Source organism: Pinus tabuliformis, chromosome X (assembly GCF_031772625.1).
Source record: "Pinus tabuliformis cultivar Carrire ecotype Pingquan chromosome X, CPIR1, whole genome shotgun sequence".
In the NCBI taxonomy this organism is placed as follows: Eukaryota; Viridiplantae; Streptophyta; class Pinopsida; order Pinales; family Pinaceae; genus Pinus; species Pinus tabuliformis.
Window position 1 is genome coordinate 278,876,406 of NC_142308.1, and position 72,089 is coordinate 278,948,494.

Below are 72,089 nucleotides of genomic sequence, written 5' to 3' on the forward strand. Positions count from 1 at the left end.
ATACCCTTAAGAAATTTACCACAAAGAAAAATAATTCTAACTTTTTTCTTTTCCACATAGAGAGGAAGAGGAACTAGAATACTAAGAGAAGTAGATGAAATCCAAGCTATCAAACTAGGGAAAAACCCCACGCCACAACAAATTAAATAGACTATTTTTAAAATGTGTTAATGAACTAAATGAACAAATTCATCACCACTCCCTTGATCAAGGAACTCTAATAAACTTTGTTTCTTAAATAGTATGATATGAGATCATTTATCTCTTGAAATTCATGGTCCATTGTTAGATTATTAAAATTGAAAATTATCATTCATAGACAGTTAGTTGGATTTGAAATGTTTTAATAATGTTCACATCATTATCGAATTTGAATTTTTTTACTAACATTGGTGAGAGGAAAAATTCTAGGATTGACCAGAATAATAAAATTATATTTTCGAAATAAGTGTTCTTTCAAAGGACATTTATGATCTACTTTGAATTTTTTAAATAATTCTAATATAGCTTCTAATGATCCAGTTTTTATGATTATCTCGAAATGTGTTGAGCTATATGTGACATCTCACCCTCAAAATTGGAGAGATCGCAAGTTTAATTCTCTTAAAGGGATCAAACTATGTAATCAAGATCTAGGGAGAAAGAGGGAAGGAAAGAGAAGTTGAAAGGAAGGGAGATAGTGATAGAGTTGGAGGGTTGAGAGAGAGAAAGAGAGTGATGGGGGGTGAGAGACAGAGGGAGGTAGGAGAGAGGGGGAGAGAGGAGAGAGATACAAGGGGAGAGGGAGGGAGAGAATAAAAGAGAGAGAGAGAGGGGGTGACAAGTGAGACATGGAGAGAGAGTGAGGGAGGGAGGAGAGAAGGGAGGAAGAGAGAGGAGATCAGAGAGAGAGGGAGGGAATGGGAAGAGAGAGAGGGAGACATAGAGATGGAAGGCCGAGTGAGGCGGAGAGAGATAAGGGTAGAGGGAGGAATATAGTGACAAAGTTAGAGAGAGATAGAAGGAGTGAGTTGGGAGATAAAGGGAGAGAGATGACGAAATATAGAGAGGACAAAATAGAGAGAGGAATTGACAGAGAGGATAGAGGGAGGAAGAGAGAGATGGATACATGGAGAGATAAATATAGAGGGAGTGACAAGGGAGAGATGGAGATGGAGTGATGGAGAGAGAAGAGTGGGAGGGAAGAGAGAGAGAAAGAGAGAGAGAGAGAGAGAGAGAGAGAGAGAGAGAGAGAGAGATGGATATGGAGAGAGAGTATGTATGTTTTGGAGGTGACATATAGATAAAAATAAGGGTAGATGGAGGAAGGTATAGATATAGATGGAGGGGGGAGAGAGGGAAGAAGAGGAAGATAGTTAGAGGAAGGGAGAGAGAGATAGATAAATACAAAGAGAGAAATTTTGTTTGTTTTGTGGGTGAGATAGAGAGACAAAAGAGAGATGAAGGTAGATATAGATATAGATGGATGGGGGAGAAAGAGGGAAGAAGAGAGAGATAGAGGGAGGGAGGGAGATATACAAAGAGATGGAAATGGGTGAGAGAGAGAAGAAGAAAAAGAGACATAGAGACAAATATAGATATTATGTATTTTTATATAATGTTGAACATTATTAATCATAGAGAAAGAGGAAGTAAGGCTTTTACAAAAGATAAAATAATTTGGATTTAGAAAGCCATGAATATTTTGGTTTTTCACTGAAATATATGATATTTATTTCAGTGCAAATGTTGATTCCTATTTCTATTTAATTTATTGCACTAGATGCATTGATTTCAATGTAGATGATGATTTATAATACTAATTGATTTCTTGCAGTAAATGAATTAATTTCTGTGTAGATGTTGATTTGTAATACTACTTGATTTCCCACACTAAATGCATTGTTTTAATTGTAGATTTTGATTTCTAATCTTATTTTATTTCTTGCACTAGATGCATTCATGTTAGTCTAGATGTTGATTTCTAATTTGATGTAACTAGATGTATGATGTGCATTAATTCCATGTTAATTAGATTATTAATGTGCACTAATTTTAGTGTAAGAACAAATAATGATTGACGACATGCATTGATTTCTATCTTACAATAATTCAACTGTAAATAAAATACTTGAATTTTCATCTTAAATAAAATGTTCAATTACATCAAATATTTTCTTCTTGAAAATGTAAACTATTTGTAATTGACTACATTATTGTTATTCCCATTTCCCGTCATTCAACATAGTTAGTCTCCTCGCATTCAAACAAGGTAATAGAAAAAAACTACCATTGAAACTTACCTATGGTTTAACACTCCATAAGTTACAATGATTGAATTTGGATAAAGGTTCTACTAGTATTAGAGTGCAAGAGAGAAAAGTATGACATTTACTACAATAGCTCAAGCTAGATATTTGAATGGCCTATGATTTCAATCGTCCTTTCCATATGATCAATATGAAAATTTGGCAAAACTAACATGTGTGAAAATAAGAAAAGTAGAAGAAAATAGTTTGAGATTGATAAAAATGAATCCTATTTGTAATTGACTACATTCTTATTATTCACATTTTCTATCATTCAACAATGTCACCTTGTCACTTTACATCCAAATCTTTCATTTCATCATTTTTCATCATTCAAGTTATTGACGCTCTCTATCAACTCAAAAAACTAAGGTAACTAAGAAATTTAAAATTAAAATGACAAAATTAATATTATACATATTTAGCATATCTAAAATTATTAGAATAACTATATGCTCAACAAATTTTGTGTGACTGCACATGAATGCAGCCAACCAAGCTTCATCTTAATCTCAGACCTATCAAGTGCTGAGAGGGATCAAATATCTTGAGGTGCAAACATTTCCTCAAGTTTGGTGATGTGGATTTATATGAGAATGAAACGAAGTATAGATTAAAACATAAACAAAATGCTACAACAAAAACTGACTTCGATTAAATAATAACAAATACTGAAAATTGTTTACATGTAGAATGGAAACAAACTAGCTTGGTGATGATAGCTTATCTATGAGAAGTGATGCGATGGATACATGCCTTCTGAATTGTGTTACAATGAGGTTGTTAGGCAGTTTGATTATTGAGAAACAATGGAAAACTATAAACATTCAAAAATATTACCCTAGGAGATAAAGTGCCAAATGTTTGTGGGCCCTATTGGGATTAGTTGGAATGCCAAATTCTGGGGGTTGTAATTTTGGCATATGATCTTCATTTGGCATACATGATACCTCGTTAGAATGATCTATCTGAGGGCAAAAATTTTTCTCAAAAAATTCTTTCCCTATATGTTATAAGCTTGACACATTTTCCAAAAAAATGCCATTTAGGGACTCAAAACAACTCTGCAAGTTCAAGACTTGAAAAACTGCCAAAAATAGAAAGGTGTGCTAGAATTAAGGAAACTAAAAGGAAACAGTATTGGGGGTCCAAGTGGAATAGGTGGGTGGCCACCAATATCCACCTAGATCAATCCTCCCCGCTTAGGAAGCAATGGTAACCATTGGATTGAGTGACTCCATGAGATGGGGGAAACTTCTATTGAACTTGGTCCTTGGTGAACCACTTGCCTTGATGCAGGAGCTGGCCAACTTTGACAACCCGATATAGTTGGATTCTCTATTGGCAAGTGTTCTTGATATGTGTGTCCATGATCTGATTAGTTGTGGCTCGTTCAATACAGTCTAGGTTGAGCTCTATTGGTGTTAGTGGTTTATCAATGTTTGAAGTGTTGAACCATGAGGGGAATTTTGAGGTCTAAAATAAGCCTCCTAAGGAAATTATAAAATAATAGTGGAAATAATAAAATAATATTAGATTACATCATAAAATTTTAGAGGGAAAAAAGGAAAAAAAAAAAAAAGAACTCGTATTTTCAACTTATCTCCCTATGGGTTTACTCAAGTTTCCAACGGAAAAACTTGTTGGATTCAAAATTTGATTCATCATCCAAGGATTACCCATGTTCCATAATTTTGATGGACCCTGCTACAATAAAAATGAGAAACAGATGAAAAAAGTGATTGCAATCACATTTTTTCATGTATTTCTCATTTTTCATGTAGCAGGGTCCATCAAAATTATGCAAAATGGGTACTCCTTGGATGAGAAATTAAATTTTGCAACAAATGAGTACTCTCACTCGAAAATTCAGTAAAACCTCATGGATATAAGTTCAAAATACAAGTTGAAAAAATAGTTTTATTATTTTTCTAATCTTTTTACTTTTTTACTGCAAAAGTAGTGAATCATCCCAGATGGTTGACATAATCATCTTGAATCCTATTGGTTCTTATAAAGTTTATTTTGGTTGTAAATTTTTCATTATGAGAATTTTGAGGTCTAAAATTGACCTCCTAAGAAAAGTGTTCAACCAAAATAAACTTTATAAAAACCAATAGGATTCAAGATGATGATGTCAACCATGGGGGATGATTCACCATTTTTGGAGTAAAAAAGTAAAAAGATTAAAAAATAATAAAATAATAAAACTACTTTTTTGACTCATATTTTAAAATTATCTCCCTAAGGTATTACTCAATTTTTAACCAAGAGTACTCACTGGATGAAAAATTTAATTCTTCATCCAAGAAGTACCTGTGTTGCATACGTTTTATGGACCCAGATACAAAAAAAATGAGAAATACATGAAAAAACGTGATTGCAATCATGTTTTTAATGTATTTCTATTTTCTCATGGAGCAAGGTCCATATAAAGTATAGAACATGGGTACTCCTTGGATGAGAAATCAAATTCAGCATCCAACGAGTGTTGCCACTCTAAATTTGAGTAAACCCATAGGGAGATAAGTTGAAAAAATAGTTTTTTATTTTTTCCCTTTAAAATTTGATGATGTAATCTAATCTTATTTTATTATTTCCACTATTATTTTATAATTTCCTTAAGAGGCTCATTTTAGACCTCAAAACTCCCCTAATTCTTAGGAGGCCCATTTTAGACCTCAAAATTCCCCTAATGAATGGTGGAAAGTATGGCCGAAGGTGGTCTATATTGAATTTGGGTGCAAGCCAAGGAACAGAGGGATATTGAGCCTGCAATTGTTGTCTTTCATAGCCTTTATGATTGTGTAAGGCCCATATCAGAGAGGTTTAAGCTTCAGATGGGCTCCCTTAAGGCACTCTTTTTGCAGATGCAACCAAACTTTATTTCCTACCTGAAACCTACGAGGCACCTAATGTTGATCATGATGTTGTTTGTACTTGACATCAACCTTATCCAAGATGTCGTGAACCTGGTGGTGGATGTGATGAATGTGTTCAATAAATATGTCGTCTTTATCAACTTCAGGTTGAACATGTGATAATTCATGTTGTGTAGTTGCAAGAGGCAATGCAACATCAATGGGACATAATATTTTAAATCCCCAACTTACTTGAAAGGGGTTGTGGCCAATCAAGCTATGGAAATATTCATTATAACTGTGTTTCACATAAGGAAGACTCTCATCCCATGTTCGTGGATTCTTAGGGTTGTACATGTGTAGTATGTGCACTATCATCCTATGGATGATCTCTGTCTCTCCATTAGTCTAGGGTGGAATGTAGTCGACTTGGTGAGTTTGGTGTCGAAAAATGACCAAAGGCTTGACCAATATGCGCTTAGGAAATTAATATCCCAATATGATATAATGGTTTGTAAGGTCCCAAATGTACCCATACATGTTCAAAGGAGAGCTTGGAGGTGGCTTTTTTTGTGATACTCTTCTTGCAAGCAACAAATACGGCCATCTTAGAAAATATGTTGATGACCATAAATACAGAGTTGTTGGCATGCTTAATAGAAGGAAGGCTATACATATATTCCATAGACATTGATTCCTAGGGATGAATATGAGTAAGCAAAGGAGTATACATGTCTTTCCTCTTAATGGTTGACTTGTTGATGGAACAGGAGGTGCATAATCTAATATATTTTCCAACACCTTGTTAGAGATTTATCCAATAAAACTACTTTTTCAATGCTGCCACTGTCTTTTCTACACCATAGTGTCATGTGACCCAACTATAGTGTGCCTCCCAAATCATCATGGCGCGCTCTCTCGAAGGAACAAAAAGGTGTCCTAGGTGGCACAACATTGTGTCCTAGAGGTGGAAGTTTGGGACTTGCTTTCCATCCATAAAAATCTTGTATGTGGTATTGAATTCTAGATCGTTTTTGTAAAGTTGCGGCCAACCCAAAGTATTGTTCCCACAAGAGTCGACAACAATGGTCATCACCATAGCCAGTGGCCAACTAAGGTGATTTGTAACATTATTAGTGCTTCCCTTCTTGTACTTAATTCTCAAACGAAATTATTCAAAGTATGCAGACTATTTCTGATGGCAGTCATTCCATAACTTCCCTTTTGTTTCTATAAAGAGAAGAGGTCGGTGATATGTGTGGATGATCATCTCCATCCCCAGAATATAATGTTTCCACTACTGACAAACTTGCATGATGGAATACATCTCATTATCATAGGTGGGGTATTTCAAAATTGTACCAGAGAGTGTCTCACTGTGATTGGTCACTAGATGCCCCTGTTGGGTGAAAACTACCCCAGTAGCATAGTCAGAGGCATCTATCTCAATTTCAATTGGTTGTTGCGATTATGGAAATGTGAGTGTTCGTGTAGAGAAAAGGTGGTGCTTTATCTCAATGAACACCTTCTATTGGGACTCAGATCATAACAACTTTTATTTTGCTTCAACCTTGGTAACTTGAATCAAAGGCCAAGTGATATGAGAGAATCCCAACATGAACCTTCCATAACAATTGGCAAGGCACAGAAAGATGTCAAGCTCTATTAGGGTGGTTGAGGTTGTCCAATCTTGAATGACTTTGATCTTAGCCAGATCCACATGCACACCTTATTTATCAATGATGTAACCTAGATATAGGGCCTGGTTCACACCAAATGTGCATTTCTCCAAGTTGGCTCATAGTTTGTGTTGACACAGGGTTTGAAGGACCTGTCAATTATGTTGCAAGTTCTCTTCCCAAATCTTGATGAAGATGAGTATGCAACTTAGATATACAACCATGTGTGAGTTATTGAAGGGCTATATTTTGCCGTCCATCAGCCTCATAAAAGTTGCAGGGAATTTTTCAACCTGAAGGGCATGAATAACCACTCAAAAATACCCTCCTTACATTTGAAGGCAATTGTTAGGTCCCTATACTACCAATGTAACCCCTTATTGTTATTACTACAACCCCCTTATTATATTGTTGTGCCCATGTAGTCCCCATATTGTTATTATTGTGCCCCATAGAAGCCCACTATTGTTATTATTGTGCCCTTACATTATTATTGTTATGTCGGCTTTGATTATATTATGACCCCTTAGACTCCTATATATAGAAAGGAGGTCTCGTCATTTGTATCATCCAAGAATTGTTCATTTGTGTAATGTAAAGGAGGTTGCCCCCTCGAAGAGGCTTATTTCTAAGGCATTAATCTATCTTTTTTATCTTTTTGTGAGCTGGTTTCATAACATTTGGTATGAGAGCTGTGGATTTTAGGGTTTCGTTGCTCCAAACAGGTCATCATGGTCTTTTCACTATAAATTTTTCGCTATGGAGTTTCAGAATCTAAAAAAACCCATTTGAGAATAAATCAGTCTGAATCTCACATCTGAATTTGAGATCTTGTCTCGCTATATTTTCGAAGATATAATATGAGGACGTTAGGGTTTTTGCGAGCTCTAGAATTTCATCTCAAACTAATCATTGTGGAATTTTCGTTGTAGTACTTGTTCGACAAAGGTTCAGACTATGAATTAAAATCCATTTAAACGAAAATCTTGGTGAAGCATGGGTCCAAATTTCAGATCTTGTCTCGCTATATTTTCAGAGATATAATCTAAGACATTTAGGGTTTCTGTAGGCTCCTAAATTACATCCTAAACAGGTGACCTTGGGAAAATCATCATAACTTTCTCTATGAGCATCAAATTGAAATTTCATAAGAAGTTGTAGAAAGAGGACGGACTGTAGTTTTCTATGTAGCGGTTTCAGGTCCTAAGGTTGAAACAGTGACATGTGGCACTTCGTACAATTTCGCTCTACTGAACCAGTCTATAATCAGGTCATTGTGGGAGATTTGACATAATGCTTCCTTACAGAATCCAATCTTGATCAAACTTTCGGGGTTAGAAGGAGGACTCAGAGGGCTACTACATGATGAAATTTTAGAACTTGGAGATCTGAAATTACAGAGTTATAATCATTTCAAGATCGAACTCCTCAAATCAAGAAAAAGCGAGATGAGGAAGTTTAATGACAAGGATCTGGTAAATTGGATACTACATATGGAGAAATATTTTGATCTACATGGCGTACCATTGTTGCAAAAGGTATGTATTTAATCTAATCATTTAGAACCAGATCAATTATTATGGTATAAAGGGCTTTGTTCTAGTAAACCACTTGTTACGTGGTCAATTTTCACGAAGGAAATGATAGCACATTATGATGATACAAAGAGCGACACCTTATTTAGCCTATTGATAAATCTCAAACAAAAGTGTTCAATGGTAGAGAACATTGAGGAATTTCAAAAATTGAATATAAGGGAAAATGATATTCTAGAGAAGTAGAGGATTGATGTTTCCATAGGGACTTTAAAGTATAACATTCAACATGAGGTTCGTCATTGGGAACTCGATTCATTAGAGAGGGCAAGAAAAGTGCAAAGCAAAATTATGGCAACAAGGAAGTCTACCCCTCACAACTATAAAGATGGAAGTATTGTTTCTCCTATCCTTCCACAACCTACAAGGTTGACACCACAACAATTGGAAGAAAAAAGAGAAGAAGGGCTTTGTTACAATTGTGATAAAAAATACGCTAAAGGTCATAAGTGTGTTGAGAAGAAATTATTTTACATAGATTATGAAGAAGAGGAAGAAAAGGATCAAGAAACATCCAAAGAAGAGGTTATACACCAAGAACCAACCCCAGATAAAGAAGAAATGAATCCAACCATATCTTGTAAAGCATTGGCAAGAATTACCACTCCTCAAACTCTCAAGATAGAAGGACACATCAAAAAGAAAAAGGTTCAAGAAGTGAAAGATCACATCGAGAAAGAAGAAATGAATCTAACCATATCTTGTAATGCATTGTCTGGAATTACCACTCCTCAAATTATCAAGATAGAAGGACATCTCAAGAAGAAAAATGTCCAAGAAGTGAAAGATCAAATCAAGCATCAAGAGGTGAATCCAACCATATCTTGTAATGCATTCGGTGAAATTACCACTCCTCAAACTCTCAAGGTAGAACGACATATCAAGAAGAAAAATATTCAAGTAGTGAAATATCACATCGAGCATCAACAACAATTTCTCCAACTTTTAAAGGATAATGCCACTTTGGTGTAGAATCGAATGTAACAATAGGCAGATCAACATCACAATGAAAGAAGTTTTGAAATAGGTGATTGGGCGTTTTTACAGCTACATCTCAAGCAAGCAATTTATAAGAAGGAAATGTCGGCAATATTAAATGCACTTAAGAAATGGTGACCTTACATAATGGGAAGACACTTCAAGGTAAAAATGGATCATGATAGTATTAAATACATTTTAGAACAAAGGTTATCTTTAGAAGAACAGAAAAAATGGGTCACAAATATGTTGGGTTATGACCTTGAAATCATCTACAAAAAAAGGAAGCAAAATGTTGTTGCAGATGCACTCTCAAGAAAGGATGAGGATGTGGAAGCATTGTTTTGTGATATTTCTATTATCCAACAAGATTGGATACATGAAGCAAAGGACGAATGGAAAAAGTACGAAGAAGTGTGGCCACTCATTCAAAATTTGCAAAAGAAACCAGTTCAAACAATATTGCTAGAACTTTATGAGGAAGGAAAAATCATATTGGAACTTGGAGCATTCATAGAAACAAGAATGCGACAGCTATGAAATCGATCAATTTCAGAGTATCTCATCAAGTGGAAGAAATTAACTGTTGAAGATTCCACATGAGAGGACAAGAATTTTGTACAGAAGCGTCAAGAACTAATCAAGCGTTGAGGACAACACTTTCTGAAGTAGAGGGGCATGTTAGGTCCCTATACTACTAGTGTAATGCCTTATTGTTATTAGTACAACACCGTTATTATATTGTTGTGCCCATGTACTCCCCATATTGTTATTATTACACCCCATAGAAGCCCACTATTGTTATTATTGTGCCCTTACATTATTATTTTTATGTCAGCTCTAATTATATTATGACCCCTTAGACTCCTATATATAGAAAGGAGGTCTTGTCATTTGTATCATCCAAGAATTGTTCATTTGTGTAATGTAAAGGAGGTTGCCCCAGCGAAGAGGCTTATTTCTAAAGTGTTGATCTATCTTTTCTATCTTTTTGTGAGATGGTTTCATAACAATGCACTATGGGCTGATAGAGTAAACACTAAGTAGTGAATTGGTATCTCACCATTTCAATTGGTATAAGGAACAAATGTTATTTTTCCTACTTCCAATGGAAAAATACCATTGGAAGTAGGAAAAATAACATTTGTTCCATATACCAATTGAAATGGTGAGATACCAATTGAGTTCTTAGTGTTTACTCTATCAGCCCACATTGCATTGTTATGAATCCAGCTCACAAAAAGATAGAAAAGATAGATCAATGCCTTAGAAATAAGCCTCTTCGAGTGGGCAACCTCTTGGAGAACTATAGTTGTGAACTGGTTAGTCTACCTTTTCCTTTCTCTTTACAATTTAAAGCCTCACTCTATTTATACAATACCGTGGTCCACGGACCATAGGTAGGTGGACACTACATTCAAAACTTATGGCGGACAACCCTATGAATCTAACATACAATTCACGCTTCATGCCCACAAGTCATGGAGTTTTTACAGCAATATTACTCAAAACTTGGTCTTTTAGCCCCAAAACATGTTGTGGGGGGATTCCATGCCCAATAGGTCCCCAACATAAATATCGTGACTCATCCTCGAGTCACTCTGTCGGCGCGATGATCTTGGCATGGAGTCCCTCTAGCTAAACCCGAATAGTCTTGATTTCTGCAGTGCACTAAGCTGCAGCTTACTAAACCTATTGCATTCTATCTTAGAAGACCTCTGTTTCTGGCATGCTACACTACATCTATGCATGCATCCCCTGAATTTGTGTGAGATTTCCTTCAATAGCTGTCGTGATTGTGAAGGCTTCGTTGATCCATGACTGGATCCGCACTTTGATAACAGCTTCCTTATGGCGTGTCACGTCCACCTGCTCTTTTAATGCCTTGGCTTGCTGCATCCTCGCAAGCTGCTGAGTGAGGACTACTGTCTACACAGTCCCTCTGCTGCTGTCATACTACTGTTGGAATTTGCGTGCTTCTATCTCCAGTGCTATATATTTGGATCCTCCTGCAAAGTCATGAGGACCTCTAGTGCCTATTCCATCATATTTGTACAGTCGCACACTGCACCTCCAATATCTTCCAACCCTACTGCCATAGCATTGGCACATTGTTCTTTGATTTCTTAGGGGGTGGAAGGCTGTGCCTTCAACCGTAGTTCAATAATATGAAGGTTTAGCTGTAGCTAAACCTTTGTTGTCTCTTCTTTTGCATCGCAAAATCCACTTGCTAAATTGTGGATCTACACTTCTACCGATAGATCTGCTGCGATAGCCAACTCTGGGACGTGTCATCAAGCATCATCTACCATCTATACCAATTGTCAATTTTGTGACACCAACTCGTCATGCTGCAAGATGAGCTGCTAAATTTTGATCTTCTGTTCACTCAGGACCTGGATCACACGGCTCTCCTTGGCACGAAGTTCTATTGTTATCCCATCCTGCAGCTAATATAGTGTGTCTCAGGGAAGGGCAACCAAGTTAAGGCCAATGCCTTTCATCATATTAAGCGTCACCCAATCCATCACGTTTTTTGAGACCAGTGCTCCATCTAGAAATACTATCGTATTTTCCATCTTCGTGTGTAGCATCTATTCTGATGTTGACGTGCCTACTGCGACGTGGGTAGACAAGGTTCCTTCCTGCAGGGGCTGCACTTGTAACTCATGCAACTACACCCTTAGGGGCCCCAACATAGTCTTCTACTCCATCATAAACTCTTGGAGCGCTTCACTAGTGAAATCATGAATCTTCTCACCGATGTCATGGAGATCACCTTCAGTTAAGGTGATTGGGTTGATGGCCAACTTCAAGGCCTTGGCCTTCTTTCATGGACCCGATCTTTCTGTGATGTGTGGCCATTTGAGCTGTGCAGAGGCAGTCCCCGGGTCCACGCTCTCTTTTGCAAGTTCCATGTCCTCTATCCCCTGTCTTACGAACAGTGCTTGGCCCTCCTCTACCTACACTATTGTGACCACTATTGTCTATGCTGCTGCTTCTTTGGTGACATTCTTTTGTTCTGTGGCTTCTTGTGTCACTTTGTGGGTTGCCCTTACCTCGGCTGCTGCTTTTTCGTTTCATCTTCTCTCAGCCAGTTGGGTGACGTGCAGCTTGGCGTCATCCTTCCTCTTCTGTGTTGCGGTCTTCTCCAACTTCACCAAATCCGGGCCATGCCACTCAGGAAGCCATGTCTCTAACACCACACAGATCACGTTGTTAGTGGCTATAAATGGGAGCTTTGTCCATTGCTATGCCGGATCCTTTCACGCCTTGATGTAGATGTTGTGCATGTCCTCCTTGAAGTCTGCAAAACTCTGTAGACTTTTGTGCACTGCGAGGGACAGGCACGACCTCCCATTAATCCACATTCAGATGCTTGCCTCCATGAGCATGCAGAAAATATTGGTACAGGGAATCCGTTTCGCATCCTTGGTGGCCCAGAGTGAAGCATACTTCGTGGCCTCAGGTAGGTCTCGGTCAATGCTTAGGAAATTACTATCCTCCAGTAGTTCCCCTGCTACCAGCAAGATGGATAAGAGAAAACATGCACAGTGGAAGGTCTTACCCTACTCCTGGGCCTCACGACAATTGAGCAAAAACTCCTCGCAGAGGAACTTGGCCCAGTTGAACTGGACCACCGGTGCCGGTACCTCATCGGCTTTACATTTTCTCATTAATTTACCAGCCAGGAGTTGGGTGTCTACATGTATCCATTTGTTGTTGATACTGGTGATAGCATAACCCCTCTTTCTCTTTTCCAGTTTATACTTGGGCTTCATCGCTTCTACGAGTGCCAAATTGCTGCTTTTCCTGGCTATCGTCGCAGGATCCTTTCCTCTACAGGGAAGCCGAGAAATTTGGTGGATGAGGTTGGCCGTGATGGGACTATGCTCCTCCAACCATAGGTACCCATCATGCACTAGACAGAGAAGCTGCCTGATGACGAAAATGGTGATGGGTGCATGGTGGAAATGTGGTATCCATAACAAATGTAGCAACCTGACCATTTCCACACCGCGCAGCCATTTTCGTTGCTCTAATGTGATCATCGCCCCCTCAGTATTTTGTTTCATTAAGTTCTCAGTCTTGAGGTGTGGGAACCTCTCGCTGTCAGTGAGGTCCTAGTCTTCAAATTTCAGGGTTGGCACACGGCCTAGGTGCCTACCCTCAAATACAATGCCATCAGGGAGGAGCGGGGTCTAGAGTGAATTGTTTGTTTCATCCAGGTCTTTTGGCACTTTGGTTTTCCATTTCTACTGAGGGACATATGTAAGTAGTTTCGTTGTAGAGCATATAGGTTGGGTATCCTCCTCCATGTCTTCTTCTTCTTCTACTGCCGCAATCAAGGTCTGCAAGTCTTCTTCCTCCTCATCCATTTCTATTGTGACTGTTTTCCCCTTCTCTTCCATGGATAGTATGTTGTGTCGCGGATTCCTCGGGGACATGCATATTGGACCCATTTCCTATTTATCCTTCTTGGGCCTTGGTGTTCATGGTGATTTAGGGATTTCTGGTACCACCCTGGTGCCTTCTTGAACATCCTCCACTATTGGGGCCTGTGTAGCCTCGTCGGCTGTGCCCTCCTTAATTCCCAACCCATCCTTAGTGGCTGTCATTATATCTAGGCTGTATTCTGTCACTCACAAACTTAGGGGCTTGATTATCAGTCGGCTCTTAATTGTTTGTGCTCTTCTCAAGTGCTGAAATCTCAAATGACCAAGTATTGTTTGCTGGCTATCACTTTTAGCTTTATAGTGCTTTTTGAATTCGAATTCAACCATTCTCCCCAATTTCGGGCCATTAATGCTTTCTCGGTGGTAGATTTTCCCAAATCTTGTCCATAACTCATGTCTTAAATGCTTGTTGGATGCTCCATTTGGCCTCAAATCTCACATCCCATCATGAACAATGACCCCAAAAGTCACTTCCCAGCCAACCCGCACGGCAGCGCAGTCCTCCGTGCACGGTCATGAACCTTGTGAAGTTCTGATTTTGTGCGCATCTCTAATATCGCGCAGCTCCTAGGAAGAGTCTTTTATAGTCCTGCACTCCCTTTCAACTGCCTGGAGTGCTAAGACTACACTTCCTACAGCTAGTCAGGTGGGCATGCCACCCGTGCGGTGCTCCATCTCATCCTCCTACATGGTTCACAAATAATCCCTATCTTCTAGTGTGGTGATCGGTATTACGCACTCTACTATTCGCAAGGCGATACCTTGGTCACTACATTTAGTGTTATGCGGTTCAAGACAAGGCAGCAGAGTAACTAGTTCATGGCGATAGTTCTCCAGCTTGTTAGTATGAGTATATGCACCTTGCCTTACCATCTCGAGTTTTTCCCTGAGAAATGCTCCTGTTATTTCATCTTCCATCTTCTTGACTTCTGCATCCATCAAAGCGCTCTTCTCCCTCAACCGTACCCGATCTTTTTCAAGTTCACGAAGTCTAAGGCTTCCCTACTAGATTTGTTCCTCGAGTCTTATGCATTTTGTTTCTCGCAGCTGTGTGATTCCTTCATTCCAGACTTTGCGGATTGTTGTGTCTACGGGTTCTTTTATGCACAGACTTGGTTTTTCATGCTTCTTAGTGATTATAGCCCTTGCTTCATGCTTCAGCTTCAGAACTGCTCTTGCGACCAGGGTTGTGGACATGGTCCTATAGGCCCATCGAATCGTTGGTATGCGCAGGTCCCAGTTAGTGCGTTTCACATGGTGAACCATGTTCAGCACGTCACACACCTTGTTAAAGACTTCCCCATGTATAATCTTCGGTGTGCTTTGTCTTATCATACTTCGCTGATCGTGCCCTTGTCTTGCCCGCTTCTACTTGTTGTGCCTGTTTCTTACCATGAGGATGATGTGCATTTGTGCAGGTTGCGTACCATACACCTATACCCATCTGGAGAGGTGGGTGCATAGGTTGTTTTGTCCATCATACCTAGCTTTCATCTCTAGCTAAGACTTTTGAAACTGTATAACCATCATCCTTCTGTAGTCACGCTAGTTTTCAAAAATTCTTTGATGCATACGCCACCACCTAGCGAATGTAGCATGCAGTGCCCATTTTAGAGCATCAAAACGCTGCTATTATGGCACTACTCTTTCAAATTTGGTCAAGAATTCATCCACCTTGGTCAACCGATCATACATAGGCAGATGCCTTACCTCTGTTGTCACGCAGCGCAGTGATCGTACCATCATGTTGCAACTGAGCATGGTTACCTCATGTAACCGTTTCTGCCATCACTCTATTTCCTCATCAGAATCTGATGTGCAAGAACTTTCGCGTTCCCACGAAATCTTACCATCCACTGTAGGATTCAACCAATCCTATTCTCACATGGTTATCTTATAGATACAGTTGAGATTGTTGTCACTATCATCGTCTGGCACACTCCTTCTACATGGTCTAAAGGCACCACTACATGCAGTGACTTTTTCTCAAATATCATTTTGCGCTTCTTTAGATTTATCACTCCGTTCATATCAGTGGCCCAATCTATTCCAAGTAGCGCGAGATAGGGATTGTTGTCATCGACAATATCTATCACTTTGAAATCTGCAAGCGCGCTCGCACCTTCGATTGGACATAATATTTGAAATCCCTGACCTACTTGAAAGGGGTTGTGGCCAACCAAGCTATGGAAATATTTGTTATTACTATGTTTCACATAGGGAAGACTCTCATCCCATTTTCATGGATTCTTAGGGTTGTACATGTGTAGTATGTGCACTATCATCCTATCGACGACCTCTGTCTCTCCATTAGTCTAGGGTGGAATGCAGTCGACTTGGTGAGTTTGGTGTCAAAAAATGACCAAAGGATTAACCAGTATGTGCTTAGGAACTTAATATCCCAATCTGATATAATGGTTTGTAGGGTCCCAAAATGTACCCATACATGTTCAAAGGAGAGCTTTGAAGTGGCTTTTGTTGTGATACTCTTCTTGCAAGCAACAAATATGGCCATCTTAGAAAATATGTTGATGACCATAAATACACAGTCGTTGGCATGCTTAGTAGAAGGAAGGCTATACATATATTCCATAGACATTAATTCCCAAGAGGTGCATAATCTAATATATTTTCCAACACCTTGTTAGAGATTTGTCCAATAAAACTACTTTTTCAATGCTACCACTATCTTGTCTACACCATAGTGTCATGTGACCCAACTATAGTGTGCCTCCCAAATCATCATGGCACGCTCACTTGAAGGAACAAAAAGGTGTCCTAGGTGGCATAACATTGCGTCCTAGAGGTGGAAGTTTGGGACTTGCTTTCCATCCATCAAAATCTTGTATGTGGTATTGAATTCTGGATCATTTTTGTAAAATTGCGGCCAACCAAAAGTATTGTTCCCACAAGAGTCGAGAACAATTGTCATCACCATAGCCGGTGGCTAACTAAGGTGATCTACAACATTATTGGTGGAGAAAATGGTTTAGATGATTCTTCAAATAAGAGTTTGGTGAACATTACAAAGAAGTTGCTGCAAAAAAATAATAAAACATGGCATATAATGTTAATCTATGCATGTTAGGTCCCTATACTACTAGCATAACCCCTTATTGTTATTAGTAAAACCCCCTTATTATATTTTTGTGCCCATGTAGTCCTCATATTGTTATTATTGCACCCCATAGAAGTCCACTATTGTTATTATTGTGCCCTTACATTATTATTGTTATGTCAGCTCTGATTATATTATGTCCCCTTAGACTCCTATATATAGAAAGGAGGTCTTGTCATTTGTATCATCTAAGAATTCTTCATTTGTGTAATGTAAAAGAGGATGCCCCCTCAAAGAGTCTTATTTCTAAGGCATTTATCTATCTTTCTATCTTTTTGTGGGCTGGTTTCATAACATTTGGTATCAGAGCTATGAATTCTAGGGTTTCGCTACTCCAAATAGGTCATCGTGGAATTTTCACTATAACACTTTCGCTACGAAGTTTCAGATGCTAAAAAAAAAACCCATTTGGGAGGAAACTGGTCTAAACCTTGCATCTGAATTTGAGATCTTGTGTCACTATATTTTCAGAGATATGATCTGAGGAAGTTATAGTTTTTGCAAGCTCTAGAATTTCATCTCAAACAGGTCGTCATGGAATTTTCACTATAATATTGTTTCTACGAAGGTTTAGACTCTAAAATTTAAACCCATTTGAGCCACAATCTTGTGAAGCTAGGGTTCGAATTTCAAATCTTGTCTCGCTATATTTTCAGAGATATAATCTGAGACATTTAGTGTTTCTGCAGGCTACTGAATTACATCCTAAATAGGTGACCTTGGTAAAATTGTCATAATTTTATCTCTAAGCATCAAATTGAAATTTCGTAAGAAGTTACAGAAAGAGGATGGAATGTATTTTTCTGTGCGTCGACTTCAGGTCCCAAGGTTGAAACAGTGAGACGTGGAACTTCGTACAAGTTCACTCTATTGAACGAGTCTATAATCGTGTCATCGTACGAGATTTGACATAACGCTTCCCTACAGAATCCAATATTCATCAGAATTTCAGGGTTAGAAAGAGGACTCAGAGGGCTATTACAAGATGAAATTTCATAATTTGGGGATATGAAATTGTAGAGTTACAATCGTTTCAAGATCGAGCTCCTAAAATCAAGAAAAAGAAAGATGAGGAAGTTTGATGGCAAGGGTCCGGTAAATTGGATACTACAGATGGAGAAATATTTTGACCTACATGGTGTACCACTGTTACAAAAATTACTTATTACATCTAATTATTTAGAACTGGATCAATTTTTATGGTATAAAGGGCTTTGTTCTTGTAAACCACTTGTTACGTGGTCAATTTTCACGGAGGAAATGATAGCACATTATGAGGATACAAGGATCAACACCTTCTTTAGCCTATTGATAAATCTCAAACAAAAGTGTTCAATGGAAGAGAACATTAAGGACTTTCAAAAATTGAATATAAGGGAAATGATATTCTAGAGAAGTAGAGGATTGATGTCTCCATATGGAATTTAAGGGATAACATTCAACATGAGGTTCGTCATTAGGAACCTGATTCATTGGAGAGGGCAAGAAAAGTACAAAGCAAAATTATGGCAACAAGGAAGTCTACCCCTCAAAACTATAAAGATGAAAGTATTGTTTCTCCTATCCTTCCACAACCTACAAGGTTGACACCACAACAATTGGAAGAGAAAAGAGAAAAATTGCTTTGTTACGATTGTGATAAAAAATACACTAAAGGTCATAAGTGTGCTGAGAAGAAATTATTTTACATAGATTATGAAGAGGAGGAAGAAAAGGATCAAGAAACATCAAAATAAGAGGATATACACTAGGAACCAACCTTAGAGAAAGAAGAAATGAATCCAACCATATCTTGTAAAGCATTGGCAAGAATTATCACTCCTCAAACTCTCAAGATAGAAGGACACATCAAGAAGAAAAAGGTTCAAGAAGTGAAAGATCACATTGAGAAAGAAGAAATGAATATGACCATATATTGTAATGCATTGGCCGAAATTACCACTCCTCAAACTATCAAGATAGAAGGACATGTTAGAAATCCAGGAAACTCTCCTAGGTTGTAGCTCGGAGATGCCTGGTAACATATAATTTTCAATATGGTTCTAGGAACTTATTGGGATGGGTGATGGTTTGGTTCAAGCCAGATAACCACTTCTACTATGTTTTCACTCCAGACATGCATGAACACCCTTAGACTACAAGGCTTTAGATCACCAATGCTCAACAATTTGTAGATTAAGTGAATGAATGAAGAACACTAGCCACACCAGCAGATGCATACAGAATGTATGATGGCCAGCTACAGCTAGTAAAGAAACTTACAAATCTAATATATCAATGCAAAGATAAGATGACAGTTATCTTGCATTAGATACAGAAGAAATCTAAGTGACCGACTCACTAATACATTCAATTTACTAATACATATATAAGATGATAGTTATCTAGCATTAGGCATAGAAGATATCATGAATAAAACATTCCAGGTACAAGTTTAGAACATAGGAGAAATGGGCATTGAGCAATTAACAGCAAAAGAAGCTTGCATTACTGAAAATGAAGATGAGACACTGCAAGTTACAGTATATCTACAGTCTCCAGAAGTTGAACCAAAACACAATTGCTAACCCTGATTACATCTCTCTTCTTGCTATTTATAACCTGTCTTTACAATGGCTCTTAGCTGTTTAGGGATGAAGGGTCTTAATTGACCACCAACTGGCATATCTGTCTGATTGCGTTTCAAGACGCAATTTCATTTCATCACAAAAGCATTTAATCCATTCTGATATTGCGCTGTCCTGCTAAGTGGTTGGCTTAATTGTGGCCATGGAGCTCCATGCCTGTTTAATTCGGTTGCTGAGTTGTGAGGTCTCCTTTTCTCCCTTGGCCATGCTTTCTGTTAATTTAGTTTCATGGTCAGACTGTCATCCGACTGACAGAGTCAGCCATCTTTCCCTTTGTGCAACAGACAGGGAGTGGAGTATGGAGTGCATGGGCAGATGAATAGTTGCAGTGATCATGAATGGTGGCTATGAGATCAATGGAGATGTGTGGCAGAGATCAGTTTTGGAGGCCAACAGTCGTGGTGGGAGTGGAACATGTCTAGGCCGTTGGATCTTTAGGCAGGTGGATTAGATAGTTATCGAGCGACGGAGATGTGTGGACGGTAACGTGCGGGGTGGTTTGATTTGAGTGGTAATGGTTTTTATCACAAGGGCATCAGGCAGTAAACAGTAAGTATCAAAACGCGCCTGATGCCATTCAGTGGATGACACGTAGCGGCAGGGAAAAAGAAAAATTTCCTTCATCAGGCGGGTATCTGCCATGCTTGTTGTCTACGAGATATGGGCACTAACTATTAGATTTGGTGGGGATGATCTAACAGTGGAGGAGTGTCGGGCAAATTGCATTAATCGGGAGGAAAGCGGGTTGTTGGATCGATGGGGAAAAATCAACGGCAAAGATGTGGAGAAGGTATGAGATGTCTTCGGGAAATGTGTTATAGGCGCGTTGGGAATATGGGTAAGTTTTTATGGGTGTATTTGGCTTTCATTCTTGGGGCTAAGGATAAAAAGCGTTTTGTCGGGGTATGAAGGTGAATTTAGGAAATGGGATGGGTAGAGTGTGAGAGGGGTAAGAGAAGGAGGGGAATAATGGCCCATGTGGGACCTCTTTAATAACAAAGAAGCAGACCGAACCTTTCCTTTAACCTTCAAAAATTCAGCATTGTACCTCAGGACTAACAGTAACCATTCTGACCAGACCTAGAAATAGTAAAGGAAACCCTAGCTGGATGCCAAGCACCAATACAAGCTACCTTACAAAAACCCCTATGATTTTTTCGGGGTAGTCTTGTAACACCCCACCTAGTTACCACACCTTCAAACCCTTATCGTTTGTGACACCAATAACATCAATCATTTCATCTTTTTGGAAAAGAGAATCAATAGGAACTTGTTTCTCAAAGAAGTTATAGGCGTTCTCTACTCTTTCAGCAATTGTCCCCCCATTAAGTTGTATTTCCATTAGGTGTGCCTTCTTCTGTTTCAATCCTTTCATCTTCTTAATCTAGGTGTGAGCAAGAACCCTAATGATGATTCCATAATTCTTCATTTTCTCAAGCTCTACTTGGATCTCCTTCTTACCCTCCTCAAAATCATACTTCTTGGCATATTTAGTGAAAGCCTTCTTCTCAGCCCTTAGCCACCAATATTTGTATCATCCCTATCTCATCTGGTCTAGAAATAATCCCTTTTGTTTTCAGGGAGTGATTTTGGGGTATGGCTGCACCATTTTCTTTGGCAATATAAAATAGCCATCATATTTTAGGAAAACAACCCAAACTCTCAAACTGCTAAATCCAAAAAGGCGCCATTCATTTGGTAAAAACATGGAGTTGATTGTATAGTTTATTGTGTGATAATATATCTTATCGTAATGCACCCCCGATCCAGGAATTCATTTATTGCACCAAAAAAATGATTTCTTTGATTTGAGCTAGCAAAGCTCAGGGATGCAACATAATTCCATTCTTATTAGACAATCATTTTTAATCTTTTCCATGTAACTGGACAAGATATTTACTTTACTTAAAAACAAATAGCATACATTGTAGAACAAGGTATTATAGATAACATGGTCAAACACTCAAATCAGTAACACATCATAAAAGAGACAATTTTTTTTTGCACTAAATAACCAATGCATACATCCATATAAAACATTTCATTTTTTTTAGATCATAACAACTTCAAGAATGTAAAAATACTGAAAATTTTGCAAATATAATTTTCAAGATATCATATTATTTTACAAATTCTGATAACACATCATTTATAGTACCCCTGAGAGGAAAAATTATCTACATTTTCAAGGGATCAAATTCTCTTACAACTTCAAATTACACATAATTTATAGTGCTCCTAAGAGGAAAAATTAATCTCGCTATAGTTAGAAGCTTTCAGAAACTTAAGTAGAAAAACAAACTATCTACTACAATAATAAAATTAAATAATAACAACATTATTAACCATTGGTCTTAACTGCCTCCGACAATAATTTCTTAGGTAGAGGCTTAGACATGTCTTGAGCTTGCAGACCTACAGTACAAAGAATCTCAATGGTCAACAAATTAGCCTCCTTGAATGGCACATTGGAAAATGGAAAACAGTGTTTGGCACACAAAGATTGCACAAATGGAGAAATTTTCCTCAGATTGTGCCTAGGAAACCTTGGGAACAGATGATGTTCAATCTAATGCTGCAAACCTCCATGAAACCAGTTCATAGAAGGAGAACATAATATGTCAACTATCCCACTTGTCTGAGACTAAAACCATGTATTACTATAAGGCTTTCCATTATACACACTGCTAGAGAAATGATTTAAAGAGAACTGAACATGTTGGATCCTAGTCAAAGAAAAGCTAGACAACACAAACGATGTCCTCTCAGCCCAAGTAGGCAAGCAGGAAACCAAAAGTGGAAACCAAATCCAGAACACAAAAATAGACACGAGCTCCATACCCTTGTTTTGAACTTTCTTTTTAGACCAAAGCAAAGCAATCAACTACCCAAACAAATTGACCCTCAGAATCGCCATGACAAGATAAAAGATCCAATGTTGGTAACTCACGAAAAACCTAGTCAAACCATCAAAATTCATTTTCCTCTCATAGAAATAAGAATTTAAAGAACCAAAATACCGAAAAGACAGTACAAGCAAGGGCACATACTAAAGATCTCTATAAAAATCCAAACTATTGCATGAAATATGATGGGCGTTATGACTTCTCTTCTACCACGCAATACTAATCCTAGACATGCAGTTTCTAGCAAGTAATTGAATAATCCTATATGTTTTCATATGACCTACAAGCCCACAGTGAGCCAAATTGTGCCCAATCCATCCACTTTGAATCCACACTGCCCCCAACAAAACGCCACATCCAACATGAATCCAAAACCCTTCATAAAACACCACACCAACTACACACAAAACCAACATTTCCATCATCCATAAACCTATGAAGAAATAAACTAATAGAGGCCCCTTAAACAACCCAGACTTCTTCAAATCCCCAAAAATCTTAAGATAATCCTTGGAAATCTTAGAAACTTCATAATCTTCATGAAGGCCAATAATGAATTCATCCAAATACTTTTAGGCAGAGCCCAGATGATAGGTAATGAATGCATCCATCACATCACGACCTGCAAGATTTAACAGAGGCAAATCCCATGCAAGATGATTGTCCATCCATTTAGTGACATCGTAAACCTTCTGACTTATTAGAATTGACAGATCGTCTAGCTTATCATGTGTTTTCAACTCTGCAGTGCTGATTTTCCTCCATGAGAGACGCTTCTTTGGGCTCAAAAGGTCATCCATGGCCTGAATTTTTTGGTCCTGACTCAGAACTGAATGATTTTAGATTTATTTCTCAAAGAAAATCATTCTCCTACCCATTTCCATCAAAACGGTCCAACTCCCTTTAATAGACACCATTTACCAGGCCAATATATGGAGATAATTGCACAATTTTACTATCCAAGTTCTTCATATAATGCACCCTCAATCTAACAAATCATTTATCATACAAACATTCAGAGAATTGTTTTTTTCATTTTATGCTAGAAAAGCCCAGGTGTCAAAATGAGCTCCATGCTTGATTAGGCCCCCACATTCTCACCATGGCCCTGTGAGGTCCACACTAGCCGCTAACGAATTGTAAAGGGGTATGATATGGACTTTTGTGTGTTCTAGCTAAAACAAGGTCTATAAAATAATTCAAGATGTAGAGGTTGAACTGAAACCTTTGTAGGCATTTCAAAGATAATTTTAGGAAATCAAAGCAATGACAATAGTTGGAACATGTAAATGATTCCAGTTCACATTTTGTACATCGAAAACTTGATCTCCATCATGGAAAGATACCTAAGAGCTTCAAACAACCCAAATCTAAATTATATCTAGAAATTGAGCTCCATAGCATTAGGAAAACTCAAATGCAACCCTACAAAATGGTCCAAGAAGACAATAACATGTAAAATCCAGCCATCAGCAGAATTTACAACAAGGTTTCATGGAGCATACCTTGTAAAACTACCTCTGCACCTCCTCACTAACAACACCCATGATCACCATTGGTTGGGTCTTGATTACCATCATAGACTCGCACGTTTCCTTCTTGTGAAGCTTGGATCCGAGGTTGACAATGTGGGTCATGCCAGCCTTGAAGCCCAAAAAGGTTGTCAGCTTGTAGGGCTCCGATGGATCGTCCCTTGGGAATGACTTCACTTTTCCTCTATGTCTATGTGCCCTCTTGTAAGGGATAAATCCCAGACAGACATGTCTGGGATGCTTGAACTTCCTGTGACTCATATCTTCAGCTTCAACTTCCCCTATTTCTTCCTCCTATCTTCCACCAAAGTCTCTAACATGGAGTCGATCCCCAACATTAACCACCATAAAAAATCATTTGTTTACTGTTTTTCCATCTTTATCGGTTAGACAAAAATAAACTAATATTAAAGTAGTAAGCCAATCAACTCTAATATTTTTCACTATATGTTGTTAATTCCTGCCATACATAATTTTTCAAATAATTGTTGAATTTGAAATATTTTAGTAAAAGTGTGGTATATTCAACCACCAAATTTGAATTTCATCTAGAGTGCCAAGTCTATTAGGAAAATAACTAGCATTTACACCAAAAGGGTGGAAAGACACTCCGATAAAATTGTAGATGAATGTAGAGTGACACAAAGATAATGCTAAAGGAAACAAGGATGTGTATGTGGAGGGCAAGAAGAATCAAGATGTGAGGAGTGCGCTTACATTTGATTTTTTATTTAAAATGAAGCAAGAGGTGGATGTAGCCTTATTGCAAACCAAGATCTTTTAATACACATACAATCCGTAATGAGGATAACTAATAGTTTCATGCAAAAACAACATTCCTAATAATTAAGATTGCATAACTCAAATGAATTTCACGATCCATAAAACTTGAAACTCATTATGCAATTAAATGTTCATGTTTTTTCACTCATGTACATAGGCCATAATTGGCCATCATAGCGAATTCCATAAACATATTAGTGTAGAAGGTATAAATTAATAATGGATTTCATAACTTTTTTTAAAATGGAGGACACAACTTAAGTAGTTTCACCAAGGGAAATAAAATAAATTTGGTGTTCTCTATCTACCTAGCTTAAAACAATAGTTGCTCTTACAAAATAATGTACAAATGAGGATGAGTCAACCTAAAAGGATAACTCAACTAGTTGTCACCAGTGATGATGCTACCTTTGCTCATATAATGCAAATAGGTACATGATTAAAATTGCCCTAGGTTAGGCATGATTGTCGATATTGATGGGCTTACTAGGGGTGCCATTCATGAATCCGGGGAAGCATATTTCATTTGGTCAAAGAGGTTTTCCATGGAAGAAATGAGAGGAATAATTAGAGATTAGGAAGGTGACATACCAATCCCAATCATCTTACACCATATTTCTATTGTCATTTAACTATTTCATCATTATTTGTAACACAAAATGTATGTGTCCATATCATTAATGTGTTGTAGTGTACAAGGTTACATGAATTGAATTTTCTCACATTTGTGGTGTTGTTTTTATGTCACTACCCACAATCATTGGATTTGGACCACAATGTTAGTTTTGTTCATAACCATCCCAAGGTGAGGTAATCATTTTATCATTAACACAAATATCATTCTACAACCTATATTATAAGTCAATCCCTTGCTCCAACTGAGACATCAATCCAAATATTAATCCATCTTTTATTTATTTTACCAATGTCAATCAACATGGTGGTTGATGTTTCATATTTATATAAATTGAATAGGATCTCTTCAAAATATACAACCAAGAACATGAAATTAGTTGATCAAGATCAATGTCATGTTACTTGGACTATAAATTTTATATGGAAGGTTGAGTGACATCAATCACTAACATTAAAAAAAAAAGAAAAAAAAAATGTGTTTTGATGTTTTAATGTTCCAATACATTAACAATTGGAATGTAATACATATTTTAATAACTTAAATATTGTAGTTTTTAATATTGGTTACATATATACCTATCCACACAAATTTATAAAGTCTTTGGACTAATGAGAAGTTTCTATAGTTTGGGATGTTCATGTAGTACATTTCAACACAATATATTCTACTAACCACTTATATAAAATGGCTATCAATATAATTAGTAAATTGAAATGTACATATTTTAGTTTTCAATGAAAGAAAATCAATGTTAAATTATATTTAGATTTACATGAAAACACTTCCTGCATTATTTTGATAAGTTCAAAATTATAAATAAATTAAATTGTTCAACACAAGGAAATCTCAATATCGTAATGGTGTGAGAATCTTTTATTTAATCAATTATTCGAATTTTACCTTCGAATTAATATATTAAAACATTTATTTTAATATAAACGTACAAAACAGCTTTTATTAATTAATTATGACATAATTCCAAGAAAAATGCTTTTGTTATTTAGTTAAAATAATATTGAGAATGTGATTATTTTTTCAAGTTACTTAATATATTTTGTTTTTCAATTTTTTTAATAAAAAATTAAAATTATATATATATATATATATATATATATATAATTTTTAGAAAATATTAAATTTGATTTCAAATTAAAATGGTGAAATAAAAAATAGAAATTTGCAGTTTTCCATACAAATAAATCCCTTGCCAAAGGGATAAAAAATTCATTTTGTCAAAGAAATATATTTAAATTAATATGGCTTGAAAAGTGATTAACAACATGCATATCATATTCCATGAAAATGGAAAAAAAGTTTAATACGAATGCTCTTCCTTTTTATTGCTTTGTTTCTTCCTTCTCTCACATGCGTAGATTTTCCTTCTTCCACATGTATAAAAAAATTTATGGAAATCTTCAAACAATAATGGGTTGTATAGTTATTAAAAAATTGTTGATAGTCACTGTATTTAGAACAATGGGACTTGACAAAAAATAATGAACATGTTTCCAGATCAGGGACTCAAATACATAGTTCCCTGAAGAAATTTTCATGGCTCTGAGTGCCACACTAAATGATTTCTCCTCCCCTTTCTTAGAAAACTCAATCGTTTTAGGCTCAAATAACACCAAAACTCTCGGAGGAGACCTCATCTTTACCTTATAAGTTGCAGGTCCCTCTGCCACATTTTTCTCCTTTATTTTCACAATCACAGGCCCTTACAGTTGTGAGACCATAATTGAAGGATAATTGAGGTCATGCATTTTAGGTTGGCGTGCCAGACAAGAGAGCACCTTGCCTATTATGACCTTGATCTCTGTCGAGTTATAATTCAAGTTGCACAAGAATCTGTAGTAGTTTTGGACTGATAGATCATATAGCAGGTCAAGATTTGCAACCACGTTCGGATTGACATGAGCTGCACCATAGTTGAAAGGACATGCTCTTTGTAGGGATGCATTCCTAATTGGATTATTAGGGTCGTCCATTCATTCAACTGTGATTTACAAAAGCAAACGAAAGAGAAAAGAAATCAAGAGAAGCATAATTTATCATATAATATATATCTCTCTATAATTTTATATTATTAAGTATTGGGGGTTTTCACAGTGCATTATATTAGATATCAATTTTTTGGATTCAACTACGTTAAGTAAGTCAATCATATATGACCGTTTCTATGAGAGGTAGTCGTAACTAACTAATTTCTCATGATTTTTGAATAGTCCACTTAGCACTCATTACATCGGGTGATGCTCATAGGGGTGAAGATGATCTGAATTTAAACAGGAACACAACAAATTACAGAGATAACCGTAAACATAGAGATGCAGTAGAAATAATACTTCATTTCACTAATGTAAAATAATGAAATATGCTTAGAAACAAAAATGTAAATAAACTAGCTAGGGTGATGGTAGCTTATCTCTGACAAGAGATGTGGCGGCTACATGCCTCTGAACTGCCTTACAATGAGGCTCAAGGGCCTTTTCATTATTGAACAATAAGAGAAAATCATAAACAACCAAAATCCTAACCTGAGCAGATGTAACACCAAGAGTTTATGGGCTCTGTTGGGGTGAGTTGGACAGCCAAATTCCCGAGGCCATGACTTGGTCATATTATCTCTGTTTGACACACATGATAACCTGTTGGAAGGATCTCTCTGAGGACTATTACAGAAAATATGATTTTAGGTAGAAAATCATTAGCGGTAGATTTCCAAAAAAACATCATTTAGGGCCTTAAAATGTCTGCGGAAGTTCAAGACCAGAAAAACTGCTAAAAATAGTAAACTGTGCTACAATTAAGGAAACTGAAAAACTGAAAGAAGCAATGGTGGGGGTCTAAGTGGAATTGGTGGGTGGCCACCATTATCCACCTGGATCATTCCTCACCCCTTAGGAGGCAATGGTCTCCATTGCATTGAGTTCCTCCATGAGATGAGGAAACTTCTGCTAAACTTGGTCCCTGCTGAGCCACTTGCCCTAGTGAAGGAGTTGGCCTGCTTTGACAACTCGATACAATTGGATATTTCTCTGGCGAGTGTGCTTGATCTGTGCGTCCATGATCTGATTAGTTGCATCTTGTTCCATGCAATTTGGATCTAACTCTATTGGTGTGAGCTATTCTACAATGTCGGATGTGTCTAGTAATTGTGGAAAGTATGGCCGAAGGCAGCCCACATTGAACACTGGGTGTAGGCCAAGGAATGGGGTAATGATGAGCTCGAATGCATTGTCTCCCATAGCCTTGGTAATGGTCTAAGGACCATATCGAAGTGGTCTAAGTTTCCGATAGGTTCCAGTAAGGCGTTCCTTTTGCAAATGCAACCAGACTTTGTCACCCACCTGAAACTTGTGTGGCACTCGATGTTGATCAGTCGCTACTTGTACTTGGCATTTGATTTCTCTAGAATGTCATGGAATTTCTGGTGAATATGTTGGATGTGCTCAATGAAGTTGTTTGCCTTATCTGTTTTGGACTGGACATGAGCTAAATCTATGTGAGTAGTTGCAGATGGCATGGCCACACCAATGGGACATAGTGGCTGAATCCCAAGCCACCCTGAAAAGGGTTGTGGCCAGTTGAGCTGTGGAGGGCCCAGTTGTAGCCATGTTGAACATAGGGGAGGCTCTCGTCCCATGTATGTGGATGCTTCGAGTTGTACATGCGTAGAATGTGTACGGCAATCTTATTGACAACCTTTGTCTGGCCATCAGTTTGAGGATGGAAGGCTATGGACTTAGTGAGTTTGGTGTCCAACATCGACCAGAGACTGGACCAAAACGTACTGAGGAACCTGTTGTCCTGATCTGAGATGATATACTGTGGGATCCCAAAGTGTACTCACACTTGTTCAAAGAAGAGTTTAGTAGTGGCTTCTACTGTGATATTCTTCTTGCAGGCCGTCATAGTGGCTATCTTCGAGAACCTGTCAATGACCATAAAATCACAGTCATTTCCATGCTTAGTTGAAGGAAGGCCTGACATGTAATCCATGGAGATGGATTCCCAGGGTCGACTAGGGGTAGGAAGTGGGGTATAGAGGCCTTGCTTCTTGATGGTTGGTTTCGCAATGGCATAGGTAGTGCATGATATGATGTACTTCCCGACATCCTGTCAAAGATTCGGCCAATAGAAATACTTCTGTAGCACAGCCACCATTTTCTCGACCCCAAAATACCTAGCAGCCTGACTGTAGTGTGATTCCCAAATCATCTTGGCACGCTCACTTGAAGGAACACAAAGGTGACCCAGGTGGCATAACAAGGAATCCTGGAGGTCAAAATCTGGAGCATGCTTACCCTCCAGGAGTGTCTGGTATGTTTGGTCGAAGTCTGGGTCTCTTTTGTAGAGAAGTGGCCAATCAGAAGTCTCATGCCCACAAGAGTTGAGCACGGTGGTTAACTCCATGATCGGTGGTTGAATGAGGCAATCTACAACATTACTGGTTCTGCCCTTCTTATACTTGATATTCAAATGGAACTGTTGTAGGTATGTGGACCACTTTTGATGGCAATCAATCTACAATTTCCTTTGGGTTTGTATGAACTGCAAGGGTCAGTGGTCTGTGTGGATGACTGTTTCCTTCCCCAAAATTTTATGCTTCCATTATTGTTAGGGATACAAAATGGAATGCATCTCTTTATCATAGGTGGGATACTTTCGGACTATGTTTGAAAGTGTCTCATTGTGATATGCCACTGGATGCTTGTGTTGAGTAAGGACTGCCCCAATAGCATAGTCAGAGGCATTTGTCTCAACCTCAAATGGATGTTACAAGTCTAGTAATGTGAGCACTAGTGCCGAGTAGAGGTGATCTTTCAACTCTTTGAATGCCTTCTGTTGAGATTCAAACCAAAAGAAGTTTTCTTTCACTCCTCCCTTGGTGACTTGACTCAAGGGAAAGTGATATGAGAAAATCCCAACACGAACCTATAGCAGAAGTTGGCAAGACCTAGAAAGCTACGAAGCTCTGTCAGAGTGGTTGGAGATGGAAAATCCCAAATGACTTGGATCTTGGCTAGATCCACATGCACCCTTTGTTCATCAATAATGTATCCCAGATATTAAACCTGGGTCATGCCAAAACTACATTTCTCCAAATTTGGCACATAACTTGTGTTGCTGTAGCATTTGGAGAACCTGTCGGATGCGGTGGAGGTGCTCTTCCCAACTCTGGCTGAAGATGAGGATGTCATCCAAGTATACCACTACAAATGAGTTGGTGAATGGCCACAAGATGTCATCCATTAGCCTCATGAAGGTTGCAGGAGCATTCATCAATCCGAAAGGCATAACCAACCATTCGAAAAGGCCCTCCTTAGCTTTGAAGGTAGTCTTCCACACATCAGAGGGTTTGATTGGTACCTAGTTATATCCTGACTTCAAATCAATCTTACTGAAATATTTGGTCCCCTACAGTTGGTCCAGGAGGTCATCAATCTGTGGGATCAAGTACCTATTAAGGACAGTGATCTTGCTCAGTTCCTGATAGTCAATACAGAGTCTCCAAGTCCCATCCTTCTTCTGTACCAACACGATCATCCTCCCATAGGGCGATGAACTCAGACAAATGTGACCTTTCTGTAGCAGCTCCTAAGTCTGCCTCTTGATTTCATCGTTCTCCAGAATGGAGCACCAATAGATTGGTCCATTGGGTAGCGGTGCACCTGGGGTCATATCAATGGAGTGCTTGACCTGACAGTGGAGAGGAACCCCTGCGGGGGAGGTGAAGATGTCCTGGTACTCCTCCATGACCTTGTCCATCTGTAGTTGTCACATGGAGGGGCCCTATCTAGAGGTCATGGCCACCGTCTTCTTCTTTCCTAGAGGGCGTATCATCAGAAAAACAAATTTCCATGTTTTGGAAATGAGCTTACTGCATTGTTTTGCAGTAACCAAAGAGATGGCAATAGGCGGTGCTACCTCCAGTATCCTATACAACTTATTTCCCAAAGAAAAAATAACAGCATGGGGCCTTGATTCATACACAGCATGTCGCTTCCACAAGTTAGACAATATCTCATCCGTGAAGGGCTTGATGTTGTATGGAAGGTGACAATGCTGGATCACGTGAAGATCCTATCCTTGGTGAAGCCACCCGATGGTGTACAATTGTGGATGTACTATGGTTGGTAAGCCCAGCCGCTTCATGCCTCTACCGAAATGAGGTTCTTTTGGCTCCCATTGTTGATAATGAACTATAGCGGGGAGCCCTTTACCCACATCTGGGAGTGAAAGAGACGCTCCTCCTCCTCTAGATCTTCGGGTTCCTCCTTTTAGATCTTCGTGGTGGCAACAGTGGCATTGGGATCTACATCGATAATCTGCTTCCCTTTGTCATTCCCCTTGTCGGGTTCTAACTCAGAGTCAAAACATGCATCTGATTCTGAAACCTTTAGCTCGACCACCAGTGACTTCTTGGCTGGACACTCACTTGTGTTGTGAGTGGAGCTCTTATGGAACTCACACCACTTTCTTGTGTCCTTTTTCACCTTCGTGGCGTTGTTCTTTGCTTGTAGCTTTGGGGGGTTGTCTTGGGTTGCCCCACCTTTGCTTTGTCCTTTGTTCTGTGGTTTGCGGGCACCTTTCCCTTGCTTTAGATTCTCAGATCCAAAGTCTTGCTTCTTTTGTTTAAACTTTTGCTCAACCTTAATGGCATATCGGTATGTCATGCCGAGCGAGGAGATGTTCAAGAATTCTATTTCTTTTTGGATGTACTTGTGCAGGTCGCCATGGTATTTGAGTACCAAATGATGCTCTGAATCCTTGACACCCAACTTTGTGTAAAGGGTATGGAAAATATTTGTAAACTCTAGCACATCTTGGTCCCTTCCCTGTCACAGCCTAGTCCACTTTATGTATTGATCCTCATAGCTTTCAATAGGGTAGTATTGCTCCTTGATGGCATCCCAGAATGAATTCCAAGTGGTGTGGCTGAAAATAGTGAGCCTGTAATTTCATCCTTTTGCTCGCAGTAAGTTTCCCACCAGTCCTTGACGTGGGGGGCTTCTTTGAGAAGATCGAAAATAATATTTTACTGACTGGAAAAATCATGAACAGAAAAATAACCCTCTAGCAAATTTAACCATTTATCGATGGCATCTGTGTCTATCTAACCCTCGAATATGGGGATTTCAAAATTAATTTGTACCTTAAATGTATGGCGTTTCTAGAGTAGCTGTTGGAAGTCGATGTGTTGCCCCTGGGTAGCCGTTGAAGGATCTGGGCAAAGTTGTCCATCATCGCGTTCCTTTGTCACTCAAGAGCTTCTTCAGGCAAGATTTTGATAGGATCTCCTACCCCCTCATGTTTCTTTTCATCTACCATTGGAAGCCATCGGGATTTGCAAGGCTTGTCTTGTAAAGGTTCGACCAATTCAAGCCCTAACTCCTTATATCCCAACCTCGTTGGGGACATAAGAAGAAAAACATAAGAAAATCAGATTGCCCTAATACCACTGATCTAGATTTAAATAGGAACGCAACAAATTATAGAGATAACCATAAACATAGAGATGTAGTGGAAATAATACTTCATTTCATTAATGTAAAATACTGAAATATGCTTACAAACATAAATGGAAATAAACTAGCTAGGGCGATGGTAGCTTATCTCTGAGAAGAGATGTGGCATCTACATGCCTCTAAACTACCTTACAATGAGGCTCAAGGGTGTTTTTATTATTGAAAAATAAGATCAAACCCTAAACAACCAAAACCCTAACCCGAGGAGATGTAACACCAAGAGTTTATAGGCCCCGTTGAGGTGATTTAGATAGCCAACTTCCTGGGGTTGTGACTTGGTCATATTATCTCCGTTTGATGTGCATGATAACCCATTGAAAGGATCTCTCCAGGGAATATGAAAGAAAAGACAATTTTAGGCAAAAAATTATTAGCGATAGATTTCCAAAAAGACGTCGCTTAGAGCCTCAAAACATCTCTCAAAGTTTAGGACCCGAAAAACTACTAAAAATAGTAAACTGTGTTACAATTAAGGAAACTGAAAAACTTAAAGAAGCAATGGTGGGGGTCCAAGTGGAATTGGCAGATGGACACCAATATCCACCTGGATCAAAAGAAGTAGGATTGAAACTAGCGAAATGAATCACATAGCATCAATCATCACTTCTGGGACTTGCACCTAGTAACCAGGACTTCCTAGGAGGTCCACCCATCCTAGATCACCTCTGGCTCAAGCGCACTTAACTGTGGATTTTTCCCCACAATAAATCCCACTTAGCTTGCTACCCCATTTTCAAAAACTTAGCAACTATTGTGCCTCATTAATCATTCAAGTAGAGTTCCCTTCACTCTTTTTGAATGAAGTATTAGGGGTTTTCGCAGTGCATTATGTTATATGCCTTCCTAAGCCATCTTAGCTATTTTGTCATGGTGAGAACATTGTTTATGTCCAATAAGTGTAGTTAAGGTGAAAATATGGATTGATTCTTTTTTAATGTGCATGTATGTATGTAAGAATAAATGGATAAACATGTACACCTATAGTCATAATGGCCACCTTAATAGTTGCAGGGATCCAATGAGATATGCTCCCTTTAATAAAGCTGCAATAGTGGCAACATGTGGGCATGACATAGATGTGCTAGAAAGTACATTGAAAGGTAAATTCCAATGATCAAATGAAAGGCCAGTCGTTGATGTTTCCATTGAATATGTTAATAGGATGTTCAAACCTGGAGTTGTAATATTAGGCTACATTCAAGAAAGAATTCAGAAATTCATTTGTGAAAAAGTGTAGTGTCATATAATGGGTTATCATCAGGTAAACACAATAATTTGGGGAGTTTAATATCACCTTGAGGATGTCTGGAGTAAGACTATTTGGTCCCTCAGAGGAAAAGGTTGCTATCACTAGAGTTGGCTTTGCATGCAATTTAGTTCTTGTAGGAGAAATGTAAGCAATAGGAGACCTGAATGAGATTTTTTTATGGAAAATTAGGATGTTCCATGTAAGGACCTTAGTCAACTACAATAATTTTCAGTGTAGGGCTAATATAAGTAAAATTGTTGTCCTGAAAACCTACATTGTAGAATTGATGTAGTCAAATACATTTTCCCCATCAATTGCATTCAACTCGATAGCTAGAAGAACATGAGAATCTACAATAACATCATTGGAATTTACGGGGTCATTGCAGAGATTCATGCCTAATGCTCTTGTCATGCAAACTACTTCAACCTTCTCAATTCTTGCATTGATACAATGAAGGCAAGAAACAATCTTTCATTTAACTTTGTGGGGATCTAGAGATCCCAAGAAGCAATGTTTTCTGCAACATTATTACATAAAATCTATTAAAATTCATTAGAGATGTATTTTTTAGTTCCTTGGACTAAAAATAATCCAAATTTATTCTTTGGAAAGAATATATCATATTCATAAGTTTGACTTTTTGTTATTATGAAAATCATTGAAATCGGTATTATGTAGAATACCTGACAATTTTATTTTGATTTGGAGTTGTAACATCAATTGGTGATACCAGAGGGCACATGTTTTTCTTTGGTAACCGATACTCAGATATGATTTGTCCCTAACATCAAACAAAAATATACAAAGACATAAAATGAGATTTCTAGAATAATGCAAGGGATCAGATTTGACTTCAATGCCCTTTAGAGGCCTTCTAATGGTTCAACAAAAAGACCCTTAAACTTGAAAAGCTAAATACATTTATTTTTCAATTTGATAGGAGGACAGAAGGAAAAGTTCAATAAGAACAATTTCCCCTGAAATTTTCATTAAATAAAATTACCATCATAGCACTTGAACTACTCCGATATCAATTCATGTGTTCCAGACATTAAAAAATGGATAGTGGTTTTAAAATAACTTGCAATGTGAAAAAAATGAATTTAAGGGTAATAAGCATATCAACCTATTTTAGTTTCTACATGTTTTAGGGGTAAATTTCATCATCAAAGGTTATGGGAAACATTTTTGTATATAGATTCCATATGATGAGTTAAATGTTCTTTCAAATTTACCTTAAAAAGAAAATGAAAATAAGGTGTACTCACTATATATGTTTTGTTGTTTCCAAGAAGAGTGCTAGAAGGAAATTGTCAATTAATGTTGCTTTCTCCCATAGTTATGATCCATGGAGTCACATTTGTAACTTTCCTCAGAGTTGGACCATCATTTCTAGTGTAATAGACAACTACCTTTCCTCTGTGGAATCCATGGAATGCTCCACTTGCAATTACATCTTGAACATAATTAGATAAAGGAGGGCCAAATATGGTGGAAAGAGAGAACACATCAACTCCATCATGTACCCCTACATCAAATGTTGCAAGAGTATCTGCATCGTAGGATGATCCATTTGGAGTGGAAGGCCAACAAATTTTGTAAGCTACAACTGCAGCATGAGGAGCTCCTCCTTTTTCAATCCCTTCTGCATATCCAATTAAATTTTCATTTTTCACAATTCCCACCTATTGTAAACAAAGTATGAGTACCATGTGCATATTTATCCCATGGAGAAACAAATTCACCAGTTCTAGAGATATTCAAAGGCCCATTTGTAGCCTCATATCCTTTGATGAAGTATCTTTCTCTAATCAGTTTCCCATTGCAAAAAAAACATGGAATATTGAAACTTTGACCCTATGAAGCAACGTTCAAGATAACTAGTTTCTAGTCAAATTCCTATATAATGTGAAACCTTTATTCTATGAATATAGGTAATAAAGGTCGTTGTTTTATAGGTAGGTATATCCTACAATGGATTTGGATTCTAACAGCTAACAACAAGCTAACAAGAAAAGAGAGACAGAGGATTGATTTTCTCCCTAGAAAGACAACAAAACGATAAGAAATATTGACCACATTAGTCTGTAAGAATATAGGAAGACAAAACAAGAATACAATAGAGTATGTTCAAGAAGCATGTTGTATTGTTTTTGTCTTCAGTAGAATACAAAAATAAGTATAACAAATACAAAAACAAGATTCGCTACTCAGAAATCAAATGTAGTTAAAGTAAAGCCACACCCACCCTCTCCTCCTCATTTAAAATCAAATCAAATAAAATCCCAGTAAATCAAATTCACCACTTAGTTAAAGTAAGGAAAATCACACCTTGGCTACTTTGGAATGTGTGTGCTCACTTTGATTAGCCTTATGAAAAATAAAAGAAAATGATTTAATTCTTATTCAATGAATAAGAACGTTGAGAGATGAAAAAACACAATATGAAATTTTCTTCAGAGCCCTTTGTTTGCTAACCTATCACAACCTTGATTGTATTGTAAGAGAAAGGTATTAAATAATAGTAAACAAAGCCTCAATAAGAAGCATGGATGCATATGACAGCACTAGGAATTTCCCTTATGCATCTGACCCTCCAGTGCTTGTGCCTTTGCAAGACCTCATGGGAAACAATTATCTTGCATCTAGATGTAACAGATAAGGTTTACTCCTTTGCAATGACCTTCCATTAGATATGTAATTTCTCACTCACCTGTCAATTTGTTCTGAGCACTATGGAAACAAATTGGATGATATTGTAAGGCATGAATCAATGATCGATCCATATTGTGTTAGAACTACAGAGCAATTCCCTTCTCAATAACTCCAAAATATGTGATCCCATTAAACAATCTGGCTAATGGGGAGCTTTCTATGTGTTATTAGTTATCCACAAAATAACAAAAGGGAATATAGAGTGAAGGAGGTATTTACTATGCAATTTACTATGAAATTTATGAATCAGATGGATTTTAGTTGTAATCCGTTACACTATAACCACCAATTTATCGCGCATAGGTGGGAAAGGAGAGAAAATACGTCAGATTCCCAATAGGGAGTAGGAGAAGCATCTGTCATAGTTACATAGGTATTATTGTGGATTGGTGGGAATTGACAAAATATTTTCTCTTCTCCTTATTTATTTTCCGCTCTGATTGCTGATATTCCTCCAAGATGCTTTGCTTAAATTTCATGGATATGAAACTCCTATCTGGAATAACAGGGATCCCCAAAGTTAGATTCAGAAGACTTAAGGCGGTCATTATGGGAGTTGCACCCACACCTAGAGGTAGAAATAAAAAAGACAAAGGAGTAATGGGAACAAGGTATATGCCTAGGGCAGGAGGAGCAAATATGGGCTAGTCTTGTGCATAGAATTGGAGTTTCCCATGCAATTTTAGTGGATAGATTCATCTTTCAGAGAGGGCCAAGAGGTCTAGTAAGTTACCAGACACATAATCGATTAGTTCGGCCCCTTTAGTGTAATGGCCCTGGGTGTAGTTGTTACCAGGTCTAGACCAACGTTGTTACCAGGTCCAGACCAACCTCTTTCTCGATAAAATCTAACACAGAATCGATGAGTTCAACCCCTTCAGTGTAATGGCCCTTGGCATAGTTTTTACTATGTCTAAACTGGATGAAAACAAATTTGTCAGTCCTAAACATATGACTATAAGGGCCTGATATCACACTGTCCATGGTTTTGTGCTTAAGGTCCATGACAACAGGCCCCGCAACAAATTCAACCAACCCACCCTGCAAGAATGCCACCATCGTGACCTAGCACATTTCACCAAACAAACAGTGTGAGTTCTCTGCACCTTCTCATGGAAACTTTCCATTCTTCAACTTCCTTCGCCATATGTCACACTTGTTTAGACTAGAGGATGGTGAAATGGGACGGATCCTAGAGGGGACATTATGTTTTCCATAAAGTTGTGTCGCATCCATCATTTCATGTAGGCAATGGGGAAATATTACAAATGAAAATTTCTAATTTGCTGAAAGGATGAACAGATGGAAAATTTTAATTAGTTGGGAGGGTGAAAATAAAACTTTCCCATTGGCTAGGGTGAATGGTGCTTTCCCACCCCAAGCCAGCAAATAAAATTTCTATCGGTGTAATTATGCCATTCTCAATTCATGCTCAGAGATAATCGCTAAAACTGTGACATATTAAAACCCATAAAGCCCTTCAGGGTCTAAAGAAACATCTTGGCTGGGTCTGCGGCCCATATTAATGCTACGAGGGCTTCTTTACAGATCGTCATGAACTCACTCCAGGAAATGACCAAGAATTCCATGAGGCCCTCGATGTCCATATTCGAGCATAGAGATTTCAGCTTTAACAATTTATTTATTTTGTATCAAGCAAGGGTTTTAAGGTGCACACTTACCAGCAAAATTATTCTTTCAAACCCTACCCTCCGACTATACATGTGCCTTTTGAATACTTTTTGCCTCCTTTACCATTCCCTGTTTCCTCTCTCTGGCATTTCCTCTCTCCCACACAGTTCCAGACGAGTGAGTTATACAAATCGCTAGATTCACAACTTAGTGAAATATTTATTTATACTCCTCTCACTTGCAAATGAATTTTATATGAGTGGTTTAGCACATCCCGAGGCCAGGTGGATTATAATAAATGATTTTCTTAACATTTCACACACTAAATTTTATTTTACCTAACACTTTTCGCAACAAACTTTATTTTACAAACTTTCCTTAAATTAGATATTAAAATTGATTTTCAAAACAAATAAAATGGCTGTATTTTTTTAATATTAAAATTTAGTTTTAATTTTCTGCATGGTGTAGATCGGCCGATGATAGGTTGTTAAGGCATTTCCTATTATGTTATTAGTCTAAAATTCGATTAGCTCAGTGTGTCACATGTGAGGAAATGTGGGTATACCTGGAGGTGAATTTGGTAGTGGATATAATCGATCCATGTCATGTAAGTACAAGCTCACTATAGTTGTCGATTCTGCCATATAAAAATAATCATAATAATAATCATAATCTTATTTTTAAAATTTTATTAAATTAAATATTTATCAAAATTAGATATTATTAAAATCACATGATTTTGTTGGAGGTAATTCATGTGATGGCAATAAGGGAAATTGATTTTGTTGTAAGAATGTTCTAAATTGTGTCACCACTCAAAAACTCGCATAGAAAAAAAAAAAGTCTTAAACCCACCCAAAATGCCTAAAAGGAAACTCTCAGGAAAGACACCCAACATCACCTTGGTGACCTTCTCTCACTCTTTAGACCATTTTGGAGGATATCCTTGTCAAGGGTGGAATCATTAAGATCGAGCTAAGATAGGCCATTGAGTAATGAAGGGAAGTTCCTAACGAAGGCTATTGATTTAACACTACTCACTCTCAAAGTAAAAGGCTAGGGCTAAGTGTGCGAATAGTCAAACAAACCATGAATTATGAAGAAATTTTGAATTATTTTATTTAGACAACTATTCTTATTCATGTAACGAAATTATACTTGAAAAATGAAAGATAAAACTTGCTCGATTAACTATATAACATGAGATGCTAGTGAGGCATATATACAATGGCACACTAAAAATAGAAAATGAATCATAAATTGTGTCCATACGAGTAAGGCATTAGATCATTCATCCATCATGGAGAATGAGAGTTCTTTATCATCATCAATAAAACATTCCACAATTAGGAGATCACACACAGATAGTGATAACTATGTTTGGGAGGACAAAGATTTATGTGTTTGTGATGATAAATAAAGGAAATATTCAAACTTATCATTGTTACTAAGGACAAAGAAGACAACAAATTTGAACATGGACCACTTACACATTTGTAACATTCAAATGTCGTCCATTAATTATCATCAATTTATCACCATTTATAGTTGGGTAGTTTGTAACCGTAGAATTGTGACCCAAACAATGTATTTGTAACATTCAAAAGTGTGTAATTACAACTAATGAACCATGAGAAATACCATTAGCATGTGAGCACATTAACCAGTATGTATTTAGAACACATTTCCATTAAGACTAGTGATCAATGTAAGTTTTAAAGCACCCCTAAACAATAAGAAATTCCATATGTCAACATCAAATATTTAGGAATTGTGTGCAGAGTGCACCAATAGTGACATTATTGAGCTTCGATCACTATATTGTTATGTGTGTTAGGATGTGTCATTTCAAATTAGAAAGCTATCACACATCTACAAAATGGCAAGCAAGTAAACTGCCAAGACAATCTTAAAAATAGTGAATTCTTAGCCTTATGAACCAAGTCATTTCACATTCCCATGCATTGATTTGCGTAAGGGTGTGGTTAAAATGTCAAATGTGTTCAAAAAATGTAAGAAATAAATGTATCAAGAATAAAATTTGACCATGATGCAAATTTGTAAACCCTTTTCAAAATTATAATTAAAGAGCTTAAATATCAAGGTGTTTCATGCATTCATGTACTCATGTGAAGGTTAACAGTGTTTACTATGCCATAGATATGTTACCTAGATATGTAAAATCCAACATGAATAAGTACAAATATGATATTGTGTCCTTAAAAGTAAATCATTAATCATTTTTAATTTATGATAATCGTTTTTAATTTTTTCACTTATTATCTAGTTATATATTTTAGTCCGAGACTAAATTAGTCATTTAAGTTAGTCGCTTTTAATTGAGTCACTTAATATCTAGTCATATATTTTATCCCTAGACTAAATTAGTCATTTAAGTTAGCCATTTTTAGTTTGGTCACTTAAAATTGGTAAAATTTAGTAGTAATTCACTTGAAATAATTGTGGTGACTAGATTTTTTAGTCATGTAGTAACTAATCTCTCATTTTGTACTAGTGTTTGGGTAGACCTGGGAGGCGGTGTTACACAAAACCATGGGGATGAAAGGTATAACTTCTAACTAAAGTACTAGTTCTCATATTAGGGTCATTACAAAACATACAAAGGTCGATACATTATTTGATAATGGATCTCAAGTTAATCTTATCTATGAATTAATTGTCAAGAAACTTAACTTGAAAACTACACCTCATACAAAACCTTACCCTTTGGGTAGGGTATGTGATGATGCCAAATTGAAAGTGACAAGAAAATGTAAACTCAAATTTTCCATCACTACTAATTTTATAAATGAGGTAGAGCTCGAGGTTGTACAACTTGATATTTTTCAGTTTCTCTGAGCGATTCCATATTTATATGACCAAAAATCAATATTCTATCTTCATGAGAACAAATACCATATTTTATAAGATTGAGTTGAGTATATTATTATATCACATCGCAAGAAGATGAACCTATCTCTTGTTAGTGTAGGCCAAGTGAAAAGGCTTGTGAATTCTAGTAAGAAGTTTGTTTTGTTGATGATTAAAGCTAAAGATACTACTAAATATGAAGCTTTCTCAGTATGTGATTCTAAAATCAAGCATGAATTGGTTGAAGTCATTAATACTTATGATAATATGTTCTAGGAACTTGAAGGGTTACCTTGAGAAGGAGGAATCCAACATGAGATACAATTACATCAGGATGCACCACATCCAAATATTGGCATGTATATAATGTCAGTTTTGGATAATAATATTAAGAAGAAAATCAAAGAGATGCTTGAAAAAGGGGTCATCAGACCACGTACATATCCTTGTCGGTCTCCTATTGTTTTGGTTCCAAAGAAAGATGGTACATGTTGCATGTGTGTGGATTTCTAAGATTTGAAGAAGATTACGGTAAAGAATCGTTATCCTCTTCCTCACATTAATGATTTTCTATATTCGTTAAAGGATGTTGTTTATTTTACTAAGTTAGACTTTAGAAGTGGTTATCATTAGATAAGGATTACTGAAGATGATATTTGGAAAAATTATTTCAAGACAAAACAAGGTTTGTTTGAATGGTTAATTATGTCATTTAGGATTTGTAATGCACTTGCCACATTCATGAGAGTTATGAATAATGTATTGCAATCATTCATTGTAGCACCATTACATGCTTTGACAAGTTTGAAGCAGATCTTTTAGAGGGGAGGAAAACAATAGAAATCATTTGACACTTTGAAAGGAAAAATTAGTACAACACCAGTTCTAACACTTCCAAACCTCAATCAACCATTTGAAATACAAACAAATGCATGCACTTGGTTCTAGGGATTCTTCAGCCATCTTACCTACCTAGCTCATCTTAATGAGTTGTCCTTATACGTGCCAAAAAAAAAAAAAAAAACCATTTGTTGGATCATACCAAGTCGAATCACCACCTCTACCCATATCTAAGAAATGTACACTATTGGAGGATACCTTCTCGACCGAGGGATCTTTTGGTTACCACGTAGTCATATTGGCCTTTGTTGCACAACTCCACGACTTGTTAGGCATATGTGTGACATCCTGCGTGTAGTGTTGACCACTCTTTATGTAGTATCCCCATACTTAGATAAATTATTTAAAAATATTTCTCCCCTTTCTTTCGGCATTGTCTAAACATGATATGTTTTTAAATTTTTACTAGAACTTAGTGATTTGTTTTTGGCCAAATCTTGATTTTTGTTGTTGAAAATTGGTTTTTGGCTAAATATATGGATTCAACAACCTCAAAAACCATGGGGCATTTGGATTGTGTAAAGCTCACAAGTCAAACTTGTGATTTGAACACATCCCTACCGAATTCTAACCAAATTAGACCAAAGAATGCATAAAAAAAAAAAACAAAAAAACAAACTTATAACAAATAGGCCACAATTTTTCTTTTAGGCCTAACCCATGAATTTTCAAAACTAAACTAAATCATTAAAATTAAGAAAATATTTTAATATAGATTAAAATTTAATTCTTTCAATTTTAGCTACACTAAAGATACTCTTCAAGTTGGGAGACCTCATATGACTACTATGTGGCACACAATGTTTTTAATATACATTTCCCCTATAATATATGATCCAAAATAATTTCAAAAAGGAAATATGGAAAGATAAAGGACATTTTCCATCAATGTTCTCATCTCATACCATTATTTGTGTATCAACAATTATAATCTAAAAAGTGTTGAATTTAATTTGATTATATATTTGGAAAATATTTTGGAATTTGATGCATACAGAAGTGAAGCGAGGTTAATTGACAATTTTTTTTTCTCTTATATTCATTATAATTTTTTAAAAATGTGTAATGACAGAGCAATGGGAGATATTGATGGATAGTGAGAATCGTACTCTATGGCATGTATCGAAGGATGGAAAATAATGGGAGTCTCCTTGATTGTAGATTTAACAACATGCATATCCCAATCATTAGTGATTTTATTTAATTTGTAAAATATGATTAAGTGTCTCAAATCGTATGATGCCTTCAAAGAAATATTGCAATCCCATCCCATTAAGGACCTTTGAAGCCTCAAAAGTTTCACCATTTTGTAAATATCTATTTCATATTAAAGAAACATAGTCAAGACACGCATCCAAATTTCCAAAAATCTTAGGCTCCATCATCATATGTGTTAAAACAATATAAAGGATTTGAAGGGATGTATACAAGCTTACAACTTTCCGTTGTGGCATGCCTAATAACAAGTTGTTCAACTCATGGTCTTGTTCAATATTCTCATATGACAATCTTCTGTGAAGAGTCTTGAATAAGTGAAGCCAATTAGGGTTTGAAGCCAAAGGTAATAAATGCCACCACATAGTAAGAAAAGTAAAAAATGAAGGCTAATAAATGACATTTTCTTTGACTTTGTTGAAATGTGAGATAGCCATAAATTCAAAAAAACCAATAAAAAAAACTCAAGAATAAAATTTCTTAGAAAAATAAATAAACCGAAGAAAAAAATGGAAAATAATATAAAATAAAACATTAAAAGAAACACTTAAAAAAAGAAAAACATAACATTAAAAAGTAACAATTAAAAAAAACATAAAAAAACAAAAAACAAAAAATTATAGAAAATATTATAAAAAATTTTAAATTAAAAATAATTGAATAAACCAATTAAAAAAATAAATTACTATTAATTTTAACTATTTTTTTGTTAATTTTATATTTGTTATAGTTGTTTTTTATTTAACTTTTTTTTTAATGTATTTAATTTTAAAAATTTTTAAAAATAAGTTAAAATTGTGTTTATTTTTTTGTTATTTTAGTTAACCTATTTTGTTCTTGTTTTTCAATATTTATTATTTTTATCATTTTTTTTTTTTTATTTCTTATTTTTTTTCTTTTTCTTTTTTTTTTTTTTAATTTTTTTAATTTTCTTTTTGTAAATTTTTTTTCTTTTGTTTTGTTTTTTCTTTATGATTCTTTTTGTTTTTATTTATTTTTTTGTTATTTTGATTGATTCTATTTTATATTTTTATGATATATATATATATATATATATATATATATATATATATATATATATATATATATGCTTTTTTAAGTGGTTCGGCTCCACCCTAAAAACTACTTTGTGACTTCTCTGGAAGATGTTTTGTATATTTCTTTTTAAGTTTGATTATTTTGTATTTTTTAATCTTTTTTTATGTTTTAATGTATTTTCTTATCTATCAATTATTATTTCTTTTGTTTTTTTTTTTTCTTTGACTTTTGATCTTTTTCATTCCTTTAGTTTTTGTTTTGTTTTGTTTTTTTCATTTTTATTTATTTATCTATTTATTTATTATTTTTTTTGTTTTTTTCTTGCAAGGTTTGTGTCGATTCTTGACAAGCAACCCAACCCCATTATGTGTCAATTTGATAGTTGATTTTAAAGTTTTCGTTATAATGGATCAACTATGCCCCCACAATGTGTCAATTTCATGGTTGATTTTTAATATTTCATTGTAATAGGTTGAGTTTGCCTCCACTGCATGTCAATTTGATGGTTGATTTTAAAATTTTCGTTGCAATGTGTCAAGTGTCTTAGACTAATATTTTAAAGTAGCTATAGTTTTAGCATTTAAAAAGGAAATTACTCTTTTTGATATGAATCTTTCGTTAAGTTGTTCATTTTGTAGGAATTTACAGGGTAAGTTCCTCAGACAGAACAGCAAAGGACACCGCTCACAAACAGATCAAAGATCAATTCACCAGTATTGTTAACGTGGTTAAAACCCTCAAAGAGGGAAACATTCCACGGCCTGAGGTAACGTGGCCACTTCAGGCAATTTATTAATAAAAGAATGAAAATTTACATAAGCTTCTCTCATGAACGGTTACACTACAAATGACCCTCCATGCTCTTTAAATAGGGATCATGGACAAATCGGGTGTTAAGCCATGGATCAAGCGTCGATAATACCGAAGAGAGAATGAACCGTCGGATCACTACATATCATGACCGTCGAATTGTAAGTTACAAAAGTACATAGTAAAGAAACACACTTTACCTAACTCTACACTAGACCAAGTTATACTTAACTATTTCCTATGTGTTGAAATATCGTAACATCCCCCCTTAAGAAAAACTTGGGATAGGATTGAAGGATGTAAAAATATGACACAATAGGAGAAGGAAGGAGGCATTAGAGCCTATCCCCCCTTAGTGACAACTTCCTGAACTCCAACCATAAATCGAAGTTTAGTAAACTTTGCCTTTGTGAGAGCCTTTGTAAAGATGTCTGCAACTTGATCATCTGTTGACTTTGTGAGAGCCTTTGTAAAGATGTTTGCAACTTGATCATCTGTTGAACAATATTGTACTTCAAGAACATGGTCGTGAATGAGCTTTCTGATGAAGTGCATGTGCAGCTCAGTGTGTTTGCTACGCTGATGTTGGACTGGATCTTTGCATAGTTGAATGGCACTTTGATTATCACACCAAAGTGTAGTCGGATGCTGCTACTGAAAGCCGAACTCTGACAGGATTTGATGAAGCCATAGGGCTTCCTTACTAGCTTTTATGACCCCACGATACTCTACTTCTGCTGAAGAAAGAGAAATGGCACTTTGTTTCTTACAAGCCCATGTAATAGGTCCTAAACCAAGAGTGAACACATAACCTGCAGTAGACTTTTGATCATCAGGGTCACTAGTCCAAAAAACATAAAACCCAACACAGACATACCAAAAAACAAACCTTATGGCTTGAAGTTAGCTTTAGCCAAAAACTATATATTTTCCTGAATGTTTCTGATTTTTCGAGATCACACTAAGGCACGATGGAAAAGAGCATATGCATGAGAAAAATCCTTCCTTTCTGTTTCTGATTTGCCCATATTGCACAGAGTCGAGGGGAAAAGAGCATATGTAGAAATGAAAGGTATAGATCTGGTAATAAAAAAAACAAAGAGCTAAATAAACTAAAATAAACAGAGAGAAAATAACTAGAAACTGCGAATAAACCCTGTATACCTCTAGATCTTAAAATTGACGTAGCTAGGGATACCAGAAACCTTTTCGCGTGAATCAAAAGGGGTTCCCCACTGGAACAGATGCTCCTAACACAATAGAGCAGTCCCCTCAGCCCGAAAGCAGTCAGAAATAGTAGATCTAGGAAATGGCAGTTGAATGCAATTCTACCGGCTTCAGATTTGGATCACCAACAGATGCGACCCTCAAATAGCTCTGATACCATGTAGGAATTTACAGGGTAAGTTCCTCAGAAAAACACCAATGGACACCACTCACAAACAGATCACAGATCAATACACCAGTATTGTTGACATGGTTAAAACCCTCAAAGAGGGAAACAGTCCACGGCCTGAGCCAACGTGGCCACTTTAGGCAATTTATTAATAAAAGAATGAAAATTTACATAATCTTCTCTCATGAATGGTTACACTACAAATGACCCTCCATGCTCTTTAAATAGAGATTATGGACGAATCTAGTGTTAAGCCACGGATCAAGTGTTAGTAATACTGAGGAGAGAATGAACCGTCGGATCACTACATATCGTGACCATTAGGTTGTAAGTTACAAAAGTACATAGTAAAGAAACACATTTTACCTAACTCTACACTAGACCAAGTTATACTTAACTATTTCCTATGTGTCGAAATATCCTAACACATTTTTAAAGTTTTTTTTAGTCATATAATTTTTCCATAATGCCATGGTTGAAATATATTGAAAACGTAAGGTCTTTGATACTCATGATATTTGGTTTAATTCCATAGTTGAAAACTTGTCAAAATTATAAGGTTTTTCTAAGTCACGCTATTTTATCTTTAATGCTACGGTTGAAAACAATTATAACTATTTTATCTTTTATGTCATGGCTAAAAATTGTTGGAATTTTAAGGCCTTTGAGAGATGATATTTTATCTTTAATTTCATGCCTGAAAATTGTTGAAATTTAAAGGTTTCTTGGAGTCATGATATTTGATCTTTAATGCCATTTCTAAACAAATGTTGAAAATTTACCCTAAAAAGAAAAAGAGATGTTATTCCAACATCAACACTTTTTGTTTTCAGGGTATTTTTTGCACCAAAATAATTGGCTTTTGTCGGCTTTTACAATCATTTTTAGAACATGTTGAAAATTTAACTTGAAAAGAAAACGTGGTGATGTAGAATCAATAATTTTCATTTTTGGGTTGTTTTTTCATATTTTTTGGTGTTTTCTTTTTGCTAGACTTCTCTTTTTGAGGTAATAGCTCTCATTTGATCGATAACTTTGTTAGATAAGTTTGTTTAAGAAACCATTTCAAAATGCTCTCTCTCTCTCTCTCTCTTACACACATGCCCTCTCTCCCCCCCTCTATCTATCCCTCCCTCTCTTTCTCACTCCTTCCCTCTCTCTCCTCAAATATCTCTCTCCCCCTCTCTCTTTGTGACTCTCCCTCACTCCCGTCCCCTCTCTTATTCACTTCCCCCCCATCACTCTCTCTACCTCTCTCCATTTATTTCTCTTTTCTCACTCTCTCTCCCCCCCTCCCCCTCTCTCACTCATTTTTCATTATCTCTCTATCTCTCATCCCTCCCTCTCTCCTTCTCTCTCTCCCCCCACTTTCTCTCTATCTCCATATCTATTTATTTCTATCTCTCTATAATCATCCCTCTCTCTTCTTTTATATATTTATCTCTATCTCCATCCCTCTCTCCTTTGCCCTCTCCCACTTACTCTCTCACTATCTCACTCTCTATCTCCCCCATATTTCTCTCTATGTCTCTCTTCTTCCCTCTCTCTCTCTCTCTCTCTCTCTCTTTGCTTTATATCTATCTCTATCTCCCTCCCCCTCTATTTCTATCTCATTCAGCCCCACTCCCTCCCCCCTCTCTCACTCCTTCCCTTATTATCCCCGGTCTCTCCTTCGTAACAACCCCATCCAATTCCCTCTGTCTCTACCTTTATATCTATAATTATCTTTGTCTCTCTCTTCTTCCATCTCTTTCCCCCTTCTCCCTCCATCCATCTCTACCTCCCTCCCTCATTTCTTCTCTCTCTCTTTCCATCACTCTCTCATTATTTCTCTCTCTCTCTCTCTCTCTCTCTCTCTCTCTCTCTCTCTCTCTCTATCATACCCTTCTTCCACCTCCCCCCCTTCTCGCCTTCTTTGTATCTATTCCCCTCCATTTGTCCTCTCTCTCCCTCACTCCTTCACTTTCTTTGCCCCCATCATACTCTATCTCAATCTCTCTCCTTCTCTCTCCTTCTCTCTCTTTCCCTCACTCCCTATATCTCCCACATTTTCTCCCCCACCATAAAACAAATCAATACATTATGTGTATGTTTATATAGGTTATCATGGACAATAATTAAAATTAAACAATAATATTGTTAATCATGATCCATGTCAATTGAAATGAGATCAAATTTTAATACTACATGCAACCATTATCTTATCTAATCTTAGTTTTCAATCAAACTACATTTTACATAGCTACCCCTTCCGAAATTATGTTTTCAAATTTCTACCACCTACAAGAAAATAATACATATATATGATGGAATTGATGTCATTCCTATCTCATTCATATGGGATATGAGAAAATATGCATAATATGGAATCATAGCATGTTAGTAGATGGTTGCGATGCTGAGAAGAGGCAACTAATCCCTACATGACTTGATGGGCATGCTACAATCATTATTGTTTGTTTTGTGTGTGTGTGTGTGTGTGTATTAAAATTAAATAATAATATTAATGTTAATTATGATTTGTGTCGAATTAAATGGGATCAAATTTTAGTACTACATGCAAGAAAATCCAATATCTAATATAATCTTAGTTTCCAATCAAATTATGTTTAACATAACTACCCCTTCCAAGGAAATGCTGTCAAATTTCTACCACCTCCAACAAAAAAATCCATATACATGAGGGAATTGATCTTATGTCTAGTTCATTCGTATGGGAGAAGAGAAGAGGCAATCAATCCCTGTATGACTTTATTGATATGCTCTCTCTCTCTCTCTCTCTCTCTCTCTCTCTCTCTCTATCTGTGTGTGTGTGAGAGAGAGAGAGAGAGACCATATTCAAATATACAAGGTACGATGAAAGAAAACTATAGATTAAAACTTAGGAACAAATAATTTAAAGATTACTTGAAAGATTATAGGCCATTATGCTTCAAGGAAAGAGAAATGATTATAGAGACTACATATAATGAACGAGACCACCAAAGTTATCCTCAATTCCAATCCTCTGAATAATCCAATTATTTAATCCATTAATAATCACCTATGACTTCCTGTAATAACTCATCCTAGTTGTCACTTCTTGAGTTGACTGTCCAAAAAGATGAAAATAGTAATAATCCAATGAATACAGTGCCCTAATTCCATGGTTAATGGACCCTATTTTCATTTACTAGGAATTTACTAAATTGCTTCACATTTTGACTTTTTAATTTAACATCAAAATCAAATGAAGGATCTAAATTAGAATCTCTAGAGGTTTGATTTTACAAAATCCACCATTGCAAGAGCACCTAATACCTATGTTGTTAGCTGGCCAAGACTCAATAATGCATGTCGATATTTTGTTTTTCCCAATAATTCCTCACATTACATCTAAATGTGGATTTACTTCTAAAGTTTAGTGAATTATTTTCTTTGTACAGGTTGGAATTAAGGGAGAAATACTCTATATATATTGAAATATCTCTCTACTTGAGCAAGTATAACAAAATATTTTTCGAAATCACTTTTAAGATGGAAGATGTGATATGAATTAAAGTGCTCTTTGAATGAAACAAATGGAATTCTTACAATTGTTGCACCTATTTTTTCCCACCATTTAATTTTTTCAGAAAATGTCATACCAATATAGCTTCCCATCTGGCACATTTGTCAAATATCACACCTATAAACTTTGAAATTCCTCTAGAAAAGGTAATAGTTAACAAGGAAAAAAATAAAAATAAATAAATAAATCTCCTTTTGTGAATTTACTCATCAATGGACCACAATAAATAAATTTATTCAATGAAATTATTTAACCCTAGTAAAAAGAATACCTATTGAATGAACACAATATTTCTTTACCTAATTCATATCCTCCTCCTAGTCATCAATGTTAAAATTTATATCAAGCATATGTACTTCATATGGCTTGCAACAAATGGAAGAAAATTGTCTCTACAAATAAATCCTATATCATATAATTTGAAGTAGAAAGTTTAACCATTGGTTTTTAATTTAGAGCTTAGGAAAACATTTATGAAAATTATATAAAAGTTTAGAATTCAAGCAATCTAAAGATTTTTCCTTGCAACTACATGTGCAGTGCCCATCTTAAATTTATGATAAGTAAATGCCATTTTAAATTTTTAGAATGCTCACATTTTATAAATGATTTCCCAATAAGAGAAAATTTGTAGGAATACTTTAGTGATGGGAGGAAATAGTAATTAAAATGAAAAAAGAAAAATAAAATAATTCATACTTAATTTTACGAATTTTATGAAACTACCTACTAATATTGAATGCTTAAGAAATATTTAGATTTATAGCCAGAATTGGGTCTCTCTTGACATAGATCCATCTTAACCCCAGATGGTCGAAGTGGATATTAGTGGCCACCCATCTATTCGACTTGGACCCAAACATGGTTTCCTTTTAGTTTCCTTCATTCTAGCACAACTTTCTAGTTTTTGCAATTTTTTGGGGCTTGAACTTCCAAAGCCATTTTGAGGCTCTAAACAATATTTTTTGGAAAATGTGCCAAGATCATAGCCCATATGGAAAGGGATTGCTAGTAAATTTTGTTTTCCTTCACATATATCTTTCAAATGAGGTATCATGTGCACCAAACAAATATCATATGCCCAAATTACGACCCGAGGAAATTGATGTTCCAACTAATCCCAACGGGGCCCACAAAATTTTAGTGCTTCATCTCCTAGGGTTAGGATTTTGGATGTTTAGGGTTTTCCATTATTTCTAAATAATAAAAGGGGACTCAAAGCCTCATTATAAGATAGTTCAGAAAACATGTAGTTTTCACATCTCTTCTCAAAGATAAGCTTCCATCACCCGAGCTAGTTTGTTTCCGTTCTGCATGTGAATAATTTTCAGTATTTGTTATTAATTAATTGAAGTTCATTTTTCATTTTAGCACTATGTTTCTATATAAATATGTATTTCATTTCGTTCCCATATAAATATGGATCAGTGGTATCAAAACAGTTTGATCTTTCTATGTTTTTATTTGCATCTCCCCAACGAGGTCAGAGTATAAGGAGTTTGGACTTGATCTAGTTGATCCCTTGTAAATTGGCCTCGCTGACCATGATGAACTCCTATGTTGAAAGAAAATAAAGATGAGGGAGTAGGAGATCCTTTCAGACTGTTGCTGGAAGATGCCCTCGGGTGGCAATGGAATGAGATGATGGACAATTTTTCCCATATCCTTCGGCATTATTAGTGGGTGGAGCATCTTCATCTAGAAGTCACTTAAGTGGTACCAACACCTTTAAGGTACAAGTTAACTTTGACATTCCAATATTTGAAATCTAGATAGATGTAGGCACCATAAGTAAATGGTTAAATCTGCTGGAAGGATATTTTTCTGTCCATAGTTTTCCCAATGGGGTAAAGATTACTTTTTTCACTCCTCAAAGTCGCCCCCCACATCAAGGAATGGTGGGAAACCTACTGTGAGTAGAGGGATGAGAAGGAACCCTAACTATTTTGAGCTACACCACTTGTAATTATTTCTGATATGTTGTCAAGGGACAATATTACCCTATTAGGAGCTATGAAGATAAGTACATAAAATGGAACACACTATGGAAGGAAAGGAACCAAGATGTGTTAGAGTTCACAAATATTTTTAATACCCTACACATGAATTTGGGTATCAAGGATTCTGAGCGAAATCTAGTACTCAAGTACCATGGTTGTCTACACTTATATATCTAGGTACAAATGGAGTTCCTTGACATCTCATTGCTTAGTGTGACACACCAAGATCGGGCAAAAATTTAAAGAAAATAAGTGGGACTTTGGATCTATGAATCCAAATCAGGGAAAAAGCACCTCCAAGACACAGAAAAAAGCACTAAGCCAAGAAGGAATGACGTAGGACAACCCATCAAAAAATAAATAAAAGAAAATCAATGGGAAGTGAATAAATACATAAGCAAGTGGTGTGAGGTCCATAACAGATCCACATAGAATATGAATGAGTGTCATGCAAAGCAGGCACTAGTGGCTAAGATAAAATATTTTGAGTTAGATGCATGTTCTGAATGAGAGATAAAACCTAATAATGGGGAAATAAATTGTTGATGCAGAACCTAACACCACCATTACCACCATTGAGGTAAAGAATATTGAGCCTGAAGACTGAGACGAGGGTGAGCATCTCTTCCACTCACAAATGTGGGTGAATGGTTCACCACTACAATTTGTTGTCAATAGTGCAAGTCAAAAGAACCTCATCTCAGCTAAGTCGTGAAGTGGTTGGGTCTGTCAAAAAAACCTCACCTACATCTATACACCATTAGATGGCTGTAGAAAAGGTGATATCTCTGTGTTAGGATGTAATGTCGCCTTCCCTACAACATCAATCCCTTCACAAATGAGGTATTGTGTGATGTTTATCCCCTTGAAATTTGTGATGTATTAACATGCCAAAAATACTTGTGAAAGCATCATACTATATATGAGTCCATTCCTCACACTATTATTATTACTTTGGGAAGTAATCTATATAGGATTCTAGAGGTAGCTTCACATACCACTGTTTCTTTAATATTTGCTAGGAAATGTAGTAAGATCGTCTCCCAAGTTGAGTTTTTTTTTTTTTTTCCTTTCTGATTCGCTCTAAAAGTAAGGGGAACATCATGGCCACATCGATGGCCCCTAGAAATGGTTCCTCCATACATCAGAGGTAGGTTCATAAGGTCATGGAGGAATACAAGGTCATCTTCTCCTCACCCACAAGGGTAGTATTTCACTATCAGGTCAAGAATTCGATCGATATGACTCTTGTAGCAGCTCTGCCCAATGCGACAATATACTATCACTTTCTTCTTGGAAACAAATAAATAAAGTGGAGGATCTATGAGTTGCTACAGAAATGACACATCTAACCCAGTTCCTCACCTTGTGGGAACCCAATTGTGCTTGTACAAAAGAAGAATAGGACCTGGAGACTCTGCATTGATTATCAAGCACTGAATAAAATCACTATCTGGAATAGGTGTCAAATCCCATGGATTGATGACTTCCTTGACTAGTTCAAGGTGTTAAAGTACATTAGGAATATTGATTTGAAGACTATTTATGACCATGTTCGAATAGAACCCACAGATGCATGGAAGACCACCTTCAAATTCAATGAGGGCCTTTTCAATTGGTTGGTCATGCCCTTCAGGTTGAAAAATTCCCCTGCAACTTTTATGAGGTTGATGGACGACAACTTGTATCCCTTCTCTAACTCATTCGTGGTTGTATATAAAAATGACATCCTCATCTTCATCAAGAGTTGGGAGGAGCACTTGCAACATAATAGACAGGTCCTTCAGACATTGCATCAACAAAAACAATATGCCAACTCGGATAAATTCACCTTTGGCATGAACCAAGTATAATATCTAGGCTACATCATTCATGAACAACGTGTGCATGTGGATCTAAATAAGATCCAAGTCATTCAGGATTAGACAACCCTAACCTCTCTAACATAGCTTGTCATATTTTTGGGCCTTGCCAAATTTTATCGGAGGTTTAGGGTTCTCTCATATCTGTTTGCCTTTGATTCAAGTTACCAAGGGAAGAGCGAAAGAAACGTTTTTTTTGGTTTGAAACCCAACAAAAGGTGTTTGTTGAGATGAAGCACCATCTTTACTCTGCACCAACACTCACATTACTAGACTTGGAAAAACCATTTTAAATTAAGATAGATGTCTCTGACTATGTTATTAGTGTAGGTCTCACCTAGCAAGGGCATCTACTATCCTATGAAAATGAGACACTCTCCGATACAATTTGTAAATACCCCACATATGATAAAAATATTTATTCCATCATGTAGGCTTGTCAATAATGGAAACATTACATTCTAGGGAAGGAGATGATAATCCACACATATCGCCGACCTCTTTAGTTTATACAGATATAAGGGAAGTTGTAGAATGATTTCCATTAGAAATGATTTTCATAGTTGCAACAATTTCATATGAACATTAAGTACAAGAAGGGAAGCACCGATAATGTTTTATATTCCCTCAGTTGGCCACGTCTATGGCACTAACCATATTTCTTGACTCTTATGGGCATAACAATTTCGGTTAGTTGTAGCTTTACAAAAATGATCCAAAATTCACTACCACATACCAGATGTTGATGGATGGAAAGAAAGTCCCAGACTTCCACCTCTATGATGCAATGTTATGCCACTTGGGACAGCTTTGTGTTCCTTCAAGTGACCGTGACAATATGATTTGGGAGGCGCACTATAGTTGGGTCACAGGATACTTTGGTGTAGAGAAGATAGTGGCAGTGTTGCAGAAGTATTTTTATTGGCCAAATCTCTGACAGGATGTTGGAAGATATAGCAAGTTATCCACTTCCTATGTCATCGCCAAGGCAACCATTAGGAATAAGGGAATGTATAGTCCTTTGCCTACTCCTACCAGTCTTGGAAATCAATCTCCATGTAATATATGTTTGGCCTTCCTTCTACTAATAATGGAAACAACTATTTATTTGTGGTCATCGACAAATTTTCTAACATGGCCACATTTTTTCCAGCAAGAAGAGTATCAAAATGGAAGCCACTAGTGATGAGCCTCGGTATTGTAACAAGAATGCTGTAACTCCCAAGCTTACTGACTTTATTTATCAACCCGAGGTTTTAAAAACTTAAGAGGTATCGGCACTATATGTGAAACATACAATGTGTCCTTTCTTTGCTATCATCATGTAATGGAGTGCATGTACTTAAGTCAAATCCTAAACTAATTGCAGAAAATGAAATGTTCAAAATGGAACCTTAGCCTATTGAGGGAAAAAAAGTACAAGGAATGATCCAGGGTTCTTTTGCTTATAGATGTATGAAAAGAATCACACATGAAAATTGCAGCTTAACTCAGAAATTTAATGTGCACACATAAAAGATGAAGATAAACACACAGAGGCACAACAAGAAGACAAAAAGACTTGATAATAGAGTTCGTCCAACTTGGACTACATCTCCAGGCCCTGCTCTATCAATGGGGAGGCCTTCATATATTAAATGGCATGAAAAGAAGACAATTACAATCACGAGTACATAAAAAGAGGCTTATACCTCCATTCTAGACATGGCTGTGAAATGGAGACATCAGATGGAGAAATGGGTAGCGCCAATGCATCCATGGTTTTGAGAGGGGCCGAAAACATATAAAACTTGTTCAAATCAGACAAAGTGCACTATCGGCCACCTGAAAGCTCTCCTGCCAAACGAATTACGTGCTAAAAATCCCTCCTTCCTCCTTTTTCCAATCATCAGGCTTTTATATGTCTCTTTTATGACAAATCTGCTTGAAAATCGGAGGTTAATTTTGTTACAATGGAAACCATTCAGGTAGAAGGGTCGGTTGGCACAACTAACCCTCTAAAATAGCCCTTTTATCATTTAAAAGTGATAATAATAAAAAATTGAAAAACACTGAAAATCTGACCAAAACCTTTAAAATCAGACTTCAAATATATCAAATCAGCCCTATAAATCCATCGAGTCCAATCCCGATCGCAAATCACTATCACTGAGGATCATGCCTCTGTATACCGAGGAATTGCCAATTTTCCGATTCCCCGATTGCTGATTAGGTCACAGCCTCGATATGCCTTCCGATCCGATGACTAAGATTGCACATCGCTGATCAGTGATCGTAATCGCAATGGCCCAAAGGTCTGATTCTTGTGCCTTGGGTTTCACCGACTCGATCCATCGATGCCGACCACTTTATGTCGCCAATATCACTGATTTCCTCCCCCCGATTATGATTAGTCAGAGATCGCTAATCAGGGGTTCTGCTGCCCTTGCTTCTCTACCTTTTGACTTCTCTGACCCGATATATCGGTAATCACTGATCGAGGGCCTTAAATTCTGCCCTTTGCATGATTTCCGATGCGATTCCCTTTTAAAGCTAACAACCCATTTTTTAAGGGAAAAATCCTCATTTTCCAAAGGAACAAGGTGACCTTCTTTCTGCCATAACTTCATCATCTGGACTGAGATTGGAGTTTCGTTCACACTATCGGAATTAGGGTGACGAGCAATTCGGTTTGATGTTAGGATACTTGATTTTCTGCCACTTTGAATTTTAAGCTTTTCCATGCCATTGTATTTGAAGATCCACCTATATCAATCCCCCCCATTGAGCAGCTTTTGGACTACCAAAAGCTTTCATTAGTCAATTGTCAAGTGAGGGAATTGTTCCCTCACCCTTTCCTTCTCCAGTCATTTGGCCTTGCTGGGGTGCATTCCCTTGAAGCCAACTCAAAAGTATTCCACATTTCCTTACCATGAAGTCCTGGTCCTTTTATCAAGGAAGATGTCTTCAGGTAACTCATCAAGATATTCTGGTGCAAAATCATCAACTGTAGGAACTATGCCCATCTCATCAATTTCCATGATCAATGGAGGTTCATACAACTTTATATTCTCTACATTCACTACTGAGTACATCTGCATATATATCGGAAAATCAAGATGAAAGGCATTGTTTCCAATCTTCTTCAATATGGTGAATGGACCATACCAGATGGGTCACAACTTCTTCCCTTCTCCCTTCATCATGCCCTTGCTAATGTGGAACCACACTTTTTTGCCCACTTGGAATTGGTGGTCGAATCAGTGTTTGTCATGTCGAGCCTTGTAACGTGCTTGACTTTTCTCCAACTACTCTTGCACTCATTGGTGAATCAATTGGATTTGCTGAATGAACTGCTGAGATTTTTCCCTATCATTATGCCCACTAGAGCCATCTTCCCTTCCAAAGACCATATCAAAAGGGTCCTTTGGTAGGTAACCAAAGCATGTCTCAAATGGTGAACACTGCGTAGATGAATTCACTGCTCAGTTGTAGGAATGTTGTACATATGGGAGATCTTCATCCCACAACTTGGAATGTTTCCCACAATAGCCTTGTAACAAGTGTACCATGGTACGGTTGACAACCTCTATCTGTCCATCTATTTATGGATGAAATTCTGTGCTTCTTTTCAATTTGGTGTCCATCATCCTCCACAAGCTGGTCCAGAACTCTCCAAGAAAGCGAGAGTCCCGATATAACACAATTGATGTGGGTAATCCAAAATGGACCCAAACATGCTGAAAGAAAAGAGAAGCAGTCTACTCTGCAGTGATCTACGTTTTATTGCTAGACAAGGCATTAGAATACACATTTTGCTAAAATGGTCAATGACGACATACAAATAGTCGTGACTCTTTTTAGACAAAGGCAAACCTCCTACAAAGCCCATTGACACACAACCCTTTACATAGCGAGTCACAATGTTTTTCATATGAGGCCAAAAACAAAATCTTTGCACATGACATAAAGTCTTTTCGACACCAAATTATCAAGGCACAAGAGAGCTGTGGGCCTCTCGGATTACATGTACTCTTTCCCTAGTGGGAATACACAATTTACCAAGGTGATACAATAGCTTCCCCTGCAAGTGATAGTTATCCACCTATGAACCATGGGTTAGTTTTGCATAAATCTGCTTAAAGTTAACATCATTAGCATATTGTTCAACATAACTCTCAAAAGACAATGAAGCATTATGCAAAATAACAGAAGCAGAAATAGGAGGGCAAGATAGTATATAGGCCACTTTATTGCTAGTGCCCTTCTTATACATTATTACCAAATGAAACTGTTGAAGAAAACCCATCCACCTGAAATGACGAGATTGTTGCAACTTGGTTTGTCACTGAAGATACTGCAAGGGCTGATGATCTGTATGGATGATGGTCTCCTTACCGATTAGGTAGTGTTTCCACTTTTTCACACTCTGCACCAAGGCATAAAGCTCCTTGTAATAAGTGGGATAGTTCATCATAGCTTGAGAAAACTTCTCAGAATGGTAACAAATCAGCTTCTTTTGCTGCATCAGTACAACTCCCATGGCATAACCGCTGGCATCGGTTTCGATCTCCAATGGCTGTTGGAGATCAGGTAAGGCTAAGACTGGCACGGTGCCAATCTTTTCCTTCAATGTTTCGAAGGACTTGTGCTATCTTCCTCCCCACTGGAAGATCTATTTCACACTTGTCAATGTGTGCAAAGGTGCTATAATAACTGAGAAATTAGCAATAAATCTCCTCCAATATTGGACTGCACCTAAAAAGCTACAAACCTTGGTTACACTAATAGGCTTAGGCCAATTTACAATTACTTCAACTTTAGAGGGATCAATTTGTAACTGCCCATGACCAAGAATATGACCAAGCACTTTCTTTACATGACACACATGTTCAACCCAACTTTTAGTGAAGACAAGTATCTCATCTAAATATACAAGAACAAATTCGTCAATGAAAGGCCGAAAGAGATCATTCATGACTCTCATAAAAGTGGCTGGAGCGTTGCAAAGCCCAAATGGCATCACCAGCCATTCAAACAACCCCAGGTTGGTTTTAAATGTGCTTTTCCACACATCTTGCTTTGTAATTTGGACTTGGTGATAACCACTACGCAAATCCAATTTTGTGAAATAAACATCATTCTTTAATTGATCTAATAATTCATCAATGCATGGAAGAGGATAGCGATTTTTCACTGTAATTTTGTTTAGTGCATAGTAATCCATGCAAATCCTCCAGGTGTCATCTTACTTTGGAACTAAGACAATTGGTGAACCACATGGAGAAGTGCTTGGCCTGATGACCCCATGGTCTAGCAATTCCTACACTTGTTTCTTGATTTCTTCCATCTCAATAGTCGACATCTTGTACATGCCAATATTTGTTAAAGGAGCATCATGCTGCAAATGGATTTCATGTTGGATTTCCCTCTTCGGAGGTAATCCCTTCGGTTCTTGAAACAACTCATCATAATTAGAAATTAATTCAAATAATCTTGTTTACGTTCCTGATCGCAACCCTAGAAAGCATTAGTGAACTCTGCCTCTTTTTCCATTACAACCATAAGAATGTAACCGTTACTGGAATTCACCAGTATTTTCATTTGTCTAGCATTTACATGGCTAGCATTGATTTTATCTTGATGAGCCCTTACTATATATTCTACCCCATCTTTTGTGATTTGGTATTTGTTTTCATGACGGAAAAAGACTGCCTTTCTATCATATAGATATGGGCTCCCTAATACCATGCCATAGATATCCAATGGAATCACATCCAGTTCTACTTCATCCACTAGCTTAGAAGCGATTACAAATTTGACTTTACACTGCTTGGTTACATTCAGTTTTGCTTTATCATGTATCCATCCAAGCGGGTAAGGTTTCAGGTGTGGTTTTGTTTCTAAGCCAAGTTTCTTTCCCAAGGATTCTGCAATTAAGTTTGCTTGGGATCCAGTATCAAACAAAGTTTCAACTTTGGTATGATTTATGACAACTCTGATATGAAACAGCTCAATTGTCTTTCGGTCATTAGGAAGGGCCTCATTTACAGAACTGGTGCCTTCATGCGATTCAGAATTAACATGAGGTGTAAGAGTACCTTTTGTTCCCGCGGTTGTGATTAACGCTTCATCTCCGAAATCCAATCCAAGGTCTTTCTGTGCCATTGCCACTATCTTCTGCTTCCCTTTTCCTCCATACTTCTTTGGATGCTTTTCTGGGTGCTACTTCCAACAGTGATCGTCATCGTGGCCTTCCTTTTTGCAGTGATTGCAATTTAGCCTTTCTCCTTCTTTGGTTATTGTCATTTTCTTCTCCTTTCATTTCCATTTCGCTTTAGATTTTCCATTGGGAGGTTTGAATAGTAGTTTTGTGGAATGATCATCTCTTTCATTTTTTCCCCTGTTCTCAATATGAATTGCTTCTATGTTGGCTGCGTCAATAGTGGTTGGTTCAAACAACAACAATGAATGCCTAATGTAACTATGCAATGAGCCAATATACTTAATTACAATTTCAAGTGTATCAAGTGCAATACCCAGATTCAGTGCTTGCTATCTAAACTCCTCTGTAAAACTCTGATCCTATCCTTTGCCTTGCTTTAAATACTGCTAATTCATTAAATCTTTATCCTTGTATCCTAAGGGACAAAACTATTCCTTTAACACAAAAATAAAATCAGGCCATGAGGAAAACATGTTACCCACATTCTTACTATGCTGCAACTTGCTCTCCCACCAAACAAGAGTGGCGTTGCTCAGCTGTAGAGAGGATAGCTAAATCTGTGCCTCATCCTACACGATTTGTTGAATCCTGCAGTAGACCTCAATCTGCCTATTCCAATTATTAAGCTTTTCTACATTGCTTTCACCATTAAACATGGGAAGATCAAATTTAACATCTAATTTAAAGAAAGGCTTCTTAGATGCATCCTTTGAATTTCTACGATTATGGTGGTGAAAGGAAGGATAACCTTCACTCCTGGAAGGAGACGGAGGGTGTTCTTCTCCACCATTCCCATGTGTTGAACCTTGTCCTTCTGGGTTCCTCTCCTTTGCTTTCTCCAGCCTTGAAACTAGCTGACCAATATTCTCTACCATTAAATAGAAGGCCTTGTGGAAATTGTGCACCTCTTTAGTATGAGCATCATCTTTTGCCACGTTTCTCCTTCGATGTGCACGCCCTACTTCGGGATCGAAAGGCTCTAATTCCCCTTCGTCTCTTCAGAGTTTATCTCTTCTTAGCATACAAACATGCAATTCACATCTAAAAAGACCTGCTTTGATACCACTTGATCCAGGGTTCTTTTGTTTATAGATGTATGAAAAGAATCACATGCAAAAATTACAGCTTAACTCAGAAATTTAATGTGCACACATATAAGAAGAAGAAAAACACATAGAAGTACAACAGGAAGACAACAAGACTTGATAACGGAGTTTGTCCAACTCAGACTACATCTTCGGGCTCTGCTCTATCAATGGGGAGGCCTTCCTATATTAAGCGGCATGAAAAGAAGAGAATTAAAATCACCAATACATAAAAAGAGGCTTATACCTCCATTCTGGACATGGTTGTGAAATGGAGACCTCATATGGAGAAATGGGCAGTGCCAATGCATCTGTGGAATTGAGAGGGGATGAACACATATAAAACTTGTCCAAATCAAACAAAGTGCACTATCAGCCACCTGAACGCTCTCCTGCCAAACGAACTACGTGCTGAAAATCCCTCCTCCCTCCTTTTTCCAATAATTTGGCTTTTATATGTCTCTTTTATGACAAAGTTGCTTGGAAATCGGAGGTCGGTTTTGTTACAATGGAGACCATTCAGGTACAAGGGTCGTCTGGCGCAACTAACCCTCTAAAATAACCTTTTTATTGTTTAAAAGTGATAATACAAAGAACCCGAAAAACACTGAAAATCTAACCAAAACCTTTAAAATTAGGCTTCAAATATATCAAATTGGCCCTATAAATCCATTGGGTTCAATCCCGATCGCAAATTTCTATCACTGAGATTCATGCCCCTATATACTGAGGAATCGTCGATCACCAATCACCGATTTGCCGATTCCCCAATTGTCGATTAGATCCTGGGCGTCGATCTGCTTTCCGATCTGGTGGCTGAGATTGCACATCGCTAATCAGCGATCACAATCACATCGGCCCAAAGGTATAGGTCTTGTGCCTTGGGTTTCGAAGACCCGATCTGCCGATGTTGACTGCTTTATGTCCCCATTATCACTGATTGCCTGCCCCCCGATTGCGATTAGTCGGAGATTGCTAATCGGGGGTTTCACTACCCTTGCTTCTCCTCCTTTTGACTTCTCTGGCCTGATATATCGACAATCACTGATTGGGGGTCTTAAATTCCACCCTTTGCATGATTTCCAATGTGATTCCCTTTTAAAGCTAACAACCATTTTTTAAGGGAAAAATCCTCATTTTCCAAAGGAACAAGGTGACCTTCTTTCTTCCATAACTTCATCATCCGGACTCGTATTGGAGTGTCGTTCACATAGTTGGAATCAGGGTGATGAGAAATTCGATCTGACGTAAAGATAATTGCTTTTATGTCGCTTTGAATTTTGAGCTTTTCCATGCCAATGTATCTGAAGATCCACCTAGATCAAGGAAAGAGACTGAAATCAAATGCTAAAACACACCATTTTCTAACTAATTGCTAAGAGGCTTTTCTTAAAAGGAATTCTAAGTTAACATGTATGCAATCCTAATGTCCTAGGCATGCAGATTCAAACCATCAAACCTTCTACTATAGTGCATGTAAATGAATAAAATAAATCCATTTTTCTTTTTGTCTTTTTTTTTTTCATGTGAAAGTGTGAAAGCTAATTTCTTTTCGTGATGTGGCAGGTGGATTTGAGATGATGGTTGATGGTTGGAAGGCTTGGAAGAACCTTAGGTGACCATGTGTGTCTTCTTGGGGTTTTTCTCTCAATTCGGCCTCAAAACAGGCCACTACAGGAAAACCTACAGGATGTACTAAAAACCTACAGGATCCCCTAAAAACCTACAGGATGTAGCCAAGAGAAAAATGATGGATGTTGAAGGTGATGGAAAGCTTAGGGAAGGTGGTTGGTGGATTGAATGAGGCAAGTGAGTGCCTAGAACCACTTCTAAACTCAAAACCAAAGTTGGGAGATGGATGGATTTTCTCAAAAAGCTTGGAGAATTTTCCTTTTGAAATGATGAAATTGGTAATGGTTTAATGACAAATAAAATCAAATCCAAATTTGATGGGACAATTTTTTTTATTAACTAGGATGTCTTCAGTCCCTCTTCCAAGTGGAATCCCTCAAAAATAGCTCTGTTAACCCATGAAAAATAAATAAAAAGCATTACTAGTCAAAAATATAGAAATTCGAGAACTAGTGAGCTAGTAAATATTAACAATGCCTAACCAAATCAAGTGAAAATAAAATGGGGTAATTTTTTTTATGAACTAGGATGTTTTTGTGATCTAATACAAGTGGAACCAACTTGATTGAAGCTTGTTAGTATGCTCTAAAAATTTGCAGAAATTTTCTGTTCTTTACTAAAAAGGAGGTCCAACAATCTAGATTTGGGAATAAGAAGACTAATCCAAGCAACTAAATGATTACTATGAACTTCCAAATACTTTCCAAGGATGAAATAATGTTTGTGATCCTCAACCATTTAACTCAATCCTGGAATAAGAAATCATTAATACTAAATGCAGAAATAGAAAGAAATAAAAACTAGAGATGAATGTGAATAAGCAGTGAAAAGAAGGAAAGAAAGTTATACAAAAGGGATCTGAGGCTCCGGGGATGGCCAAGTCCAAGGAAAATTAGAGACATATGGAGGAGAACAAGATTTAGAAGTTGAACATGACACCAATTTTCATTATTTTCATCAATAGAATTACATCCCTACAAGAAAATACAATGGAGTTGCAAAAATATGAGTTCTCTCCACAAGAACACTATTAAAAATCTCTCCCTAGAGGAAAATTCGACTTGGTACTTATGAAAAAATGATTAGGAATCATTCCCCATGAATGGAAGAAATTTTCCCCACCAAAACCCCTTGATTAGTGGGTCTGGTCCCTTGATTAGTGGATATGGTCCCTTGATTAGTGGAACACATTCCTAGATTCTCTCAATCATTGGAGTTCCACAATCTATGCCATAATTCCATAATATCTTGTTGATTTATTATTTATTATTGATCTTCCTGTAATAGGGAACAAGTCCCTAAATTATCTCCTCCTCCAGATCTTCATAATCTTCCCAATATTCTCATAATATTTCAAAAAAATAAATAATATTAGGCACAAATATCCAATTATTCATAAACCTTCCTAATGAATATATTAAAGTTAAAAATAAATATCAAATGCAGAAAGAGAGGTTTAATGTGCTGAAGGATGGTCATAGGCCTTAAATTATTTTTTAATTTAGAGGTATCAGCCTTAATTTATGTCTAATTTAGAGGCCCATCAACTACCAAACTCTTATTTAAAAAGGTATGGGTACATTTTGGGATCCTACAAACCATTATATCAAATCAGAAGAGCACTTTCCTGAGCGCATTTTGGTTGATCCTTTGGTCATTGTTGGACAATGAGCTCACCAAGTCGACTGAATTCCACCCCCATACTGATGGCTAGATCGAGGTCGTCAATAGGATGATAGTGCACATATTACACATGTACAACTCTAAGCATCCATGAATATGGGATGAGGGTATTCCTTATGAGCAAAATAGTCATAAGAGAGCTCCCCATAGCCTGACTAGCCATAACCCCTTTCAAATAGGATCAGATTTCAACTATTATGTCTCATTGATATTGCATTGCCTCTTGCAACTACACAACAAGAATCTGCACATGTTCAATCTGAAGTTGATAAAGCCAACATGTTTATTGAACACATTTAGTAGATCCACCAGCAGGTTCACGACATCTTGGATAAAGAAAATGTCAAGTACAAACAACATCATGATCAACATCATGGGCTTCCTAACTTCCAGTTTGGAAACAATGTTTCATTGCATCTACAGAAAGAATGCCTTACGGGAGCCCATCCGAAGTGTTGACCTCTCTGATATGGGCCTTACAACATCACCAAGTCTATGAGAGACAAATCTTTTAAGTTTAGTATCCGTATGTTCCTTGGTGTGCACCCAGTATTCAATGTGGACCACCTTTAGCCATACTTTCCACCATTAGTGGAAATATTAGACATTGTTGAATAATTGACACCAATATAGCTCAACCTACACTACATTGAATAGGCCACAACTGATTAGATTATGGACACACATATCAAGAACACTTTCCAATAGAGGATTCAACTATATCAAGTTGTCAAAGTTGGCCAACTCTTGCATCAAGGCAAGTGCCTCACTAGGGACCAAGTTCATCGGAAGTTTCCCCATCTTATGAAGGAAATCAACGCAATGGGGAACATTTCTTCCTAAGGGGGAGTACCGGTCCAAGTGGATATTGATGGCCACTCACCTATTAGAATTGGACCCCCAAAATTGCTTTCTTTTAGTTTCCTTAATTCTAGCACACCTTTTTACATTTGATAGTTTTTTGGGTCCTAAACTTCCAAAGGAGATTTGAGTCTTTAACCGATTTTTTTTGGAAAATGCGGCAAGCCCACAACCTATAGAGTAAGTAATTTTTGATAAATTTTGTTATCCTCAGATAGATATTTCTAATGAGGTATCATGGCTGCCAAACAACGATGATTTTCCCAAATTATGACCCCCAGAAGTTGTCGTTGCAATTAATCTCAACAGGGCCCACAAACATTTGGCGCTTCATCTCCTAGGGTTAGGTTTTTGGATGCTTATGGTTTTCCATTATTTATAAATATTAAATTGCCTCCACAACCCATTTTAACACAGTTCAAAATGCATGTAGCCATCACATCACTTCTCAAAGATAAGCTACCTTCACCCAAGCTAGTTTCTTTCCATTCTACATGTAAGCAAATTTTAGTATTTTTTATTAATTAATTGAAGTCAGTTTTCAATGTAGCTTTGTGTTTCTATTTTAATATATATTTCATTTCGTTCTTGTATAAATCCATATCACCAAACTTGAGGAAAGGTTTTCACCTCAAGATATTTGATCCCTCTTAGTGCTTGATAGGTCTAAGCTTAAGATGGATCTAGGTTGGTCACATTCATGTGCGGTCACATGAAAGTTGTTGAACATATCATTATTATGATCATTTTAGATATGCTAAATATGTCTAAGATATATTTGGCCATTTTAATTTTAAAACTTCTTAGTTACCTTTGTTTTTTGAGATGATAGAGAGTGTCAATAACTTGAATGATGAAATAAAAAATTTGGATGTAAAGTGACAATTTGACATTATTGAATGATAGAAAATGTGAATAATAAGAATGAATTCAATCACAAATAGTCTTCATTGTTATCAATCTCAAACTATTTTATTCTACTTTTCTTATTTTCACACATGTTAGTTTTTCTAATTTCTCATATTGACCATATGGAAAGGGCGATTGAAATCATAGGCCATTCAAATATTTAACTCAAGCTATTGTAGTAAATTCCATACATTGTCTCTCTTGCCCTCTAATATTAATATTATATTTCTCCAAAGTAAATCATCGTAACTTATGGAGTGTTAAACTCCAAGTAAGTTTCACTGGTAGTTTTTTTCTATTACCTCATTTGAATGCAAAGTTACTAATTATGTTGAATGATGGGAAATGGGAATAACAATAATGTATTCAATTACAAATAGTTTACGGTTTCAAGAAGAAAAAATTTGATGTATTTGAACATTTTATTCAAGATGAAAATTCAAATATTTTATTTATGGTTGAATTACAGTAAGATATAGAAATCAATGCACGTCGTCAATAATGTTTTGTTCATACAATGAAATTAATACACACTAATAATCTAATTAATTTGAAATTAATGCACATCATACATCTAGTTACATCAAATAAGAAATCAACAACTATTTTGAAATCAATGCATCTAGTGGAAGAAATCAAATAGGGTTAGAAATCAACATCTATGCTGAAATCAATTCATCTAGTGAAAGCAATACAATAAAATTAGAAATCAACAAATACACTAAAATCAATGCATCTATTGAAATAAATTAAATAGGTTTAGGAATCAACATATGCTTTGTAGGTTTTAACCTTGTATAGAAATTACCTACATATGAATTCTAGAAGCAAAAATTAAACAATTGTGACAGCAAAAAACAAAAAACAAATATACATAGAGATTTCCACTAGATCCCAAAACTAGGACTACCAGATTGATTTTTTTTATTATATTTCTTTCAATGTTACAATTATATATATATATATATATATATATATATATATATATATATATATATATATATATATATATATATACATTTCGAAGAATCCATAAAACCCTATCCATTAACCCTAGATTAGAAAATAACTATTGTTCCCTTTTCCTCATCTACAAAATACCATGGGTAGAAAACCATCATGCCTAAAACCATGTGTGAAATCCATGCAAAAAACCATAGGTACGACCACCCACCTAATATAGGGTCTAAGTGAATTTTCCCAAGGTGTTTCCCCAGACCCCATGCAGGGGGGCTACCACCCCCCTGAAAAGCCCTCGATAAGGGGCATTGTCGCCTCCTCTCTAACCTCCCGGGCTACGCACATGGGGCTAGTCGAGGAAAGAATATAACACACAACCAACATTCTTCCACTTGATGTTTTCTTTTCCACATAGGAGAGGTTAGTCATTGGCATAGCCCTGCAATGCCCATTGTTTCTCTACACCATGAAAACTTCTTAGTTCTCATAGATGTTCTTAATGCAATTGCAGTATTCTTCAAAGTGTCCACCTTTACCAGCAACACCTTTTTTTCCTCAACCATATCCCTCACAAAGTGATATTGAACATCAATGTGCATTGTATTTGAATGATAAGAAGGTTTCTTTGCCAAGAAAATTGCACTTTGGCTATCAAAATCTATCATTATAGCTCACTATACTAACCCCATACTTGAACACAGTATCTTGCAACCAAACTACTTCATTGATTGCATGAGTTTAAAGTGGTTGTCATGTATTCTACCTCTATTGCTAAAAGTGCGCTAGAGACTATCTCTTGCTCATCCAATGGACCACACCTCCAAATAGCTTAAACTTATACCCACTTGTAGATCCTCTCTGATCCATAGCTCCAGCCCAGTGTACATCAACAAAGCCATGAATGTCTAAAAAATTTTCCAATCTCGGTCTTCCTTTGTAGCACAGACCATAATCCCTAGTGCCACACAAATACTAGAAACCTGCTTCACTATTATCCAATGCTCCTTCCCTAGCTTTGACATAAACCTTCTCAATACTCCCATGGCATGTGCAATGTCTAGTTTAGTACAGACCATTGGATACATTAGGCTACCAACTATACTTTCATATGGAACACTGGACATGTCCTCTTCCTCTTCCTGTTTCTTGGGACATTGTTCAATAGATAAATTTACACCTACAGGAATAGGAATGTTCACTAGTTTACTATACTGGATATTAAACCTCTACAACATTGTTTCAACATACTTCGTCTAGTTTAATTAGAGCTTCCTTTTTACCTGGCCTCATTTAATTTCCATGCCCAAAATATAGTTTGCAACATCAAGATATTTCATGTCAAATTTGAAGGACACTTGGGTCTTCAAATCCTGGATAATTTATTTGTTATTTCCAACTGGCAACATATCATCCACATATAAGACCAAATAAATAACACGGTCACAAATTAATTTAAAATACACAGAGTGATCCGCTTTACTTTTGGTTAAGCCAAGTCCCTATATAAATGTATCAAAATTTTGATACCACATTCTTGGTGACAGTTTTAACCCATACATAGACTTTTTTAACTTGCATGCCAGTTCTTTCATTCCCTTCACCATAAATCCTTCATGTTGCTTCATGTAGATCTCTTCTTCCAGATCTCTGTGAAGAAATGTTGTCTTCACATCCATCTGTTATACCTCAAAATAAAACACAAAAACAACATCTAAAAGTAATCTAATAGAATCTACCTTAGAAACAAGAGAAAAAATATCACCAAAATCAACGCCCAACACCAGGGAATAATTTTTTTCTACCAACTGAGATTTGTATTTTTCCACCTTGCCTTCTACGTTCATCTTCTTCTTAAAAATCTATTTTCTTCCAATGGGTTTCCTTCCAACTGGCAACTCCACCAGATCCAAAGCTTCATTTTTGTCCAAAGATGCCATTTCATCAACCATGGCCTCATTCTAGATTTTTCCATCCTCTAAATCTACTACCAGTGTGACAGTTCTGGGATCATCATCAGTAATAGATAAAGAAAAATTTGAATAAAAGGAAGATGTGCTATACCTTTTTGGCTGCCTTCTTTCTCAAAATGATCTTCTCATAGCTGGAGTTTGTAGATCTTCATATTTTGATTCTTCTTTTGTTGTAGAGTTTGATTCCTCCGCATTTAGCTCAAACTCTATCTTATCAATTTCCATTGGTAGGACTTGATGTTTAACAACATATTTCACCTCTCTAAACACCATATGTCAGCTATACAAAACCTTCCTTGTTTCTGGTTTCCAAATCTTAAAACCTTTTAAACCATCCTTATACCCAATAAAAATGCACCTTTCAGATTTACTATCCAACTTGGTTATTTTCTCCTTTGGAACATGTACATATGCATTCACAACCAAACACCCTCAAATGTGAAAGAGGGGGTTTCTTACCAGTCCATAACTCTTGTGGAGACTTATCCTCCAATGCTAATGAAGATGATCTATTAACTAGGTAACATGCAGTCTCCACTACCTTTGCCCAGAATTACTATCCTAACCTGACACCACTGAGAATATTTCTTTCTTTTTCCATCAACATCCTATTCATTCTTTCTACAACTACATTTTTTGAGATGCGTGTGAAGTAGTATTCTATCGTGATATACCACACTTCTTGTAGAACTCTTCAAATTCCTTCTTACAGAACTCTCCACCATTATCTGTCCTCACCACCTTTATCTTCTTCTCTCTATGGTTTTCCACCAGAGCCTTAAATTATTTAAACCTATCAAAGACTTTATATTTCTTCCTAAGGAAATATATCCATATATTCCTTGAGAATCCATCTATAAATGATACATAGTAGATAGACTTACCAAGTGATGGAATCGACACAGGTCCAAACACATCACTGTGTATGAGCTCTAATATCACTTTTTCCCTCTTAGCACGAGAGGGGATGTTATGCAACCAACTCACAAAATAGAATAACGAATAGATCAACGACATCAAAATTAACCTCTTTAAGGGGGAAACCTCCTTTACATTACACAAATGAAAAATTCTTGGATGATAAAAATGAAAAATCTCCTTTCTATACATAGGAGTCTAAAGGGTCACAATATAATTAGAGCATACATAACAATAATAATGTAAGGGCACAACAATAACAATAGTGGGCTTTTATGGCCAAAATAATAACAATATAGGGACAACAAGGGCACAAAAATAACAATAAGGGGCTACAATGACAATAATAATCAATGAATACACTAGTATTATAGGAACCTAACAAGGGAAACTAACCCGATTCTACTTCCCATATACACAATGTTCACAGAAATCAAAATCTAAAGAGAAATTCGAAATACCTTTTACCATATCATTAAAATGAAGTAGTCGAAGGCCCTTATCTCCAATATGTCCAAGCCTTTGATGCCATAACATGGTATTTTCTCGAGAGACCACTAGATTTTTTGCTCCATTTCCAGGAACCACTAAATTGTTGCACCCATATATAACAGTACTACTGAGAATCTTGTACAGAGTTCCAATCTGAAATCCCGACGCTAATACCAGTGCTCCCTGAACCATCTTGGAGGTATATTTCCCCGAACCATCAACACCTGAATCATTTATCTTGCTTACATAAATTAGATTTCTGGCAAATGTAGGAATATCTAGAACACTCAGAAGTGTTCTAATCCTTCCACCTTCCAACTTCAGCTTAAATTTTCCACGACCGACGATTCTAACCTTCCTATCATCCCCTATGAATAAATCACCACCATCATATTTTTCATACTCACAGAACCACTCCCTATGGGGAGTTAAGTGAAAGGATGCATCTGAGTCAATCAACCATGCCTCATGATCTACATGTGTACTTGAAGAAGAATCCAAGTACACATCCCCACCTTCATCTAAGGTGGTTTTCACCTAAGGTGGTTTTCATCTAAGGTGGTTTTCTCAGGATATTTATATCTATAGTCCTTTTTGAAGTTCCCTTTCTTTCCGCATTTCCAGCACACCTTTACAGGTTTTCTTGGATATTTAGATCTCCCACTCAAGGACTTATTTTGATTTCTATTCTAAGACCATCCTCATAAAGACAAAGCATCTCCATTATGGCCCTCCATATTTTCTGTCTCATCTCCTCCGACAACAAGGATGTGACTATTTCATTAAACTTCAAGGTAGTTGTATTTCTGCCTATTTCAAAAACTAGACTATTCCATGAATCTAGTAGAGAACACAAGAAATTGATGCACTTACCTTCATTTGAAATTTTAATATCAAAAAAGAATAATTGGCTTACCACAGTATTAAAGGCGTTCAGATCCTCTATCACTGAGTCTCCATCCTTCATCCTCAGGGTATACAACTTTTTCCGTAGGAACAATTTTTTCACCAAAGACTTAGATTAATACAAATTCACTAACTTGTCCCATAAAGCCTTCATTGTAGCTTCCCCTAATAAATTCAACAATATTGAATCTGAGATACACAACTGTATTGTGCTCTTTTCTGTCCAATCCA

General features: G+C 36.7%; 2 pseudogenes; both read right to left on the reverse strand.

The window, feature by feature from the left end:
- Positions 1–20,658: 20,658 nt before the first annotated feature.
- LOC149139486 (large ribosomal subunit protein uL3 pseudogene) lies at positions 20,659–21,134 on the reverse strand (annotated as a pseudogene).
- An 810-nt stretch (positions 21,135–21,944) lies between these two features.
- LOC149139487 (acyl-lipid (9-3)-desaturase pseudogene) lies at positions 21,945–23,309 on the reverse strand (annotated as a pseudogene).
- Positions 23,310–72,089: the final 48,780 nt, after the last annotated feature.